Raw genomic sequence first — 72089 nt, 5'->3', positions numbered from 1 at the left:
CTGTTGGGTTGGCACGAATCGAGACTGGGATTTGTCACTCCGTGTGACGGAGAGGTATCTCTGGGCCCACTCGGTAGGACATCATCATAATGTGCACAATGTGACCAAGGAGTTGATCACGGGATGATGTGTTACGGAACGAGTAAAGAGACTTGCCAGTAACGAGATTGAACAAGGTATCGGGATACCGACGATCGAATCTCGGGCAAGTATCGTACCGCTAGACAAAGGGAATTGTATACGGGATTGATCGAATCCTCGACATCGTGGTTCATCCGATGAGATCATCGTGGAACATGTGGGAACCAACATGGGTATCTAGATCCCGCTGTTGGTTATTGACCGGAGAACGTCTCGGTCATGTCTGCATGGTTCCCGAACCCGTAGGGTCTACACACTTAAGGTTCGATGACGCTAGGGTTATAAGGAATAGATATACGTGGTTACCGAATGTTGTTCGGAGTCCCGGATGAGATCCCGGACATCACGAGGAGTTCCGGAATGGTCCGGAGGTAAAGATTTATATATGGGAAGTCCTGTTTTGGTCACCGGAAAAGTTTCGGGTTTTACCAGTAGTGTACCGGGACCACCGGAGGGGTCCGGGGGTCCACCAAGTGGGGCCACCAGCCCCGGAGGGCTGCATGGGCCAAGTGTGGGAGGGGACCAGCCCCATGTGGGCTGGTGCGCCCCCCCACCAAGGCCCAAGGCACAAGGGAGAGGGAAGGGGGGCAAACCCTAGGGCAGATGGGCCCTAAGGCCCACCCCAGGTGCGCCTCCCCTCTCTCCCCCTTGGCCGCCCCCCTTAGATGGGATCTAGGCTGGCCGGCACCCCTAGGGGTGGAAACCCTAGGTGGGGCACAGCCCCTCCCCTTCCCCTATATATATACTTGAGGTTTGGGCTGCCCATCATACACGAGTTCCTCTCCTTCTTGGCGCAGCCCTACCCCTCTCCCTCCTCGTCTCTTGCGGTGCTTGGCGAAGCCCTGCTGGAGTACCACGCTCCTCCACCACCACCACGCCGTTGTGCTGCTGCTGGATGGAGTCTTCCTCAACCTCTCCCTCTCTCCTTGCTGGATCAAGGCATGGGAGACGTCACCGGGCTGTACGTGTGTTGAACACGGAGGTGCCGTCCGTTCGGCACTAGGATCATCGATGATTTGGATCACGACGAGTACGAATCCATCAACCCTGTTCTCTTGAACGCTTCCGCGTAGCGATCTACAAGGGTATGTAGATGCACCCTCCTTCCCCTCGTTGCTGGTTTCTCCATAGATAGATCTTGGTGACACGTAGGAAAATTTTGAATTTCTGCTACGTTCCCCAACAGTGGCATCATGAGCTAGGTCTATTGCGTAGTTTCTATGCACGAGTAGAACACAAAGTAGTTGTGGGCATTGATTTTGTTCAATATGCTTACCGTTACTAGTCCAATCTTGATTCGGCGGCATTGTGGGATGAAGCGGCCCGGACCGACCTTACACGTACTCTTGCGTGAGACTGGTTCCACCGACTGACATGCACTAGTTGCATAAGGTGGCTAGCGGGTGTCTGTCTCTCCCACTTTAGTCGGATCGGATTCGATGAAAAGGGTCCTTATGAAGGGTAAATAGCAATTGGCATATCACGTTGTGGTTTTTGCGTAGGTAAGAAACGTTCTTGCTAGAAACCCATAGCAGCCACGTAAAACATGCAAACAACAATTAGAGGACGTCTAACTTGTTTTTGCAGGGTATGCTATGTGATGTGATATGGCCAAAAGGAATGTGATGAATGATATGTGATGTATGAGATTGATCATGTTCTTGTAATAGGAATCACGACTTGCATGTCGATGAGTATGACAACCGGCAGGAGCCATAGGAGTTGTCTTTATTTATTGTATGACCTGCGTGTCATTGAACAACGCCATGTAATTACTTTACTTTATTGCTAACCGGTAGCCATAGTAGTAGAAGTAATAGTTGGCGAGCAACTTCATGGAGACACGATGATGGAGATCATGATGATGGAGATCATGGTGTCATGCCGGTGACAAGATGATCATGGAGCCCCAAGATGGAGATCAAAGGAGCTATATGATATTGGCCATATCATGTCACTATTATTTGATTGCATGTGATGTTTATCATGTTTTTGCATCTTGTTTACTTAGAACGACGGTAGTAAATAAGATGATCCCTCATAATAATTTCAAGAAAGTGTTCCCCCTAACTGTGCACCGTTGCGACAGTTCGTTGTTTCGAAGCACCACGTGATGATCGGGTGTGATAGATTCTAACGTTCACATACAACGGGTGTAAGACAGATTTACACACGCGAAACACTTAGGTTGACTTGACGAGCCTAGCATGTACAGACATGGCCTCGGAACACAAGAGACCGAAAGGTCGAGCATGAGTCGTATGGTAGATACGATCAACATGAAGATGTTCACCGATGATGACTAGTCCGTCTCACGTGATGATCGGACACGGCCTAGTTGACTCGGATCATGTAATCACTTAGATGACTAGAGGGATGTCTATCTGAGTGGGAGTTCATAAGATGAACTTAATTATCCTGAACATAGTCAAAAGGTCTTCGCAAATTATGTCGTAGCTCGCGCTTCAGTTCTACTGTTTAGATATGTTCCTAGAGAAAATTTAGTTGAAAGTTGATAGTAGCAATTATGCGGACTAGGTCCGTAAACTGAGGATTGTCCTCATTGCTTCATAGAAGGCTTATGTCCTTAATGCACCGCTCAGTGTGCTGAACCTCGAACGTCGTCTGTGGATGTTGCGAACATCTGACATACACATTTTGATAACTACGTGATAGTTCAGTTAAACGGTTTAGAGTTGAGGCACCGAAGACGTTTTGAAACGTCGCGAAACATATGAGATGTTTCGAGGGCTGAAATTGGGATTTCAGGCTCGTGCCCACGTCAAGAGGTATAAGACCTCCGACGATTTTCTTAGCCTGCAAACTAAGGGAGAAAAGCTCAATTGTTGAGCTTGTGCTCAGATTGTCTGAGTACAACAATCATTTGAATCGAGTGGGAGTTGATCTTCCAGATGAGATAGTGATGTTTCTCCGAAGTCATTACCACCAAGCTGCTAGAGCTTCGTGATGAACTATAATATATCAGGGACATATATGATGATCCTTGAGATATTCGCGATGTTTGACACCACAAAAGTAGAAATCAAGAAGGAGCATCAATTGTTGATGGTTGGTGAAACCACTAGTTTCAAGAAGGGCAAGGGCAAAAGGGATACTTCATGAAACGGCAAATCAGCTGCTGCTCTAGTGAAGAAACCCAAGGTTGAACCCAAACCCGAGACTAAGTGCTTCTGTAATAAGGGGAACAGCCACTGGAGCAGAATTACCCTAGATACTTGGTAGATGAGAAGGCTGGCAAGGTCGATAGAAGTATATTGGATATACATTGTGTTAATGTGTACTTTACTAGTACTCCTAGTAGCACCAGGGTATTAGATACCGGTTCGGTTGCTAAGTGTTAGTAACTCGAAATAAAAGGCTACGGAATAAACGGAGACTAGCTAAAGGTGAGATGACGATATGTGTTGGAAGTATTTCCAAGGTTGATCAAATATCGTACGCTCCCTCTACCATCGAGATTGGTGTTTGCGTTGAGCATAGACATGATTGGATTATGTCTATCGCAATACGGTTATTCATTTAAGGAGAATAATGGTTACTCTGTTTATTTGAATAATACCTTCAATGGTCTTGCACCTAAAATGAATGGTTTATTGAATCTCGATCGTAGTGATACACATGTTCATGCCAAAAGATATAAGATAGTAATGATAGTACCACCTACTTGTGGCACTGCCACGTAAGTCATATCGGTATAAAACGCATGAAGAAGCTCCATGTTGATGGATCTTTGGGCTCACTCGTTTTTGAAAAGTTTGAGACATGCGAACCATGTCTATTGGTGTATATGCATGAAGAAACTCCATGCAAATGGACCGTTTGGACTCACTTGATTTTGAATCACTTGAGACATGCAAATCATACCACATGGGCAAGATGACTGAAAGCCTCGTTTTCAGTAAAATGGAACTAGAAAGCAACTTGTTGGAAGTAATACATTTTGATGTGTGCAGTCCAATGAGTGCTGAGGCATGTAGTGGATATCGTTATGTTCTTACTTCACAGATGATTTGAGTAGATGTTGAGTATATTTACTTGATGAATCACGAGTCTGAATTATTGAAAGGTTCAAGTAATTTCAGGGTGAAGTTGAAAGATCGTCGTGACAAGAGGATAAAAGATCTATGATATGATCATAGAGATGAATATCTGAATTACGAGTTTGGCACAGAATTAAGACATTGTGGAAATTGTTTCACAACTAATACAGCCTGGAACACCATAGTGTGATGGTGTGTCCGAACATCATAACTGCACCCTATTGGATATGATGCATACCATGATGTCTCTTATCGAATTACCACGATAGTTTATGGGTTAGGCATTAGAGACAACCACATTCACTTTAAATAGGGCACCACGTAATTCCGATGAGATGACACCGTATGAACTATGGTTTAGAGAAACCTAAGCTGTCATTTCTTAAAAGTTTGGGGCTGCGACGCTTATGTGAAAAAGTTTCAGGCTGATAAGCTCGAACCCAAAGCGGATAAATGCATCTTCATAGGACACCCAAAACAGTTGGGTATACCTCCTGTCTCAGATCCGAAAGCAATAAGGGATTGTTTCTAGAATCGGGTCCTTTCTCGAGGAAAAGTTTCTCTCGAAAGAATTGAGTGGGAGGATGGTGGAGACTTGATGAGGTTATTGAACCGTCTCTTCAACTAGTGTGTGGCAGGGCACAGGAAGTTGTTCCTGTGGCACCTACACCAATTGAAGTGGAAGCTTATGATATTGATCATGAGACTTCGGATCAAGTCACTCCCAAACCTCGTAGGATGACAAGGATGCGTACTACTTCAGAGTGGTACGTAATCCTGTCTTGGAAGTCATGTTGCTAGACAACAATGAACCTACGAGCTATGGAGAAGCGATGGTGGGCCCGGATTCCGATAAATGGCTCGAGGCCATAAAATCCGAGAGAGGATCCATGTATGAAAACAAAGTGTAGACTTTGGCAGAACGGCTCGATGGTCGTAAGGCTGTTGAGTACAGATGGATTTTTAAAAGGAAGACGGACAATGATGGTAAGTATCACCATTAAGAAAGCTCGACTTGTCGTTAAGATTTTTTCCGACAAGTTCAAGGAGTTGACTATGATGAGACTTTCTCACTCGTAGCGATGCTAAGAGTCTGTTGGAATTATATTAGCGATTACTGCATTATTTATGAAATCTTGCAGATAGGATGTCAAAACATTGTTTCCTCGACGATTTTCTTGAGGAAAGGTTGTATGTGATACAACCGGAAGGTTTTGTCAATCCTGAAAGATGCTAATAAGTATGCAAAGCTCCAGCAATCCTTCTAAGGACTGGAGTAAGCATCTCGGAGTTGGAATGTATGCTTTGATGAGATGATCAAAGATTTTGGGTGTATACAAAGTTTATGAGAAACTTGTATTTCCAAAGAAGTGAGTGGGAGCACTATAGAATTTCTGATGAGTATATGTTGTTGACATATTGTGGATCAGAAATGATGTAGAATTTCTGGAAAGCATATAGGGTTATTTGAAAAGTGTTTTTCAATAGAAAACCTGGATAAGGCTACTTGAACATTGAGCATCTAGATCTATGAGGATAGATCAAAATGCTAAATGGTACTTTCAAATGAGCACATACCCTGACATGATCTTGAAGGTGTTCAAGATGGATCAGTCAAAGAAGGAGTTCTTGCCTGAGTTGTAAGGTATGAAGTTAAGACTTAAAGCTCGACCACGGCAGAAGAAAGAGAAAGGACGAATGTCGTCCCCTATGCTTTTGTCATAGGCTCTATACGGTATGCCATGCTGAGTACCGCACCTGATGTGTGCCTTGCCACATGTCTGGCAAGAGGGTACAAAGGTGATCCAGGAGTGGATCACTAGATAGCGGTCAAAATTGTCCTTGGAGTAATAAGGACTTGTTTCTCGATTATGGAGGTGATAAAGAGTTCGGCGTAAAGGGTTACATCGATGCAAGCTTTAACACCTATCCGAATGACTCTGAGTAGCAAACCGGATACGTATAGTGGAGCAACCATTTGGAATAGCTCCAAGTGGAGCGTGGAAGCAGCATTTATAATATGACCTAGAGATTTGCGAAGTACATACGGATCTCAATGTTGCAGACCCGTTGACTAAAACCCCTCTCACAAGAAAAACATGATCAAACCCAGAACTCATTGAGTCTTAATCACATGATGATGTGAACTAGTTTAGTGACACTAGTAAACTCTTTGGATGTTGGTCACATGGCGATGTGACCTGTGAGTGTTAATCACATGGCGATGTGAACTAGATTATTGACTCTAGTGCAAGTGGGAGACTGTTGGAAATATGCCCTAGAGGCAATAATAAATTGATTATTATTATATTTCCTTGTTCATGATAATCGTTTATTATCCATGCTAGAATTGTATTGATAGGAAACTCAGATACATGTGTGGATACATAGACAACACCATGTCCCTAGTAAGCCTCTAGTTGACTAGCTCGTTGATCAATAGATGGTTACGGTTTCCTGACCATGGACATTGGATGTCGTTGATAACGGGATCACATCATTAGGAGAATGATGTGATGGACAAGACCCAATCCTAAGCCTAGCACAAAGATCGTGTAGTTCGTATGCTAAAGCTTTTCTAATGTCATGTATCATTTCCTTAGACCATGAGATTGTGCAACTCCCGGATACCGTAGGAATACTTTGGGTGTGCCAAAGTCACAACGTAACTGGGTGGCTATAAAGGTGCACTACGGGTATCTCCGAAAGTGTCTGTTGGGTTGGCACGAATCGAGACTGGGATTTGTCACTCCGTGTGACGGAGAGGTATCTCTGGGCCCACTCGGTAGGACATCATCATAATGTGCACAATGTGATCAAGGAGTTGATCACGGGATGATGTGTTACGGAACGAGTAAAGAGACTTGCCAGTAACGAGATTGAACAAGGTATCGGGATACCGAGGAACGAATCTCGGGCAAGTATCGTACCGCTAGACAAAGGGAATTGTATACGGGATTGATCGAATCCTCGACATCGTGGTTCATCCGATGAGATCATCGTGGAACATGTGGGAACCAACATGGGTATCCAGATCCCGCTGTTGGTTATTGACCGGAGAACGTCTCGGTCATGTCTGCATGGTTCCCGAACCCGTAGGGTCTACACACTTAAGGTTCGATGACGCTAGGGTTATAAGGAATAGATATACGTGGTTACCGAATGTTGTTCGGAGTCCCGGATGAGATCCCGGACGTCACGAGGAGTTCCGAAATGGTCCGGAGGTAAAGATTTATATATGGGAAGTCCTGTTTTGGTCACCGGAAAAGTTTCGGGTTTTACCAGTAGTGTACCGGGACCACCGGAGGGGTCCTGGGGTCCACCAAGTGGGGCCACCAGCCCTGGAGGGCTGCATGGGCCATGTGTGGGAGGGGACCAGCCCCAGGTGGGCTGGTGCGCCCCCCCCCACCAAGGCCCAAGGCGCAAGGGAGAGGGAAGGGGGGCAAACCCTAGGGCAGATGGGCCCTAAGGCCCACCCCAGGTGCGCCTCCCCTCTCTCCCCCCTTGGCCGCTCCCCTTAGATGGGATCTAGGCTGGCCACCACCCCTAGGGGTGGAAACCCTAGGTGGGGCACAGCCCCTCCCCTTCCCCTATATATATACTTGAGGTTTGGGCTGCCCATCATACACGAGTTCCTCTCCTTCTTGGCGCAGCCCTATCCCTCTTCCTCCTCGTCTCTTGCGGTGCTTGGCGAAGCCCTGCTGGAGTACCACGCTCCTCCACCACCACCACGCCGTTGTGCTGCTGCTGGATGGAGTCTTCCTCAACCTCTCCCTCTCTCCTTGCTGGATCAAGGCATGGGAGACGTCACCGGGCTGTACGTGTGTTGAACACGGAGGTGCCGTCCGTTCGGCACTAGGATCATCGGTGATTTGGATCACGACGAGTACGACTCCATCAACCCCGTTCTCTTGAACGCTTCCGCATAGCGATCTACAAGGGTATGTAGATGCACTCTCCTTCCCCTCGTTGCTGGTTTCTCCATAGATAGATCTTGGTGACACATAGGAAAATTTTGAATTTCTGCTACATTCCCCAACAATAACATGACAAGCAGTGTTAATAGCATCAACCCAGAAGGGAATAGGAGTTTTATACTCACTGAGCATTGTTCACGCCATTTCAATGAGAGTTCTATTCTTTCATTCAACAACTGCATTCGGTTGGGGAGTGTATGCGACTGAGAACTCATGAGTAATACCATTTTCATCGAGAAAATCATCGATACGAGTATTTTTGAACTCAGTGCCATTGTCGCTTCTGACATGCTTAATTCGCACATCATATTCATTCTGGGACTTCTTGGCGAATCTTTTGAAGATATCTTGAGTGCAGGTTTTGTTTTCGAGAAAGAATACCCAAGTATAACGAGAGAAATCATCAACAGTAACCATACCATAATGACTGCCACCGAAACTTGCATAGTTTGGAGGACCGAATAAATCCATATGAAGAATTTCATGAGGTCTTGTTGTGGTCATGACAGTCTTTGATGAATGATGCTCCTTGGCCAATTAACCAGCCTCACATGCAGCACAAAGATGATCCTTGTCGAATTTTACATCAGGAATGCCACGAAGATGATTTTTCTTCACTAGAGTCTGCAAATTTCTCATACCTGCATGACCAAGCCTTCGGTGCCATAGCCAGTCTTCGGTTGCTTTTGCAAGCAAACAAGTTTGGACTGAGGGACCCTTAGAGAAATCCACATTATATAATCACCTTTTCTAATTCCCTCGAAGTCGAAGGAATTGTCAAAGGCCATAAAGACAATGCATTTGGATATGGAAAATAGAACTAGCATGCCTAATTCACAAAGCTTGCCAACTAACATGAGATTGAATCCAAGAGACTGAACAAGTAAACCATCATCAATGGACTTGTCTTTGGACATATCAATTTTAGCCAACCCAATTACCTTTCCTTTGTTGTTGTCACCGAAAGTGATATACTTCAGAGATGAAGTAGTTAAATTGGGGTCAACAAACAACGACTTGCCTTCGGGCATATGACTAGTGCATCCACTATCCATTATCCATTCGGTACACCCAGAGACATAGTCCTGCAGAGGAATTAGGCTTTCTTAACAACCCACATATTTGCAGGTGGCTTTGAAACAAATGAGCGATCAAGATATGATTTCCTTCGATAACCATTACTATTACTCGAGGAAGTATGAGCATAATCGAAAGAGTAGGCATTAAAGTTCTTTCCAAACGAATGGTTATAGTGGCTTAATGAGGTATGCATGTACTCATTCTGTCGAACTTCTTTAGGAAAGTAATGAGTTTTTTCTGCATGCATAGTTAGTCGAGTGGTAATAGGCAATGCATCAATAGTTTTCTTAGGCACCCAAATAGCTTTCTTTGGGGGACCATTTTTGCAGTTGGGTCCAACATAGCGAGAAACAACGTCACCATGTTGGTTTTTGAACAGTTTATAGTCATCCAAAGAATCATCATTAGGATATTCAGGGATGGGGGAGTTATATCCTGAAAGCAAAGCTGGATTGAACATTTTGCTCTTGGCAGGCACCCACACAGTACGAGGATATTGCTCAGGTTCCTAGTAGGAGCCATTATCATTCAGTTTCCTTTTGAAACAAATACCTTCCTTCTTGGGATTTTTGTGAAGAATGGATTTCTTCAAAACGTCACAAACGGTTTGATGCCCTTTGAGAGATTTGAACATTACTGTCTGAAGAAGATCCTCCAACCTAGTAGTTTCATCAGTCATAGAAACATTTTGCTCGACAGAGGGGTTAGCATTCAGAAACGATTCAACATTTGATTCAGCATTGGTTCGTTCCAGGCATTTTAAGCAAGGTTGTACAAACACTTCAAGTTTCTCTTTAAGTTGTTGGGTGAGAAAAGAATTTTCTCTCATCAAATCCTCATGAGCCTCTCTCAGCGCCTCGAGTTCCTATTTCTTTTTCAGGTAATCATAGGTCAATTTTTTGTGGTCCACCGAGAGAAAATCATGACGATTTGATAGTTCTTCCATTCATGATTTAAGAGCGGAATACTCTTCGGTCAATGACTGATTTTCCCCCATCTCCTCAACCAACAATCCTTTAGATTTCCTGAGGGGTTTCTCAATTTTCTCAAGAGAATTTTGTTGTATATTAGCAATTTTAATAAATATAGCATGGTCATCCTCATCAGAAGAATATTGATCACTGGAGTGAACCTTGTGATGTTTGGAGGATACCTTTTATTTTGAAGCCTTGGCCATGAAGCAGTAGGCAGGAGATTCATCATCGCTTGAGCGATTCTCGAAGAAGTTTGACGCAGGAGAGGAGGCATAAGCCATGCCAGCCATGATGGAGTCGGAACCCTCATTGGATCATCAGCTTCTACAGAGTCGGATGATTATTCTTCATCGGAGTCCATTTCATTGCCGATGTATGCCTTGGCCTTGCAAGAAATATTCTTTCGGTTGGGGGAGGACTTGGAAGGATTCCTTGAGGATGATCTTGACGAAGAATTGGTGTTGTCCTTCTTCTTAAGGAACTTCTTCCTTTTCTTCTCATCATCGGAGTTGTAGTCCTTGCTCTTACTTTTGCCTCGATAGTTGCTTGAATCATATCTTCCACTAGCACGGATTTCAGCTTCCCAGAGAGGGCAATCCAAAATGAAATGTCCTGGCTTTTTGCACTTGAAATAGGTGTACTCTCTAGTTGGTTTTGATGAAGATTTTGATCTGCCAGAGTTGCTTGAACCTTTCTTCTGGAACTGGCTCTCCCTATGAAGGTGCTAGAATTTTTTCATGATTAATGCGAGATCTTTGGTGATCCTTTCTGGGTCACCTGAATCTTCTTCGATATTTCTTTTGGAGGAAGAATCAGTCACAACCTTGAGAGCATGATTTTTTTGGTGACTTGAGCCATAGAGATCTCTCTTCTCTTCTTCTTGTTCTTCGTGGGTGTTCAGCCTTTCCATGATATCAGCAGAGTCAAGAACTTTGAAATCAGCTCGTTCCCTAATCATTAGAACTAGTGTGTCGAATGAACTCTCAAGTGATCGGAGCAGCTTCTTCACAACTTCGTGATCAGTGATGTCTTTGGCGCCAAGACCTTGAAGCTCATTTTCTATGTCACTCAGACAATCGAAAATTTGCTGATAGCTTTCATTTCCAATGCGCTTGAACCGATTGAATTTCGCTCGAAGAGTATCAACGCGAGCTTATTTTTGAGTTGAAACACCATCATTTATCTTCTCGAGAATGTCCCACAAATCCTTCGCAGTTTCACACTGACGATAACGAAGAAATTGAGCACGAGAGAGATGGCCACCAATTTCATCTTTGGCTTGAGCATCCATCCGAATGAGTTTCTCGTCTTGGTCAGTGGGGGCCTGAGGTATTTCAACCGTGAATCCAAACTGCACCACATTCCACATATCATCATCAATTGCTCGGAGACAGATCTTTATCTTCTCTTTCCAAAAGGGATAGTACGTCCCATCAAAGATGGGAACCTTGAGATGCGACTTGTAGCTCACTGAAGACATACTTAAACTCTAAGGTGGTTATACCAAAATGAGCAGAGCCAAGGAGTACCTTGCTCTGATACCAATTGTAGGAATGAAGTATGTCTACCAGAGGGGGGTGAATGGGAGTTCTAAACTTTCTTCGGAAATCTCAAAACTCTCGAAACCCAGCAGTGGAGCGAATGAAAAACTAAATACAACAAGCTAAAACAAACTACCGAAAGGAAACTAAAACATGCATCAAGAAAAATCACATGATTGAAATAGATCAAAAGTAAATAGGAGTAGCAGGGGTAACCAGTGATACTCGATGTCGACAAGGTATTTGTTCGGCCAGTTCGTCCTTCTGCACAAAGACTACGTCTGGTTGGAGGGGTTGTGACTTAACACGGAAGATAAACTCTCTTCGCCATATTCTCCTCGACAATTGGTTCATCAACCAATGCCGATCACTCATGGTAGATACTTGAGGCAATCTCCGAACCTTTACGGACTTCTTCTTCGAGAACCACAATCACTCTTGGTCTCTGAAGAAATTGGCACCTAACCGTCTAGAGAGTTTGCAACTCTCAAGAGTAATAGGCAGAGCATACTGGACTTAGATTCGAGTGATGCTGAACCACTATCTATTTTTTCGGCTCTAGGAGTTTTCTCTCGGTGGATTTTAAACTCAAATCACTCGGAGAGGTGGTTGCTCAAGAATCTTCTCAGAAATAAACGGAGCAGCCATCGGACAACGCCGGTGCTGGGTGGCTATTTATAGCCATAGCCTTCCCTGGTGGGAAATGACCATTTTGGACACGCGGTCAAACCAATGGCCAACCGACACGTTCAAAATGGTCGGATTTTGGAGCAATGGTAACATTATTTGAGGAACAAGTAATGATAACTCCTCGGTCAGAGACAAATCTCTCACAGCGAAGAAGATCACAGTCTCTCGCTGGTAAGTATTTGCTCGGGACACAAAGAGATTTCTCTTGGAACTTCCATATGATTTGGGTTTAGCATCAGAGAATCAAAGCTACGAACGCTACACCCCTCTTAATAGTACGATGGTCCTATGACTCAATAAAGAGAAGAAGAATAATGAAATAAATGCTACATCTTCACTTCGTCTTAAATATCCTCGGACACAGTCACTTTCTTCGGACAGGCACCAAACCAATTGTTTCATGTCAACAATTTTTGAGGGGTTACTCTTGTTATCATAACCTTTGGTGATAACCTTGACTACAACGTAGGGAGATTACCTTCGTCGTTTAGATCAAATTCCTCATGACTTTAGGGACTTGTTACTCTGTGTGCACTAGCAAACACATAACTCCCATACTGTTTATGTCAACAAACTCCAAAACATAAGGGGCCAATCATTGCACCAACCGTTGTCTTTGTCGTCCAAGCTCGAGGAATCATCCGGCACGACGACTGCCGGGAGGTGCTGAAATGATTAGGTGGAACATTGGGTCAGGAGCAGCCACACCATGAAAAATTCGGGCCCGACTTCGACGCGCTTTGGGAAGAATGAGTGGCGGGAAAGAGCTCGGGTTTGTGGAGGCTGTTGTGGGAATTCATAATAATGTGGAGGTGATTCGGTGTCGTCTAGACCGATGAGCCACTTTTCATGGGAGAGGAACTAAAATGGTGATGAAATGAATTTGGAACGCCTCTAAGTCACAAAGCGGTAGGCAGTAAGTAACATACATCAGACCGGCCACTGAAAGACAACCACTACATAACAACCAGTAAGTGATAAGTTAAGGTCAATATAACCCATCAATTAGTTATCTCTGACCGGCCTGTAATTTGCTGGTTTATGACATGTTGCTAGGTTAGTCCCTCGAAATTCATGATTGACATGTCTACACTGGCCAGGCAGTGATGAAGCTCATCACTGACGTTTGGTCAGTGGTTGGTCAGTGATGAGGGGTTAGTAGTGTTTCGACCTGCATTCGTGACTATCATTTTTCATAAAAAGCTTTGGAACATTCCATTCCAATCCACATCTGTCAGAATTCCAAAAGCATGTAGGTTTTGCACGCTCTATTCCATTCCAATCCACATTGATATCAGACTTTAGATCAAAATCACATAGCAATAAGGTCTTCAACATTCTTCCAATGAATAAGTCTATCTAGGAAGGTTTTTCCACTCATCTCTTTAATCTGCCATGACCACAGTTTCTGTTTGCAGAAGACAAAATTCAGTAAATCCCAAACCTTGACTTTGTTCATATCACCTTCGAGAATATTGCATGCCATAGTTCTTGAAATTGTCAATTACACTCATTTGCCGTAGAAACACGAGGGTGGTAAAACTGAGACCAACATCAACACTACAAAAGTATGTCGCAATGGGATGAAGATGAACCCGGCAACACAATTGTTAACATTATACCCTTGAAGGAAATATGCCCTAGAGGCAATAATAAAGTTGTTATTTTATATTTCCTTATTCATGATAAAGGTTTATTATTCATGCTAGAATTGTATTGATCAGAAACCTTAATACATGTGTGAATACATAAACAAGCACCATGTCCCTAGTGAGCCTCTACTAGACTAGCTCGTTGATCAAAGATAGTTAAGGTTTCCTAACCATGGACATGAGTTGTCATTTGATAACGGGATCACATCATTAGGATAATGGTGTGATGGACAAGACCCATCTGTTAGCTTAGCATAATGATTGTTCAGTTTTATTGCTATTGCTTTCTTCATGTCAAATACATATTCCTTCGACTATGAGATTATGCAACTCCCGGATACCGAAGGAATGCCTTGTGTGCTATCAAATGTCACAACGTAACTGGGTGATCATACACTACTGCAGGATGCTGCTAACGCGCCACTACGATCAGAGACCCTTCGACGAAACTGTGTGCGATGCAATAATCGCAAACGGTGGTGTAAAAAAACCGTCAAAAAAGGTGCAAATCGTTTGTGACGGAGGATGCATAAAAAATGATTCATATTTTAGTTGCGTGTGCAATGCAAGGCATACGGTTCAGTTCAATTAACTATTTGCGATGAGGAGGAGCAAAAGAAACGGGCAGCCAGATGAAGGTGTGTGCAATGTACAACATACGACTCACTTGGATGAACTGTTTGTGATTAGGAAACACAAAAGAAACGGTCAGCCAGATCAAGGTGTGTGCGATATACGGCATGCGATTCACTCGGATGAACTGTTTGCGTTGAGACAAGAGAACGGAAACGCTCCAACTTAACAAGATGTGTGTGATACGCTGCAAACATGTCTGTAATCGAAAATGTGTGCGAAGACCGATAACAACAAAGACGATTGCTGCTAACAAGCTGTGTGTGTTGTGAGCAAATGATTGCTAGTATACAATTGTGAGTGATTGATGAAAACATCACCGACGGGTTCCATTATTTAGTCCGTGTGCGATGTGATTTTCTTTGTCCGCACAACATCTACGCTGTGTCTACAGAGCATCAACATATATACTTAAAAAGACAGCATTGCATAACCAAATTAAGCATACAATTACACAAGTGACTACACACATAACATTTCCACACACCAAAGTAAGCAATTACATGCATACTAAACTAGGAGAAACAAGGATCTAATCATCTACTTATTGTGCCATTGCTCTGCTTCCGGCTGGATCCCTGGCCGTTTTGGGGAAGGAGGCACTTCCTCATGTCAACGATCCACCTGTACATGTCATAGCTCATGTACGCCTCATTGGCCGCGTACACGACGTGAGCTTTGTCGAGTTTCTCCATCCAGGCCGAGTGCCAGGCACGCTTGTCCTTGTTGCACAAATCCTTGATGTCTCTGTAGTAGGGGTCTATGATGGCCTCGGCGAGGTGAATCAGTGAGTCCTTCTCATGCTCCTTGCTTCCCCAGATCTTGTATTGGCCCCAGATGTCGACAAGATTCTGGCAGGCGATGCCTGAATTCTTGAGCGCCTTTACATCGTTGGTGATGTACACCGTAGCGAACATGTAGTGGGGGGTGTTGACAAACCTGGCAAAACGCTCGCAAGGCCTTGTGCCCAGGCAGTAGTGGTAGATGTGGACGTGGTGGCACACACACAATTGGGTGACGGCAACCTTGGGACGAGACCCGGCACGAGCGCGGGTGTACTCAAGGTCGAACCAGACCACCTTTTACTTCTCCTCGGCAAGCAACAACTCCATGATGTGGATGGAGTGCTCCACCCAGACCGGGTCGTTGGTGTACACCACCGAGAGGTCCATGAACCTTCCGTGGGTGTCCACCACGGCACGCATGGTGAACTGCTGCTCGTTGTCGGAAACCGCTCGGAGCGCCATTGGAGCCGCGCAAGATACCCTCTAAGAATTTCTCATAGTGGGTGTGCTTCTTGCAATGGTGGGGCGCGATCGAAAGGTTGAAGAGACACAAGGGTTAAATGGCCGCTGTAATAAATGGGGGCCGACCGACCAGTAATCGTCACGTCTTGTCACGACGTTCATAGCGGAGGATTCTAGTGCACGCTTGACAACACCGCACCGCACGCTTGGGCTAAAAAAGGTGCCAAATTTATCGCCGATGATCTTGTTCCCGCGCTACCGCGCAAGCTTCCCACCCGGCTAGTTTGGCCACGCATCGACTAGAAGAGGGACAAATCGTGGGCGTTTATTGGCAAAAAGCTTTGTAAAAACAAAGTTTGTGGAATGACTTCGGTCATAAGTTTACCCGTGGGTGATGAGGTCAAAGATACATAGAAGGGTGATGATGGACACTCGAGCGCGATACTTAATTCTGCGCTCTACATGGCACATGGTGGAAGAAACCAACTGTGTGCAATAATGTCAAAGATCGCAGTCGAGTTAGCTATACAGATTGTGTGCCGTGAGATCGATAAGGTAAACAAATTCGAGAATGGTTAATAAAATCTAAGACCATTGCATATTAAGGTCAAAATAGTGCTACCAATATATGAGTCTCATACGATGCCATTTCAACAATTGTACCACAAAAGCTCGAAATATTACAAGGTTCAAATTCTAGAGTTATATGGCTCAAATTCGAAGATTACAAGGTTCAAACTGATAGTAGAAATGAAATTCAGCTCATCAGCTGCAAACGCTCGCGCCAATCCGCCGAAGATGGATATTAGAGAGGTTCAAACTAATGTTACCACTTCTAAGTCTGGTTTCAAAACCTCACAATTTTGGCAAAGGGGTCAGCCACTGAGAAGTGATGTATGGGGTTGACACGATGACTTCCGATTACTCTGTCATCTGAAGTTCCAAAATGAAATTCAGCATTTTTGGAGCCTATTCCATTCTGCCGTAGGAGCCGGCGCTGATCAACAAACCATTCATCTTTGCGAAATAAATGTAGGGCAAACCTCATTTCCTTCAGCACCCTTGCTCTGAGAACAAGGAACCTGGCGAATATAATTGAAAGGATCGAGATGAGGTGTCTAGAGGGGGGGGGGTGATTAGACACTAGGTGCTAAAAGTTGCAGTTTTTAAATTCTTTAGGTTGAAGTGGATTTTTGGCACAAGTTTAACAAACACAATACATATCAAGCAAGCATGCAAAGAGTATATGAGCAGCGGAAAGTAAAGCATGCAACTTGCAAGAATGTAAAGAGAAGGGTTTGGAAGATTCAAACGCAATTGGAGACAAGGATGTTTTTGTCGTGGTTCCGATAGGTGGTGCTATCGTACATCCACGTTGATGGAGACTTCAACCCACGAAGGGTAACGGTTGCGCGAGTCCACGGAGGGCTCCACCCACGAAGGGTCCACCAAGAAGCAACCTTGTCTATCCCACCATGGGGATTGCCCACGAAGGACTTGCCTCACTAGCGGTAGATCTTCAGGAAGTAGGCGATCCCCTTGCCCTTACAAACTCCTTGGTTCAACTCCACAATCTTGTCGGAGGCTCCCAAGTGACACCTAGCCAATCTAGGAGACACCACTCTCCAAGAAGTAACAAATGGTGTGTTGATGATGAACTCCTTTCTCTTGTGCTTCAAATGATAGTCTCCCCAACACTCAACTCTCTCTCACAGGATATGGATTTGGTGGAAAGAAGATTGAGTGGAAAGCAACTTGGGAAGGCTAGAGATCAAGATTCATATGGTAGGAATGGAATATCTTGGTCTCAACACAAGTGTAGGTGGTTCTCTCTCAGAAAATATATGTTGGAAGTGTAGGTTTGTTCTGATGGCTCTCTCCATGAATGAAGAGGAGGTGGAGGGGTATATATAGCCTCCACACAAAATCTAACCATTACACATAACTTTCCAAACTCGGTGGGACCAAATGATTAAACTCGGTCGGACCGATTCAGCAAAGCTAGTGACCGTTAGGGTTTTCGGTGGGACCGACATGCAACTCGGTAGGACCGATATGATTAGGGTTAGGGCATAACATAATCTCGGTGAGATCGATTACACAAACCCGGTGAGACTGTAAGTGCATCTAGTGCCACCCCTAGTTGGTTTTGGAGTATTGACGACAAACCTAGTTGAGGGACTAATGTGTTTGTGAGAATTGCAGGATAACACAGGTAGAAGTCCCTCATTGATTCGGTTTTACTACCAGAGATGACCCCTAAAACTGTATGAAGACATTGAAGTCAAAGGTGGTATATGAAGATATTCACATTGAAGACTATGACAAGAGAAGACACTATATGAAGCCTATGGAGCTCGAAGACTTAGATCTTTCGTAGTTCCTTTTCTTTTGTGTTGAGTCATAGGAACCACCGTACTGTTAAGTGGGGTCCAAGAGAACCAGTCAGAATGACTGAAGTGACGCCTAAACCAAAAACCTATGTCTTCGAGTGAAGACTATGAGAGCGAATCTTGTCCAGAGTCGGACAAGTCAGCTTTGCTTGTAGCCCAAGTAAAGTTGCCGTGTGAGTTTGAAATCTGACCATTGGAACACGTGTCAGTGCCTTAGTGACCCAGGGTCATTTCAGACAAATCAGGTCGGGTTGCCAAGTGGCTATAAATAGCCCACCCCCTACAACCATAAATGGTTGGCTGCTCAGATTGAAAGCACGACTTTTGCCGTTTGAGAGAAACCCACCTCGAAGCCTTTGAGAGAGAATTCCTTGCGAGGATAAAGCCCTAACCACCAGAGCCAGAGAGAATTGGGCATCACTTAAGTCTTCTTGTCTGTGTGATCTGAAGACTTATTACACTTGAGGACTGTGCATCCTCCAGCCGGTTAGGCGTCGCGTTCTAAGCTTCCAAGAGACATTGTGGATTGCCAGTGAACGAAGTCTGTGAAGGTTTGGGAGTCTACCTTGAAGACTTACCAGAGTGATTGGGCGAGGTCTATGTGACCTTAGCTCAAGGAGAATATAGTGAGGACTGGGTGTCCTGAGCTGCGTGTTCAGGACTGGGTGTCCGGGACTCTGTGTCCTAAGGTTTAAATACCTAGCCGCTCCAACCAGACGTACAATTGTCACAACAACTGGAACTAGTTCAACAAATCATTGTCTTCAACGAGTCACTGGTTTCATCTTCACTTCACTTTACTTACTGTTACTCCTTGTGAAGTCATTGTATGTTTGCTCTATCATTTGTCTTCACTGAGTGACTGTGTGTTCTGTTTGGCTTCACAATATCTTCCTACCTGATCCTTACTACCTAGCTGCTATTAGTCTTTGTGCTTTCACTTCATTGAATACTTGACTATGGTTTGCCTAGTGTAGTCTACCTTCCGCTGCATGGTAATAGGTTTAATTTTATCGTTTGTCTTCAAAACTTCTATGTTCTGAAGACTTTCATAAAAATCGCCTATTCACCCCCCTCTAGTCGATATAACGCACTTTCAATTGGTATCAGAGCAAGGTGCTCCCTTGTTCTGTGTGATTCGGTTTAACCACCTGGAGTTTTAGCTATGTCGACTGCAGGGATAATTAAAGTCTCCGCTGCGTGCCCCGTCTTCGATGGAACTGAATATCCCTACTGGAAGAATAAGATGCGCATGCATCTTGAAGCCATTGACGTCGACCTATGGTATGTCGTCGAGAACGGCGTTCCCAAGGCTGGAGAAGGTGTCACTGCTGCTGATGTCAAGAAATTCGTTCAACTGGACTCTACTGCCAAGAATATCATCTGTGGTCATCTGACCAAAGGACAGTATGGCCGTGTGAGTGCTTTGAAGACATCCAAGCTGGTCTGGGACTGGCTCTCCAAGGTCAATGAAGGCATCTCAACCCAGAGAGATCAGAGAATCAGTGTCCTTCGCAACCTCTTCAACCGCTTCAAGCGAAATGACAATGAGAATGTCCAGCACACATTTGACCGACTCACTGACATCACAAATGAGCTTCAAGCCCTCGGCGCCACTGAGATTACCAAACACGAAGTCGTCAAGACGCTGCTGAGATCACTTGATAGTTCGTTTGACATCCTGGCCCTGATGATTCAAGAACGTCCTGATTTCAAGACACTCGATCCGTCTGACATACTTGAGAGGCTCAACACACATGAGTTTCAGCTTTCGGAGAAAAGAGATATCTACGGTCCAAACTATGGGCGAACTCGTGCCTTGAAGGCAAAAGCTGTCTCCTCATCTGAAGAAGAATCTGACAGCAGTTCTGATGATCCTGAAGACATTGGAAGGGAACTTGCTATGCTTGTCAAGAAGTTCCAAAAATTCACCAAGAAGAAAGGCTTCAGAAAGTCTTCCCGATCAAGTTCAAGGAATGATGAAGCTCCTGCTCATGACTACAAGAAGAAAACATGTCACAAGTGCAAGAAACTTGGCCACTTCATCTCTGAGTGTCCACAGTGGGACAATGAGAACAAAAAGAAGAAGAAGAGCAAGGAATATGACTCTGACGACAAGAAGAAGAAGAAATACTCAAAGTCTTCTTCCAAGTCTTCCTCAAAGTCTTCATCACACAAGAAGAGCTCATCTGGCAAGGCACGTGCGTTTGTTGGCAAGGAAATGGATTCAGAGGAGGAGTCTGCTTCTGAGGAGGCGGAGGTGGAGTCTGAGGAGGAATCCGACTCAGGCGTCGCAAGTCTGGCTACAGCATACGTTGCCAAGTCCATCTTCAACACTGAAGACAATGACTTCATCACCGACACCGATGCAAATGACAAGGACTACTCCGCTTCTACCTACTGCTTCATGGCACGCGGTGCCAAGGTAAACACACGCACTACTCACTATCAAACATCTAGTGACGATGACTCTGATTGTGGTTCAAAACCTAGCTACAAAACACTTGCTAAAATTGCAACTGAACAACAGAAAGCTATGGAACATATTCAAAAACTGTTAGACAGAAGCGATGATCTGTTAGGTGCTGAAATGACTCGATCTGAATCCTTAATTGAAGACATAAAAAATCTTCACGTTAAGTATCAGGAACTTGAAAGTCGTCATGAAACTCTCTCAACAACTCATGAAAAGCTTTCCTATGATTATCTTCAAAGGAAGCAAGATCTTGAGAAATTGAGAGCGGTTCATGAAGATCTTCAAACGGAAAACGAGTCACTTCGCGCCAAACAGATCAGTCCCGCTCAGGAAGGATTTGAACCACCATGTCTTAAATGCATTGAGCGTGATAATGCTACTTCTGTTGCTGAATGTTCTACTGCTACTGCTGTTGCAATATCTTCAACTGTTGATGTGGTAACTAACCCCTCTGCTGAGGATACCACCGCTATTGCTGATGAGAATGCTAGGTTGAAGACATTGCTTGAAACAGGGATGTACAAAAGTCTTCAAGGGCATCAGACACTATGTGATGTCCTCAAAAAGCAGATTCTGAACCGAAACCCTAGGAAAGAGGGTGTTGGGTTCGTAAGGAAAATGAATGCAGATGGCTCTTACTGGAAACCTGAGCAGTACCCCAAAACCATGTGGGTTGCTGCAAAGGAACCTTCAGCAGATCCATCCAATCTAACTGGCTTCACTTGTGCTAACCCCATTATCATTGATGAATCCTTTGATGCAAACTATATACTGTTTAAGAATCAGAATGGTGAAGTGTTTGCCAGGTACATTGGTACTAACTGCAGGAATGGACCGCCTATGAAGAAGATCTGGGTTCCGAAAAGGTGTCTGGAAAATCTTCCTGTGAATGTCTTCATGACACCTCACGTGAAGAAGACAAACCTCAGACCAAAGGCTTCATACGGTCCAAAGGCTTCATACAAACAGAGGACTCACCTGAGTCGCACTAACGCAAATGTTTTGCAGGGAAACCATACTCAGGCATATGAATATGAGAGCGGTTCATCAAACCGCCATGTTCATAAGACCAAGAACTATTCTGCTTATTCTTATGAGTACTATTGTCCGCCTGCAAGACTGTTTGCTAGGGCTTCAAAGCCAAAATTCTCAGATGCTGCACTTAGACTTATTGCTTCTAAGCCACCCGTGAAGATGTGGGTGGCTAAGAAAGCTTAACTCTCTTTTGCAGGGAAAGGTCTCCAGCAGAAAACCAAAATCGTCTGACGCTATTGCTGGGGACCTTAAACATCTTGTAGGGCGCAAGATCAAATGCCCAAATGGTCTTACTATGTACTTCGTACCTGAATCGCTTGCTACTCTCCCTATTAGTCCTAACCTGGATCTAAGCTTTCATAACCCACTGGTTCGTCAAATGTTTTTGCTTCACAATGCTCTTGGTGAAGCCTATCCCCCTAACTGCACTGTAGGGTACGACACCAGCGTCTTCAGAATGGATTATTGACAGTGGGTGTACAAATCACATGACTGGCAAAAGAAGTCTTCTTATGGACTCAACCTTACGTCCATCCGACAAGAGCCACATCACATTTGCTGACACTGGTAAAAGTAAGGTATTGGGTCTAGGTAGAGTTGCAATCTCAAGGGATCAACACATGGATAAAGTCATGCTTGTTGAATCCCTTGGCTTCAACTTAATGTCTGTCTCAATGCTTTGCGATTTGAACATGATCGTAATGTTTGGAAAATATCGTTGCCTTGTACTAATGGAAAATATCGTGGTAGATTTCTCAGTAGGGCCACAGCTTGCAGTATGTCTTCTAGCAAAGGCTTCAGAATGCTGGCTCTGGCATCGGAGGCTTGGACATGCTGGCATGAGGAACCTCCACACCCTTGCGAAGAAGAAGCATGTCATAGGCATCGAGGGCGTCAAGTTCAAGAAAGACCACTTATGCGGTGCCTGTGAAGCAGGGAAGATGACGAGGGCCAAACATCCCTCGAAGACAATCGTGACCACTACTCGACCCTTCGAACTGCTTCACATGGATCTTTTCGGTCCCACTCATTACTCAACTCTAACTACTACTGCTTGCCTCTATGGCTTCGTTATTGTTGATGATTATTCTAGATATACTTGGGTGCACATAATCCTTTACAAGACTGAAGTGCAGGATGTCTTCAGACGCTTTGCCAATCGAGCTATGAACAACTTTGGCACCAAGATAACGCACATCAGAAGTGACAATGGCACTAAATTCAAGAACATTGGCCTTGATACATATCTTGATACCTTGGGCATCACACATGAATTCTCAGCCCCGTACACGCCACAGCAGAATGGCGTCGTCGAACGCAAGAACATAACACTAATTGAGATGGCCAAAACGATGCTAGATGAATACAAGACCCCAAGAAAATTCTGGCCTGAAGCCATTGATACTGCATGCCATACAATCAATCGTGTTTATCTTCACAAGCTACTGAACAAGACATCTTATGAGCTCCTTACTGGGAAGAGGCCAAATGTCAGTTACTTCAGAGTATTTGGCGCAAGGTGCTGGATCAAGGACCCACATCACACCTCAAAATTTGCACCAAAAGCACATGAGGGTTTTATGCTTGGATATGGAAAGGATTCGCACTCCTACAGAGTCTTCAATCTCTTTCATTACAAAGTGGTTGAAACAGTGGATGTGCGGTTCGATGAGACCAACGGTTCACAAAGAGAGCAGCTGCCAAATGTGTTAGATGAAGTTCCATCCAGTGAATCAATCAAGCTAATGGGAACTGGAGAAATTATACCTTCTGAAGCTCATCCTGAAGAAGAACTTATCATTTCAGCACCTGATCAACATGAAGACAATGCTCAGCCTGAAGACATTCCTTCCAACAACGACAATGAACAGCAAGAGCAAAGTCTTCGCCCAGTACATCCTCGCGTTGCCAATGAAGTGCAGATTGAAAGAATAATTGATAGCATCAATGCACCTGGTCCACTCACTCGTTCAAGGGCAACTCAGCTAGCAAATTTCTGTGGGCACTTCGCATTCGTCTCAATAGCAGAACCCAAGAAAGTTGAAGAAGCCTTCATGGAACCTGAATGGATTCAAGCTATGCAAGAAGAGCTTCAACAGTTTGAGCTGAATAATGTATGGGAACTGGTTAAGCGTCCTGATCCACGGAAGCACAATATAATAGGCACCAAATGGATATACCGCAACAAGCAAGATGAGCATGGTCAAGTTGTCAGAAACAAAGCTCGTCTCGTTGCTCAAGGATATACTCAAGTGGAAGGCATTGACTTCGATGAAACATTTGCTCCTGTGGCTAGACTTGAAGCCATACGCATACTGCTGGCCTATGCAAATCATCATAACATACTTCTATATCAAATGGATGTGAAGAGTGCCTTTCTCAATGGCAAGATTGAAGAAGAAGTGTATGTTGCACAACCGCCTGGCTTTGAAGATCCAAAACATCCTGACATGGTATACAAGCTCAACAAGGCACTGTATGGCCTCAAACAAGCCCCTCGGGCCTGGTATGACACACTCAAATACTTCCTGAAGAGCAAAGGCTTCATACCTGGTTCCCTAGATCCCACTCTTTTCACGAAGACATATGATGGTGAACTGTTTGTGTGCCAAATATATGTGGATGACATTATCTTCGGCTGCACCAATCAGAAGTACAGTGAAGAGTTTGGATATATGATGCAAGAGCAATATCAGATGTCCATGATGGGGGAGCTGAAGTTCTTCCTCGGTCTTCAAATACGACAACAACGCAATGGCATCTTCATATCTCAAGAGAAGTATCTCAAAGATTGCCTGAAGAAGTTCGGTATGCAAGACTGCAAAGGCTTCACAACACCAATGCCAGCCAAACATCATCTGGGTCCTGACGACAATGGTAAAGAGTTCGATCAAAAGGTATACCGCTCCATGATTGGTTCTTTACTTTATCTATGTGCATCTAGGCCAGATATTATGCTTAGTGTTTGCATGTGTGCTCGATTTCAAGCGGCACCAAAGGAGTCGCATCACTTAGCTGTGAAGCGAATTCTTCGATATTTGGCTCACACCCCAACTCTAGGATTATGGTATCCAAAGGGCTCAGAGTTTGATCTGGTTGGATTCTCGGATGCTGATTATGCTGGTGACAAAGTTGATCGCAAGTCTACATCAGGCACATGTCACTTTCTGGGACGATCACTTGTATGTTGGTCTTCAAAGAAGCAGAACTGTGTATCTCTCTCCACTGCTGAATCTGAATACATTGCTGCTGGATCTTGCTGCGCTCAGCTTCTGTGGATGAAGCAAACACTCAAGGACTATGGCATTCATCTGAAGCAAGTGCCACTTTACTGCGACAACGAAAGCGCCATCAAGATTGCCAACAACCCAGTTCAGCACTCGAAGACAAAGCACATTGAAATTCGTCATCACTTTCTCAGAGATCATGTTGTGAAGGAAGACATTGATATCATACACGTCAACACTGAAGAGCAATTGGCAGATATCTTCACCAAGCCCTTGGATGAGAAGAGGTTTTGCAAGTTACGGTGTGAGCTAAATATCCTGGAATCCTCAAATGTCCTGTGATCAGGCACACATCCTAACCCTTATGCATATTGATGACTTAGATGTGCAACACACAAGTAAAGTATATCTTCAATCAATGAAGACATACATTCTAAGTGTGAATACATTAATGTGGAATTTGACTTCGGAGCGCCACGATAATTGTGCGCCGTGTCTGGGTCTAATACTTCCTATACGGTGGGTAACGCCACCACCAAACGTTCTATTTTGAAGTATTTCACTCATGGCGTTACCTTGCAATGTCTTCCCATTTGGTTTGGCTTCGATCTCAACATATTTTCATGATTATCTTCACTATGTTGATTATAGATATATAAATATATATACTAGTGTTCTGTCCTCTACAACATTCACTTATAGCTATGTCTTCGTGTTGAATCTTTTGAACTAAGTGAATGTGATCGGACCCTAACCTCTTTATGCTTTCTATCTCAAACTCTATCTCTCCAAGTCATATGCATTCTATTGAAACTGTCGAATGTCTTCTCTGCGTCCTTGTCAGCAGAAGATACAGAGACAACCATTAAGTCCGTTTTCAATGCTCATTCCTCCACATGAAATCCGGAGAAGTAGGAACGACCACCCGACAATCCAGGCGTGCGTGGGACGTGGAACAAACCCCAAAATTCCGCATAATGGCCACGTGTTCCTCAGATGCGAATCGCCAGGGGCACCTGTGTAATAGCACAGTGCTGCCCCTGTGCCTATAAATACACACTCACAACGGTCATTATCTCTTCTTCCACCCTCACACGAACCCTAGTGCCACCACTAGCTCTCGACGACGCCGGCGACGAAGCGCTTCGCTGCCGCAACCTCTCCGACGCCGTCTTCACGCCGACCGCGGACATCGTCCTCTCCGCCGTCGCCGTAGGTGTCCTCCGTCGCCAAGTTAGGGCACGGAAGAGTGAACTGCTCGGCCTCATCTCCCACTCCGTCTAGCAGTTCTCAGTGTGGTAAATAAAACTCCCTTTTTACAGCACCGCTAATCCTATTGATCTGTCACTTTCTACCACAAGCAGTTTCTGTTCACACAAGCTAGATCTCTCTCATACTGCATCTCATAACATGCCTAGTATATTCACTTGTGCTTCACAAAGTAGTTAGATTCCTCACTTGTACTGATCTGTGGATTCATACAAATCTGGAACCAACTTCTTATCTATGAGTGAATGTCTTCGCACGATGAGGTCAATGTCTTCTAAACAGATTTATCTTCAAATCTTCTGAGAATGCATATGACCTCTTCCCCTTCCCTCGCACCTTAATGCTGTCACAGGTACATGTCCGTGGGAGAATCCTTTGGTTCTCATAGTCTGCATTCATTTGCAGAATTCTTACAGCATCACATAAATTCTCCCGAAGCCAGTTCCTGTTGGTCCAGCAAACGAAAACCTTTGAAGCCTTTGAACGTCTTGAAGCCTTTCAAGTTAAAGTTTATGGCTTCAGAGAAAGCAGCAAGGAAGGGTGGCAGAAAGCGTCGTGGTGAGACCTCCAGAGATCTGCCAGATGAACTCTCAGAAATGTACAAGACAGATCCTGAAGAGGATTACAGTCAGCGCAAGACCCGAATCCAATGGATTCGAAGATATTGGGCAGAACAATGGTTCAAATACAGATTTGTGACCCAGGAGTATGCTGAGAAAAACGCCATCAAGAGACCGTGGGGAGACATCCTATTCAAGAATCTTCTACCCAGGTCCAGAGATGAAGCCATTGCTCAAGGCTTCTATCCATGCATGGTCCGTGGACCACAGCCTGCTGATGCACACTCGTCGTCACTGCTATGGTGTCGTGACGACAATCTGTTCAAGCGCAACTTCCAGTTTGCTCAGAACTCAGCGAAGCAGAACAAGAAGACTTTTGGGTTAGACTTCAACCCTGGTCCCTCATCTCCAAGGGCAGATGGCACACGACATGCAGAACCCAATGTCATCGGTCCTTTCGCCAACCTTGAAGGCCTCATCACCTACATCTTGGTTCAAGGGACTGCAGTGAATGAGCCTGCAGCTGACACTGAGTCTGATGACGCGCCTGCAGTGCCGAAGCCAAAGCAGTTGAAGAAGCCAAAAGCTTCAAAGCCGGCCCCTTCACCAAAAATCTCAAGGGCGAAGCCATTGGCAACTGCACCTCCTGAAGACAGTGTGCAGTCTGAAGACTTATCACGCGTCTCCAAGCCCCAGAAGGCCAAGATGCCTCTGTCTCACACTGGCAAAGAGCTAACAGCTGCTGCCATTCTGCGCAATGACGACATTGATCTGTCAAGTGATGAAGATCTTGCAGATGACGCTCTTGAGCAACTCATCAAGAGCAAAGAAGAAGCAGAAATCTTCAATGATCTGCCTCTCTTTGATGTCACCATCATCCACAACTTCATTGACGAGTGGTTTGACACGCCAAACATCAGCTTTGAAGATCTGCAGCTACCCATTGGCCTCAGTGTCGCCTTCCAAGGCGCCATTGCTTCAGAACTTGCTATTGCCCAGCGCATTGTTGAACTGAAGCAGAAGATTGACTATGAAAAGGCTCAGTTCAAGAAGCATATGGCCAAGCTCAGCGTGCAAGAAGTGAAGAACTTCAAGACAATGATGCACGAGCTCAAGGAAGCCTTTGTGAAGAAGCGTGCAGAAGCTCAGGGTTCGCGTGAGCGCATGAAGACTCTGGCTGACAGATGTGTGCAAGCCTATAATGAGGCTGAGAAGCGCAAGGCACTTGGGCGTCCTGGCATCGACCCCAGGATGGCCGCAAAGAAGAAGAAGAAGCCTGCTACGGCTGAACCTGATGCACCAAGGCAAGAAGCAGTTCCGATTGTCTTCCCAACTAGACTGACTGGCTCGAAGCCAAAAAGCCGGTCAACAGCTTCAGAGCTCAAGAAGACAAGGACTGCTGAGGCTGAAGCCAGGAAGAGGAAACACTCTGAAGCCTCTCCTACTGCCCCTCCAAGAAAAGAGGAAAGACCAAGAAAGCTCGGGCTGCTCCACAGAGCCCTTGATAGTTGAACCCATTTCTATGGTTCATCCTGAAGCAGAACGTCAACTGACAGTTCATGAGCCTGCTTCCACAGAGGCTCCTGAAGCTGAAGACATTCCAGCAGCTGATCCCATCGCTGCTGAAGACATTGGTCATCATGACAATGTAGAAGATGATGCAGTCCTTCCTCAGTTTGAAAACAGCGAACTCATCAGCATTGGTCGTCCACTGACGCCAATTGCACAGGATGCTTCATGGGGGGATCGCCCACAAGAGGAAGAAGACTATGAGGCCCAGCCCACTCCAACTCCACAGGCGTCGTCTGCGTTACGCAGGCTTCGCAAAGGTCCAAGGCCTCAAGTCTCTGCTGAAGACATTCCGGCTGCATCAGCCGCAGAAGAGAGTACCACAAGATCCCACTCCCCTGTTCCACCAAGAAGCAGTTCTCCAGGAGAACGTGCCTGTGACCGACCCTCCAGCTAGTCAAGTGGAGGACGAAAATCTTGAGGCTTCCACAACCAACAATGAAGCTAATGTGGAGCCCTCCCTAGCAAAAGCTTCAGAAGACAGCGAAGCCACTGATCCCGCCACTTCTGTTCCTGAGTCTGCTGCCGGTCCCCAATTCAACTATCATGTTGAGCACAGGCCTCAGGTCCAGAAGCCAATCCCAAGACTGCCAAGGTTTCCAGGTCCTGCATCAGCACCTGGCTCCTTCAACATCAATGGCTTCAGGGCAGACAACACGTTCTTCAATAGCTCCAGGAACCCCTACTCAAGGGAAAGGATATCATCTGATCGGTTCTGGAGCTATCCTCAGCGAAGCTATTACTCTTGCATTCTTTACAACCAAGGTCGCATCTTCCCACACAAGCGCCTTGACGTTGAAGCTATAGCTGGTCTGCCCTATCTAGAAGAAGCGTTGGATTGCTTCAAGCAAGTGGGTCTGCTGCAGTTCGTTACTGATGAAGAGCATTGGAATGAAGAGCTGCTGCTTCAATTCTATGCCACACTTCACATCAAAGGGTACAACAGAGATCCGAAGACTTGGGTCCTGGAGTGGATGACTGGCAACGTTCATCACGAAGCCAATGCATTTGACATCATTGAGCTCACTGGCTTGCCCACTCCTGGCGATCTCTTCGAGCAAGGCTGTCAGCTGCATGCTGAAGCTATTGAGAGCATCTTTCAGCGGCCAGAACCTGATATGAGTCAAATGCTCAGCATGATGAAGCCATTGCCCCAAGATGCTGCTTATCCCACAGAGTTCTTCGTTGAAGACCTTGAGTACCTGCCCAGAACCATCTATCACATCATCAGGCGAACTCTCTGGCCTATCAAAGGGCACTCTCCAAATGCCAAGCTTCAGGGTGCAATGAAGACTTTGGTCTTCTATATACTTCATGGCAAATGCTTCAATGCACAGGACTTCTTCATACGCCAACTTGCTGCATCAGGCATTGATCTGTTTGGTTTGAAGTTCTACGCCCCTTGGGTCATGCGGCTGATCAAGCTACACTCCGCCATCTCGTATCAGCCCTCAGCCCGCAACCATCGGATCTTCTTGCCTGACGTGGACATGTCTACTGAAGCCATATATTCTGAGCCTGCCAAGCAACCTCTAAGTCTTCAGAATGCAGACCATCAGAGTTTTACTCAGAACGTTGAAGGCGTTGAAGCAGTTTCTCGGGTGTATCCTTTGGCTGGCACTACACGTGCACCACACCCTGCTTCCACTGAAGCCACTGACAGTGCCACTGCTCCAAGACCCAAGAAGCGCACTCGTGTTCTCAACGACCGAGAGCTTCTTGTGGCTCTACATCAGAAACAGGATAGGCATCATGACTGGCTGAAGCGTCAGATGAAAAGCCTCTTGGTGGATGTTAATCGCACTCGAAATCTTGCCACCAAGAATGCTTTCGTTGCCCATGAAACCTGTCGCCGCACATGGAAAGGGCTCACGATGATGTGTTCTGAAGCTGATCTTCAAGAGGATGGCTTCTCTGAGAGATTCAAGTTTGACTCCACACCTCCTCGAAGGGCTGTGCTGCTAGGAACTCCATCCCTTGAAGACTCTGAGTTCTCTTCCTCTGCTGCCACAGTGACTGCCAGAATTATTGAGGAAGAAGACGATGCTACTTCACCGCCACCTCCTTCAGCACCTCCAAGCTCTTCTGCACCGCCAAACAACACCAACAACCCTGCTACTTCACCTACTCCTCATGGGAACGAGTAGAGGCTCTATGTCTTCAAACCTTTTTGGTCATTACTGACAAAAGGGGGAGAAGCATATGAGATTGATAGTCTTCAAGCGGGTCCATATGGGCGGGTGCTTTATATTTTGCTTCGTGCTTACAACTCTCGTTTTTGCTACATTTGGTTCTTATGAGTTGTAACACTTAAACTAGATGGTCGTCTGCTACTTATTTGCCACCTTGTTTTGCGAAGATAAATTCCGCATGTGCGACGATAAATTCCGCACTTAGCTCATTCTGCAGACGTCCATTTTCCATTATGCATGTCATTATCTTCATATACTTTCACATGCATAGTGGATTGTCATCATAAGTTGAAGTGGATCTCCACAAGTACAACCTGCCATGTGCATTTGCATTCCAAAAGCAAATTAACTTATATGCACATCTTCAGGGGGAGCCCTTGCAACTTATGAAGACAATTCCTTATCCTTTACAATTTCACAGATTATATTCCCCGTTGAAAACTTCAACTAGTTTGTCATCAATCACCAAAAAGGGGGAGATTGTAAGTGCATCTAGTGCCACCCCTAGTTGGTTTTGGAGTATTGACGACAAACCTAGTTGAGGGACTAATGTGTTTGTGAGAATTGCAGGATAACACAGGTAGAAGTCCCTCATTGATTCGGTTTTACTACCAGAGATGACCCCTAAAAATGTATGAAGACATTGAAGTCAAAGGTGGTATATGAAGATATTCACATTGAAGACTATGACAAGAGAAGACACTATATGAAGCCTATGGAGCTCGAAGACTTAGATCTTTCGTAGTTCTTTTTCTTTTGTGTTGAGTCATAGGAACCACCGTACTGTTAAGTGGGGTCCAAGAGAACCAGTCAGAATGACTGAAGTGATGCCTAAACCAAAAACCTATGTCTTCGAGTGAAGACTATGAGAGCGAATCTTGTCCAGAGTCGGACAAGTCAGCTTTGCTTGTAGCCCAAGTAAAGTTGCCGTGTGAGTTTGAAATCTGACCGTTGGAACACGTGTCAGTTCCTTAGTGACCCAGGGTCATTTCGGACAAATCAGGTCGGGTTGCCAAGTGGCTATAAATAGCCCACCCCCTACAACCATAAACGGTTGGCTGCTCAGATTGAAAGTACGGCTTTTGTCGTTTGAGAGCAACCCACCTCGAAGCCTTTGAGAGAGAATTCCTTGCGAGGATAAAGCCCTAACCACCAGAGCCAGAGAGAATTGGGCATCACTTAAGTCTTCTTGTCTGTGTGATCTGAAGACTTATTACACTTGAGGACTGTGCATCCTCCAGCCGGTTAGGCGTCGCGTTCTGAGCATCCAAGAGACATTGTGGATTGCCAGTGAACGAAGTCTGTGAAGGTTTGGGAGTCTACCTTGAAGACTTACCAGAGTGATTGGGCGAGGTCTATGTGACCTTAGCTCAAGGAGAATACGGTGAGGACTGGGTGTCCTGAGCTGCGTGTTCAGGACTGGGTGTCCGGGACTGTGTGTCCTAAGGTTTAAATACCTAGCCGCTCCAACCAGACGTACAGTTGTCACAACAACTGGAACTGGTCCAACAAATCATTGTCTTCAACGAGTCACTGGTTTCATCTTCACTTCACTTTACTTACTGTTACTCCTTGTGAAGTCATTGTATGTTTGCTCTATCATTTGTCTTCACTGAGTGACTGCGTGTTCTGTTTGGCTTCACAATATCTTCCTACCTGATCCTTACTACCTAGCTGCTATTAGTCTTTGTGCTTTCACTTCATTGAATACTTGACTATGGTTTGCCTAGTGTAGTCTACCTTCCGCTGCATGGTAATAGGTTTAATTTTATCGTTTGTCTTCAAAACTTCTATGTTCTGAAGACTTTCATAAAAATCGCCTATTCACCCCCCTCTAGTCGATATAATGCACTTTCATAGACCGATTTTGGTAATAAGCTAACCAGAGAGTTGGTCAGGTAAACTCGGTGGGACCGATCGCTCATTTCGGTGAGACCAAAATGTTGCAAAAGGGAACCAGAGAGTTTACATTGCAGTTTCACTGGGACCGATCGCAAGTTTCAGTGAGACCGAAAGTATTGCGATAGGCAACAGAGAGTTTGCAATCCCATCTTGGTGAGACCAAGATCCCTATCGGTGAGACCGATTTGCCTAGGGTTTGTGGCAGTGGCTTTGACATTTGAATCTCAGTGGCGCCAGATAGGAAGAATTGGTGGGGCCGAGTTTGACTTTTGGTTTAGGTCATACGTGGATGTGAGAAAGTAGTTGAGGGTTTTGGAGCATATCTCTAAGCATTTTGAGCAAGAACCACATTAAGCAACACCTCATCCCTCCTTGATAGTATTGACTTTTCCTATAGACTCAATGTGATCTTGGATCACTAAAATGGAAAATGTAGAGTCTTGAGCTTTGAGCTTGAGCCAATCCTTCGTCCTTAGCATCTTGAAGGGGTTTCACATCCTCTAGTCCATGCCACATCACTGTTGAACTTATCTGAAACATACTAGTTAAAAATGTTAGTCCAATAAGAGATATGTTGACATTAATTACCAAAACCACCTAGGGAGCACTTGTGCTTTCAATCTCCCCCTTTTTGGTAATTGATGAAAACATACATCAAAGCTTTAGATCAAGATATTAAGAGTAGTAAGTAAAGCTTTGGAAAGACATGTAACTTGCATGGGCTCCCCCTACATGTATGCAATCATGTGATTATGGAATATAGGAGCATGTGAATGCATAAACATGACAGAGTAAGCAATGTGTTACATGTATCTTGGCTATATGCATCAGAGAAAATGATGAAAATATGAGAAATGTACCTTCATGCTCATGAGTCCTTCTTGCAAACAGTATGTACATCAGCAAGAAATTCTCATTCACATGACTGTGATGCATATACTTACCTTGTGGTCTTGAGTTGGCTTAGGATGGGATGAACCTGCGTAAACAAGGTTAGATAACACAGATACACCTACTGGCCAGAGCAACCAAGAGAAACCACAAGAGTACCAAGACTGGGATGACATGTAAAGTGAGTACTAAGTACCACATTGGATAAAGACATGTCCCCAAAGGTAAAGATGTGCAATAAATTCAAGGATTTCCTTCCCTTAGATGTCTTGCTCCCCCTGAATCTAACATGGGATATTGGGAGAAGATAGGGAACAGAAAATCAGAGCAAAAACATAGCTCAAAGGACATCAACAGAGGTAATGCAATTGAGAAAATATGAACATGTATTTCCCCTCTTGAAGACATGTGACTTCTCTCCTCTTGAACACCAAGCATCTGGGGTCTCTTTCTTCCCTAGAGTATTCTCTCCCCCTATAGATATGATTAAGCTTTGATGTGATGATCTCTCTCTGCCCCTCTGACATCAATTTCCAAGAAGGATTCTTCTGGATTTTTTGTCATGATGGGTTTGGTCCTTGAGTCACAGAACAAAGCAACAATTTGAGTAGGATGCTGGTCGGGGACAAGATTCATTGAGTGAAGCTAGATAAAAAGGAATTCAGAAACAAGTGGCAGGATGTTTTTCCTGCAGTGAAATCGGTAGCACCGAGTTTGATGTTTCGGTGGCACCGAAAGGGTTCGGTTGGACCGAAGTAAACAACCCGGTGTGACCGAGTTGATCGCAGAGAAAACACTTGTCACCTCAGCTCACTAGACAAGTAAGATCTCACAAGGATTTGCAAGGAATTTAATGCTGAAGATGCAGAACAGAAAATAAAAGAGAAGAAACTAAAAAGAATCTAGATGAAGTTGAAGAGGGAAACAAATATGCATGCGACAAATGCAGGAGCACAGAAAATAACACAAGAGAACTTCATCTAGAATTGGGCGGTGACAAAGTCACCTATGTTAGAGTATATTGACTCAGGAGTCAAGTGAGATCACTTGATCTTTGGTCATACTCATCGTTTAAGCTCAAAATGGGGTTACCATTTTTCGTCAAAGCATCTTGATGTATTCACATCTTGTTGAGTTGCTTTATCCCATGATTTGGAGTAAAGCTTCTCTAAGATGGAATAACATACCTTGGGTGGTGGTGTTGATCATGATCATGTAGTTGAACTTGTATGGGTTGCTCAAGGTTGATGTAGTTCATCAAGAGTTAGGAGCACCACTTGGAGTTTGAGTTCATCTACCTACATGGGTTAGTTTTTGCAAGGAAGAGCACTTGTGTATCCAAAATGACAATCATGATAGAATTTGTCAAAGGATATGTTTGAATGGTTGCGTGCTTCCTTGTCTTCATCCACCATTGTGTAGCGACTTGGTGATATAGAAATTGCTCAAGATGTGAGTGAGTTGCAATCTCATAGATTTCAATTCATCCAAGTACCTACACGGGTTAGATAGCATGCAAGGTGCAAATATATCCAAGACATAAGATAGTCAACATAAGAGAAATATCAAGGATTAGTCATAAGCTCATGCCTTGCATGTATTAAATGGAGTGCCTACTCCAAGTTTGAAGCATCAATGATGTTCAATTCACCTCTTAACCTGCAAAACACTTTCTCATCAAGTGGTTTGGTAAATATATCCGCCAATTGCTTATCGGTGCGAACATGCTTAAGATTAATGTCCCCTTTGGCAACATGATCTTGAATGAAATGATGACGAACTTCAATATGCTTAGTTCGAGAATGTTGCACGGGATTGTGAGCAATCTTAATAGCACTTTCATTGTCGCAAAGCAATGGAACATGTTTCACATTGATCCCATAATCTTTAAGAGTTTGGGTCATCCAAAGTAATTGAGTACAACATGATCCAGCGGCAATGTATTCCGCTTCGGTGGTGGATAAGGATACCGAGTTTTGTTTCTTGGAGGACCAAGAGACAATAGATCTACCAAGAAATTGACAAGTACCCGAAGTTGACTTTCTATCAACCTTGTCACCGGCATAGTCCGAATCGGAGTAGCCAACAAGATCAAAGGAAGCCCTCTTTGGATACCAAATGCCAAAATTTGGTGTATGGATTAAGTATCTCACTATCCTTTTCACGGCCTTAAGATGACATTCTTTAGGAGCAGCTTGATATCGTGCACACATGCACACACTTAGCATAATATTGGGACGTGAAGCGCATAGATATAACAATGAACCAATCATAGAGCGATAAACCTTTTGATCAACCGGTTCACCATCTTTGGTTAAATCAAGATGTCCACTAGTAGGCATGGGTGTAGTCATACCTTTGCATTCTTGCATATTGAACTTCTTGAATAAGTCCTTGGTGTACTTTGTTTGAGATACAAAGGTGCCTTCCTTAGTTTGCTTGATTTGCAAACCGAGAAAGAATTTGAGTTCACTCATCATCGACATCTCAAACTTCTCCGACATTAGCTTTCCAAACTTTTCACTAAAATGAGGGTTAGTTGATCCAAATATAATATCATCGACATAAATTTGGCATACAAATAGTTCTCCATTATCCCTTTTAGTCAAAAGAGTAGAATCTATTTTTCCAATTTCAAAGCCTTTTTCAATAAGAAACTTGGTCAAGCATTTATACCATGCTCTAGGAGCTTGTTTAAGACCATAAAGAGCTTTGTGAAGTTTGTAAACATGATTAGGTTTCTTAGGATTGACAAATCCGGGAGGTTGCTTAACATAAACTTCCTCCTCTATTTCACCATTCAGAAAAGCACTTTTAATGTCCATTTGGTATAAGGTGATATGATGATGATTAGCATAGGCAAGTAAGATGCAAATGGACTCAAGTCTAGCAACGGGGGCATATGTCTCACCATAGTCCATACCTTCGACTTGAGTGTAGCCTTGGGCGACTAGGCGTGCTTTGTTGCGGACAACTTGACCATCTTCATCTTGCTTTTTGCGAAACACCCATTTGGTACCAATGATGCCGTGGTTGTTGTCGGGCTTTTCAACCAATGTCCACACTTGATTTCTCTCAAAGTTGTGTAGCTCTTCATGCATAGCGTTTTATCCAATCAGGGTCTTCCAATGCTTCTTCAACCTTCATAGGTTCAATGCGAGAGATGAATGAGTAATGTTCACAAAAGTTAGCTAAACGAGTTTTGGAGCGAGTGATTCTCCCAGTTTGGATATCACTGTAGATTTGTTCGAAGGGATGATCTTTAGGAATTCTTGCTCGAACTCATGAAAGCTTTTGCTTGGATCTTGGTTGAACATCTTCTTCATCTTGTTCTTCTTCTTGGCCTTCTTCATTGTTGACATTGTCATTCTCTTGTCATGGTGGAGAAGGAGGTTGTTGGCGTTCCTCTTGATGCACTTCCTTGTTTTCTTCATCTTGATGTGTCCCACTTGTGGATGCTTCTGTATCAACTCTTGGTTCACCTTGTTGTGATGTAGAAGCTTCCACTTGGACAGACGAGGTAGTCTCCTTCACGTCCGTTGGACAAATCTTGCCAATAGACAAGTCTTGGATTGCTTCCGAAGGGTCTTTGTCTCCTACATCAATTGGCAATTGCTCTACTTGCAAGCCGTTAGATTCATCAAACTTCACATCTACAGTCTCTTCAACCTTTCGGGTGAAATTATTGTAGACACGGTATGTGTGAGAGTTTGAGCCATAACCAAGTAGAAAACCTTCATGAGACTTAGGAGCAAATTTAGAACGATGATGCTTATCAAGAATGTAGCACTTTGAGCCGAATACTCGAAAGTATCCTACCTGTGGTTTGTTACCGGTGAGGAGCTCGTATGCCGTCTTGCCGAATAGCTTGTGAAGATACAAGCAATTTGTTGCATGACAAGCTGTCTCAACCGCTTCCGCCCAAAAGTGTTTTGGCGTCTTGTACTCATCAAGCATCGTTCTTGCCATCTCAATAAGAGTCCGGTTCTTCCTCTCAACGACTCCATTTTGTTGAGGTGTGTACGTAGCCGAGAACTCATGTGAAATCCCTTCTTCGTCAAGAAAGGTATCCACATTTGCATTATTGAACTCCGTTCCGTTGTCGCTTCGAACCTTCTTGATCTTCACGTCAAATTGATTTTGGGCCTTCCTAGCGAAGTTTTTGAAGATCTTTTGGACCCGCGATTTGTCATCAAGAAAGAACACCCATGTAAATCTTGAAAAATCATCAACTATGACTAGTCCAAATGAGTTACCACCGAGACTCTTGTAGGCATTTGGACCAAAGAGATCCATGTGAAGTAGCTCGAGTGGTCTTCTCGTGGTCATGATGTTCTTTGCGCGATGACTTCCTCCGACTTGTTTCCCTGCCTGACAAGCACTACAAAGTCTATCCTTGTCAAATATAACATCTTTTACTCCAAGGATATGATCACCTTTAATAAGCTTGTCAAGGTTTCACATACCAACATGACCTAATCGTCTATGCCATAACCAACCTTTAGAAGATTTAGCAATTAAGCAAGTTCTAGGTTGATCCTTTTTAGTGAAATCAACAATGTAAAGATCACCTCTACGTATTCCGATAAAGATCATTTTACGATTGTCTCTACGAAACACTTGGCAATCTACTTCAGTGAATAAAACATTGAAACCGAAATCAGCAAGTCTAGATACTGAAAGTAAGTTGTACCCAAGAGATTCAACGAGCATGACATTTTGTATGGAGCTATCATGTGAGATGACCACCTTACCGAGGCCAACCACCTTACCCTTTGAGTTATCACCAAAGGTGACATATTTTTGAGGGCTGTCGTTTTCAGCAAGCTCACGGAACATATCTTTATCTCCGGTCATATGATCAGTACATCCACTATCGAGAACCCATTCCTTTCCTCCGGCCATGTAGCCGCAAAGATTTGCCATAAGACCAAAGAGTCTCATCGCATCATCAAGGTCATAGTCACTATCATCCTCATCCTCATCAGAGTATCCATGTTCAACATCATCTTGTGATTGATCAATTCCTAGAGAGGGTAATTCATTAGATAAATGATCATTTCTATATTTATCTTTATGAATTCTAATAGCTCTGGAAATGATATTGCTAATGATTCCAACATCTCCTTTGGCACTCGTAAGATTAGTGAGCTCAAATAAGCAGTCACCAAAATTGGGATCATTCGAATTCATCTTAATAAAGGCAATGGATTTATGGAGAATTTCATCTAGATCTTTCAAGGAATAATTTGGAAAGAGTTCCTCAAGAAATTCACATATGGTGTAGGCACACTTAAGAGTAGGCAAACATCCAATCAAGTTTCTAGGCAAGCCTCTAGAAATAAGATTAACAGTTCTAAGGTTGCGGATCATGTCAATAGATTCATCAAGGGTAGGATGCAAAGGATCAACATGAGGTGCACAAGGGCTAGCAATGTACTTGTTCAAATGATATTCATTGAAAATCTCAAGCATTTCATTTTTCCACTCATGAAAATATTCTCCATCAAGAATAGGCACTCTACGTCTAAGACTCCCCAAAGTAGACTCATCCATCTTCCTCCAATGGTGTTTAAACCAAGGCAATGGAGACCAAGGCTCTGATACCAATTGAAAGGATCGAGAAGAGGTGTCTAGAGGGGGGGGGGTGATTAGACACTAGGTGCTAAAAGTTGCAGTTTTTAAATTCTTTAGGTTGAAGTGGATTTTTGGCACAAGTTTAACAAACACAATACATATCAAGCAAGCATGCAAAGAGTATATGAGAAGCGGAAAGTAAAGCATGCAACTTGCAAGAATGTAAAGAGAAGGGTTTGGAAGATTCAAACGCAATTGGAGACAAGGATGTTCTTGTCGTGGTTCCGATAGGTGGTGCTATCGTACATCCACGTTGATGGAGACTTCAACCCACGAAGGGTAACGGTTGCGCGAGTCCACGGAGGGCTCCACCCACGAAGGGTCCACGAAGAAGCAACCTTGTCTATCCCACCATGGCGATCGCCCACGAAGGACTTGCCTCACTAGCGGTAGATCTTCACGAAGTAGTGATACGTCCATTTTGCATCATGCTTTTATATCAATATTTATTGCATTATGGGCTGTTATTACACATTATGTCACAATACTTATGCCTATTCTCTCTTATTTTACAAGGTTTACATAAAGAGGGAGAATGCCGGCAGCTGGGATTCTGGCTGGAAAAGGATCAAATATTAGAGACCTATTCTGCACAGCTCCAAAGTCCTGAAACTTCACGGATGATGTTTTCCAAATATATAAAAAAACATTGAGCGCAAGGACTTCACCAGGGGGGCCACACCCTGCCCACGAGGGTGGGGGCGCGCCCTACCCCCCTGGGCGCCCCCTACCTCGTGGGCCCCCTGGTGGCCCTCCGGTGACCATCTTCTGCTATATGGACTCTTTCGATGGGAAAATAATCATAAGCCATATTTTTGGACGAAACTCCGCCGCCACGAGGCGGAACCTTGGCGGAGCCAATCTAGGGTTCTGGCGGGGCTGTTCTGTCGGGGAAACTTCCCTCCCGAAGGAGGAAATCATCGCCATCGTCATCACCAACGCTCCTCTCATCGGGAGAGGGCAATCTCCATCAACATCTTCATCAGCACCATCTCATCTCAAAACCCTAGTTCATCTCTTGTGTCCAATTCTTGTCTCCAAGTCCGGGATTGGTGCTAGTAGGTTGCTAGTAGTGTTAATTACTCCTTGTAGTTGATGCTAGTTGGTTTAATTGGTGGAAGATCATATGTTCAGATCCTATATGCACATTAATACCCCTCTGATTATGAACATGTTTATGCTTTGTGAGTAGTTACTTTTGTTCCCGAGGACATGGGAGAAGTCTTGCTATTAGTAGTCATGTGAATTTGGTATTCGTTCGATATTTTGATGAGATGTATGTTGTCTCTCCTCTAGTGGTGTCATGTGAACGTCGACTACATGACACTTCACCATTGTTTGGGCCTAGAGGAAGGCATTGGGAAGTAATAAGTAGATGATGGGTTGCTAGAGTGACAGAAGCTTAAACCCTAGTTTATGCGTTGCTTCGTAAGGGGCTGATTTGGATCCATATGTTTCATGCTATGGTTAGGTTTACCTGAATACTTGTGTTGTATTTGCGGATGCTTGCAATAGAGGTTAATCATAAGTGGGATGTTTGTCCAAGTAAGGGTAGCACCCAAGCACCGGTCCACCCACATACCGAATTATCAAAGTACCGAACGCGAATCATATGAGCGTGATGAAAACTAGCTTGACGATATTCCCATGTGTCCTCGGGAGCGCTTTACATCATATTAGAGTTTGTGCAGGCTTGTCATTTGCTACAAAAGGATTGGGCCACCTTGCTGCACTTTATTTACTTTTGTTACTTGTTGCTCGTTACAAATTATCCTATCACAAAACTTTCTGTTACCACTTATTTCAGTACTTGCAGAGAATACCTTGCTGGAAACCGCTTATCATTTCCTTCTGCTCCTCATTGGGTTCGACACTCTTACTTATCGAAAGGACTACGATAGATCCCCTATACTTGTGGGTCATCAAGACTCTTTTCTGGCGCCATTGCCTCGGAGTGAAGCGCCTTTGGTAGGTGGAATTTGGTAAGGAAACAAATTTATATAGTGTGCTGAAATTTACTGTCACTTGTTACTATGGAAAGTAAGCCTCTGAGGGGCTTGTTCGGGGTATCTTCACCCCGACTAGTAGAGAAAAGAGTTGCTCCTCAACCTACTGAACCTACTGAAAATGAAAATGCTTGCTTTCAAATTCCTTTGGGTATGGTAGAAAAACTGCTAGCTAATCCTTTTTTAGGAGATGGAACAAAACATCCCAATGAGCATCTAATATATGTGGATGAAGTTTGTGGATTATTTAAGCTTGCAGGTGTACCTGGAGATGTTTTTAGGAATAAGGTCTTCCCTTTATCTTTGAGGGGATATGCATCAACATGGTATAGGCTATGTGATGATATGGAGTCTTGGAATTACAAACGATTGAAATTGGAATTTCATCAAAAGTTTTATCCTATGCATCTTGTTCATCGTGATAGCAATTATATATATAATTTTTGGCCTCGCGAAGGAGAAAGCATCGCTCAAGCTTGGGGGAGGCTTAAATCAATGTTATATTCATGCCCCTATCATGAGCTCTCAAGAGAAATGATTATTCAAAAATTTTATGCTCGGTTTTCTGATAACAATCGCACCATGCTTGATACTTCTTGTGCTGGCTCTTTTATGATGAAGACTATTGAATTCAAATGGGATTTATTGGAAAGAATTAAACGCAACTCCAAAGATTGGGACCTGGACAATGGTAAGGAGTCAGGTATGACACCTAGTTTTGATTGTGTTAAATCTTTTATGGATACCGATATTTTCCGTAAATTTAGCACTAAATATGGACTCGACTCTGAGATAGTAGCTTATTTCTGTGAATCTTTTGCTGCTTATGTTGATATCCCCAAGGAGAAGTGGTTTAAATATCATCCTCCCATAGAAGTAAAAGTAGCTGCACCTATTAAAGTTGAAGAAAAGACTATTACTTATAATGATCCTATTGTTCTTACTTCTTATGTTGAGAAACCACCTTTCCCTGTTAGGATCAAGGATCATGCTAAAGCTTCAACTATGGTTCGTAAAAGCAATATTAAAACATATACATCTCCTGAGCAAGTTAAAGTTGAACCTAATATTGCTATTGTTAGAGATCTCTTGTCTGATAATATAGATGGGCATGTTATTTATTTCTGTGATGAAACTGCTAGAATTGCTAAACCCTGTGATACAGATAAACCTAGACCTGTGGTAGGTATGCCTGTTATTTCTGTTAAAATAGGAGATCATTGTTATCATGGCTTATGTGATATGGGTGCTAGTGCTAGTGCAATACCTATTGACTTATACAACGAAATTATGCATGACATTGCACCTGTTGAGTTAGAAGATATTGATGTCACAATTAAACTTGCTAATAGAGATACTATTTCACCTATGGGAATTACTAGAGATGTTGAAGTATTATGTGGGAAAACTAAATATCCTGCTGATTTTCTTGTTCTTGGTTCCCCACAAGATAACTTCTGTCCCATTATATTTGGTAGACCCTTCTTAAATACTGTTAATGCTACCATAGATTGCAAAAGAGATGTCGTTATTGTCGGTTTAGATGATATGACTCATGAATTTAATTTTTCTAAATTTAGTAGACAACACCGTGAAGAAGAATTACCTAGTAAAGATGAAATTATTGGTCTTGCTTCTATTGCCGTACCTCCTAGTGACCCTTCAGAACAATATTTGCTAGACCATGAAAATGATATGTTTATGAATGAAAGAAGGGAATTAGATGAAGTATTCTTTAAACAGGAACCTATTCTGAAACACAATTTACCTATTGAAATCCTAGGAGATCCTCCTCCACCCAAGGGTGATCCCGTGTTTGAGCTTAAACCGTTACCTGATACTCTTAAATATGCTTATCTTGATGAGAAAAAGATATATCCTGTTATTATTAGTGCTAACCTTTCAGAACATGAAGAAGAGAGATTATTGAAAACTCTGAAGAAGCACCGTGCTGCTATTGGGTATACTCTTGATGATCTTAAGGGCATTAGTCCCACTCTATGTCAGCATAAAATTAATTTGGAAGAAGATGCTAAACCAGTTCATGATCATCAACGCCGACTGAATCCTAAAGTGAAAGAAGTGGTAAGAAAGGAGATACTAAAGCTCCTTGAGGCAGGTATAACTTACCCCGTTGCTGATAGTTAGTTGGTATGCCCTGTCCATTGTGTTCCTAAGAAGGGAGGTATTACTGTTGTTCCTAATGACAAAGATGAATTGATTCGTCAAAGAATTATTACTGGTCATAGGATGGTAATTGATTTCCGCAAATTAAATAAGGCTACTAAAAAGGATCATTACCCCTTACCTTTTATCGATCAAATGCTAGAAAGATTATCCAAACATACACAATTTTGCTTTCTAGATGGTTTTTCTGGTTTCTCTCAAATACCTGTGTCTGCCAAAGATCAATCAAAGACTACTTTTACATGCCCTTTTGGTACTTTTGCTTATAGACGTATGCTTTTGGTTTATGTAATGCACCTGCTACCTTTCAAAGATGCATGATGGCTATATTCTTTGAGTTTTGTGAAAAGATTTGTGAGGTTTTCATGGATGACTTTTCCGTCTATGGATCTTCTTTTGATGATTGCTTAAGAAACCTTGATCGAGTTTTGCAGAGATGTGAAGAAACTAATCTTGTCTTGAATTGGGAAAAGTGCCACTTTATGGTTAATGAAGGTATTGTCTTGGGGCATAAAGTTTCTGAAAGAGGTATTAAAGTTGATAAAGCCAAGGTTGATGCTTTTGAAAAGATGCCATGTCCCAAGGACATCAAAGGTATAAGAAGTTTCCTTGGTCATGCCGGTTTTTATAGGAGGTTCATTAAGGACTTCTCAAAAATATCGGCCTCTGACTAATTTATTACAAAAAGATATACCATTTGTCTTTGATGATGATTGTGTAGAAGCATTTGAAATACTTAAGAAAGCATTGATCTCTGCACCTATTGTTCAGCCACCTAATTGGAATTTACCCTTTGAAATTATGTGCGATGCTAGTGATTATGATGTAGGTGCTGTTCTAGGAAAAAGAGTTGATAAGAAACTAAATGTTATTCAATATGCTAGTAAAACTCTAGACAATGCTCAAAGAAATTATGCTACTACTAAAAAAGAATTCTTAGCAGTTGTATTTGCTTGTGATAAGTTTAGACCTTATACTGTTGATTCTAAAGCAACTATTCACACTGATCATGCTGCTATTAAATATCTTATGGAAAAGAAAGATGCTAAACCTAGACTTATTAGATGGGTTCTCTTGCTACAAGAATTTGATTTACATATTGTTGATAGAAAAGGAGTTGAGAACCCTATTGCAGACAACTTGTCTAGGCTAGAAAATGTGCTTGATGACCCACTACCTATTGATGATAGCTTTCCTGATGAGCAATTAAATGTCATAAATACTTCTCATACTGCTCCATGGTATGCTAACTATGCTAATTATATTGTTGCTAAGTTTATACCACCTAGTTTCACATACCAGCAAAAGAAAAAGTTCTTTTATGATTTGAGGCATTAGTTTTGGGATGACCCACATCTTTATAAAGAAGGAGTAGATGGTGTTATTAGACGTTGTGTACCTGAGCATGAACAAGAATAGATCCTACGCAAGTGTCACTCCGAAGCTTATAGAGGACACCATGCTGGAGATAGGACTGCACATAAGGTACTGCAATCTAGTTTTTATTGGCCTACTCTCTTCAAGGATGCCCATAAGTTTGTCTTATCTTGTGATGAATATCAAAGAATTGATAATATTAGTAGACGTCAAGAAATGCCTGTGAATTATTCACTTGTTATTGAACCATTTGATGTTTGGGGCTTTGACTATATGGGACCTTTTCCTTCCTCTAATGGTTATACACATATTTTAGTTGCTGTTGATTATGTTACTAAGTGGGTAGAAGCTATTCCAACTAGTAGTGCTGATCATAACACTTCTATTAAAATGCTTAAAGAAGTTATTTTTCCAAGGCTTGGAGTCCCTAGATATTTAATGACTGATGGTGGCTCACATTTTATTCATCGCGCTTTCCTTAAAATGCTTGCTAAATATGATGTTAATCATAGAATTGCATCTCCTTATCACCCTCAGTCTAGTGGTCAAGTAGAATTGAGTAATAGAGAACTCAAATTAATTTTGCAAAAGACTGTTAATAGGTCCAGAAAGAATTGGTCCAAGAAACTTGATGATGCATTATGGGCCTATAGAACTGCATATAAAAATCCTATGGGTATGTCTCCGTATAAAATGGTCTATGGAAAAGCATGTCACTTACCTCTCGAACTAGAACACAAGGCTTATTGGGCTATTAAAGAGCTCAACTATAATTTTAAACTTGCCGGTGAAAAGAGATTATTTGATATTAGCTCACTTGATGAATGGAGAACCCAAGCCTACGAAAATGCCAAGTTGTTTAAAGAAAAAGTTAAAAGATGGCTTGACAAAAGGATACAAAAGCGTGAGTTTAACGTAGGTGATTATGTACTGCTATACAACTCTCATTTAAGATTTTTTGCAGGAAAACTTCTCTCTAAATGGGAGGGTCCTTACGTTAACGAGGAGGTCTACCGTTCCGGTGCCATAAAAATCAACAAATTTGAAGGCACAAATCCGAAGGTGGTGAACGGTCAAAGAATCAAACACTATATCTCGGGTAATCCTATAAATGTTGAAACCAATGTTATTGAAACCGTAACCCCGGAGGAGTACATAAAGGACACTTTCCGGAACGTTTCAGACTCCGAGAAGGAATAGGTATGTGGTACGGTAAGTAAACCGACTCCAAAACAGTTTTTAAGGCAATATGTCTCTGCACTGGAATATTTAGAAAAATAGAAAAATAAGCAGTAGTCCGGAAAGGACACGAGGGCTCCACGAGGGTGGAGGGTGCGCCCTACCCTACTAGGCGCCCCCTACCTCGTGGGCATCTCGTGTGCTCTTCGGACTCCGTTTTCTTATAGGACACGTATTTTGGTCGGTAAAAATTCATTATATAATCTCCCAGGGGTTTTTACTCCCGTATCACGCAAAAATCTCCTGTCTTTGTTTCGAGCTGTTTTCTGTCAGGGTTCTCAAGGCCAGACACTATGTCGTCTCCCTCCTCCTCCAACCATGAGGGCAATGATGCCTGGCTAATGAAGATAGAGCTGAAGAGAGAAGAACCTACGGAGATCAACAAGGATGAAGGGATCAAGAAGGCCATGGAGGACCAAGTTCCAGCATCAGAGAACACCCTTCAACTGGATCACAATCCTCTTACTCCAACAGAAATCGAAGCTTTCAAGATGATTGAGTTAGCTCGTATACAAAATAAGTATCTCACACGTGAAAATATTTTGTTGAAGGAGCATATCATCGCACTCAAGGGCATTATCCGCAAGCTAGAAGACCTCCTACGCTCGATGTGCGACTATCCATCATCAACAACACCACCGTCTCCTCCAACAAAGAAGAATTGAGTATCTGGTATGGGCACTCCACTTGGCAACTGCCAAGCTTGGGGGAGTGCCCCGGTATCGTATCACCATCACTTTTATCTTTACCGTTTTTCTTAGTTCGGTCCTTTTGGTAATATCTTGATCTAGTAGAATAAAAATTCTTAGTATGATCTAGTCGTGAGTTTTGCTTTATTATCCTTCTATGTAATCGAGTTCGTGAGCTATATGATAAAGATTAGTGTTGAGTCAAGGGCTTGATTATTTTGCCATGATCCTAAGTAAATAAAAGAAAAGAGGAAGAAATAAAAAGAAACAAAGAGATCATATGAGTCTTATGGAGAGTGATGAGCTCACATAGAAAGAGTATGATGAATAAAAGTTGTTGAGAGTTGACAAACACAATTTTGGTCATCGTTGCAATTAATAGGAAGTAATAAAGAAAGAGAGGTCTTCACATATAAATATACTATCTTGGACATCTTTTATGATTGTGAGCACTCATTAAAATATAACATGCTAAAGAGTTGACATTGGACAAGGAAGACAACGTAATGGGTTATGTTTTCTTACATCTGAGATAAAATATATTGTCTTGGATCCTCCAACATGTTGAGCTTGCCTTTCTCCCTCATGCTAGCCAAATTCATTGCACCAAGTAGAGATACTACTTGTGCTTCCAAATACCCTTAAACCATTTTTGCCATGAGAGTCCACCATACCTACCTATGGATTGAGTAAGATCCATCAAGTAAGTTGTCATCGGTGCAAGCAATAAAAATTGCTCTCTAAATATGTATGATTGATTGGTGTGATTGAAATAAGCTTTATACAATCATGTGATATGGAAGTAATAAAAGCGACGGACTGCATAATAAAGGTCCATATCACAAGTGGCAATATAAAGTGATCTTCTTTCACATTAGGATTTTTTGCATCCAACCATAAAAGCGCATGACAACCTTTGCTTCCCTCTGCGAAGGGCCTATCTTTTACTTTTATCTCCTACACTGCAAAAGAGTCATGGTGATCCTCACCCTTCCTTTTTACATTTTATCCTTTGGCAAGCACAATATGTTGGAAAGATCCCGGTATATATGGCTAATTGGATGTGAGTTTTCATGAACTATTACTGTTGACATTACCCTTGAGGTAAAACGTTGGGAGGCAAAACTATAAGCCCCTATGATTCTCTGTGTCTGATTAAAACCCCATACCCATAAGTATTGCATGAGTGTCAGCAATTGTGAATGATTATATGATAGTTGAGTATGTGGACTTGCTGAAAAGCTCTTATACATTGACTCTTTCCTATGTTATGATAAATTGCAATTGCTTCAATGACTGAGATTATAGTTTGTTAGTTTTCAATGAAGTTTATGATTCGTACTTGATATTGTGATTGAATTATTAGTCTAGCATAAGATATCATATGACAAGAATTATATAAGTTGCTGCTCTAAGAATGATCATGATGCCCTCATGTCCGTATTTTATTTTTATCGACACCTTCATCTCTAAACATGTGGACATATTTTGCATCATGATTTTATATCAATATTTATTGCATTATGGGTTGTTATTACACATTATGTCACAATACTTATGCCTATTCTATCTTATTTTACAAGGTTTACATAAAGAGGGAGAAAGCCGGCAGCTGGGATTCTAGCTGGAAAAGGAGGAAATATTAGAGACCTATTCTGCACAGCTCCAAAAGTCCTGAAACTTCACGGATGATGTTTTCCAAATATATAAAAACATTGAGCACAAGAACTTCACCAGGGGGGCCACACCCTGCCCACGAGGGTGGGGGGCGTGCCCTACCCCCTGGGCGCGCCCCCTACCTCGTGGCCCCCTTGGTGGCCCTCCGGTGACCATCTTCTGCTATATGGACTCTTTCGACGGGAAAATAATCATAAGCCATCTTCTCAGACGAAACTCCGCCGGCACGAGGCGGAACCTTGGCGGAGCCAATCTAGGGTTCTGGCGGGGCTGTTCTGCCGGGGAAACTTCCCTCCCGGAGGGGGAAATCATCTCCATCGTCATCACCAATGCTCGTCTCATCGGGAGAGGGCAATCTCCATCAACATCTTCATCAACACCATCTCATCTCAAAACCCTAGTTCATCTTTTGTATCCAATTCTTGTCTCTAAGTCCGGGATTGGTGCTAGTAGGTTGCTAGTAGATTTAATTACTCCTTGTAGTTGATGCTAGTTGGTTTAATTGGTGGAAGATCATATGTTCAGATCCTATATGCACATTAATACCCCTCTGATTATGAACATGTTTATGCTTTGTGAGTAGTTACTTTTGTTCTTGAGGACATGGGAGAAGTCTTGCTATTAGTAGTCATGTGAATTTGGTATTCGTTCAATATTTTGATGAGATGTATGTTGTCTCTCCTCTAGTGGTGTTATGTGAACGTCGACTACATGACACTTCACCATTGTTTGGGCCTAGAGGAAGGCATTGGGAAGTAATAAGTAGATGATGGGTTGCTAGAGTGACAGAAGCTTAAACCCTAGTTTATGTGTTGCTTCGTAAGGGGCTGATTTGGATCCATATGTTTCATGCTATGGTTAGGTTTACCTTAATAATTTTGTTGTATTTGCGGATGCTTGCAATTGAGGTTAATCATAAGTGGGATGTTTGTCCAAGTAAGGGTAGCACCCAAGCACCGGTCCACCCACATACCAAATTATCAAAGTACCGAACGCGAATCATATGAGCGTGATGAAAACTAGCTTGACGATATTCCCATGTGTCCTCGGGAGCGCTTTACATCATATTAGAGTTTGTCTAGGCTTGTCCTTTGCTACAAAAGGATTGGGCCACCTTGCTGCACTTTATTTACTTTTGTTACTTGTTGCTCGTTACAAATTATCCTATCACAAAACTATCTGTTACCACTTATTTCAGTACTTGCAGAGAATACCTTGCTGGAAACCGCTTATCATTTCCTTCTGCTCCTCATTGGGTTCGACACACTTACTTATCGAAAGGACTATGATAGATCCCCTATACTTGTGGGTCATCAAGTAGGCAATCCCCTTGCCCTTACAAACTCCTTGGTTCAACTCCACAATCTTGTCGGAGGCTCCCAAGTGACACCTAGCCAATCTAGGACACGCCACTCTCCAAGAAGTAACAAATGGTGTGTTGATGATGAACTCCTTGCTCTTGTGCTTCAAATGATAGTCTCCCCAACACTCAACTCTCTCTCACAGGATATGGATTTGGTGTAAAGAAGATTTGAGTCAAAAGCAACTTGGGAAGGCTAGAGATCAAGATTCATATGGTAGGAATGGAATATCTTGGTCTCAACACAAGTTTAGGTGGTTCTCTCTTAGAAAATATAGGTTGGAAGTGTAGGTTTGTTCTGATGGCTCTCTCCACGAATGAAGAGGAGGTGGAGGGGTATATATAGCCTCCACACAAAATCTAACCGTTACACATAACTTTCGAAACTCGGTGGGACTGAATGATTAAACTCGGTCAGACTGGTTCAGCAAAGCTAGTGACCGTCAGGGTTTTCGGTGGGACCTACATGCAACTCGGTAGGACCGATATGATTAGGGGTTAGGGCATAACATAATCTCGGTGAGACCGATTACACAAACCCAGTGAGACCGATTTTGGTAATAAGCTAACCAGAGAGTTGGTCAGCTAAACTCGGTGGGACCGATCGCTCATTTCGGTGAGACCGAAATGTTACAAAAGGGAACCATAGAGTTTACATTGCAGTTTCGGTGGGACCAATCGTAAGTTTCGGTGAGACTGAAAGTATTGCAATAGGCAACAGAGAGTTTGCAATCCCATCTCGGTGAGACCGAGATCCCTATCGGTGAGACCGATTTTCCTAGGGTTTGTGGCAGTGGCTATGAAATTTGAAACTCGGTGGCGCTGGATAGGAAGAATTGGTGGGGCCGAGTTTGACTTTTGGTTTAGGTCATATGTGTATGTGAGAAAGTAGTTGAGTGTTTTGGAGCATATCACTAAGCATTTTGAGCAAGAACCTCATTAAGCTACACCTCATCCCTCCTTGATAGTGTTGGCTTTTACTATAGACTCAATGCGATCTTGGATCACTAAAATGGAAAATGTAGAGTCTTGAGCTTTGAGCTTGAGCCAATCCTTTGTCCTTAGCATCTTGAAGGGGTTTCACATCCTCTAGTCCATGCCACTTCACTGTTGAACTTATCTGAAACATACTAGATAAAAATGTTAGTCCAACAAGAGATATGTTGACATTAATTACCAAAACCACCTAGGGAGCACTTGTGCTTTCAATAATCTCCGGTAAGTGATGACCCACAAGTATAGGAGGTCAATTGTAGCTTTTTCGATAAGTAAGAGTGTTGTACCCAACGAGGAGCAGAAGGAAATGACAAGTAGTTTTCAGTAAGGTAATGTCTGCAATTGCTGAAATTATAAGTTGCGAGTAGTTTGATAGCAAGATAATTTGTAACGAGAAAGTAATAATATTAGTAACAAGTATACAGCAAGGTAGCCCAATGCTTTTGAGGCAAAGGACAGACCAAAACAGTCTCTTATAATAAGCAAAACATTCTTGAGGGTACACGGGAATTTCATCTAGTTACTTTCATCATGTTGGTTTGATTTATGTTCGCTACTTTGATAATTTGATATGTGGGTGGACCGGTGCTTAGGTGTTGTTCTTACTTGAACAAACCTCCTACTTATGATTAATCCTCCCACAAGCATCCGCTACTACAAGAAAAGTATTAAGAATAAATTCTAACCATAGCATTAAACTATAGGATCCAATCGGTGCCTTACGGAATAGTGCATAAACTGGGGTTTAAGTTTCTGTCACTCTCACAATCCACCATCTATTTACTACTCCACAATGCATTCCCTTAGGCCCAAGTATGGTGAAGTGTCATGTAGTCGACGTTCACATGACACCACTAAGGGAATCACAACATACATACTATCAAAATAGCAAACACATATCAAATTCACATGATTACTTACAACATGATTTGTCCCGTGACCTCAAGAACAAAAGTAACTACTCACAAATAATAATCATGCTCAAGATCAAAGGGGTATTAAATAGCATATTGGATCTAAACATATAATCTTCCACCAAATAAACCATATAGTAATCAACTACAAGATGTAATCAACACTACTAGTCACCCCCTAGCAACAATCTATAGTTCCGGTAACAAGATTGCATACAAGAGATGAACTAGGGTTTGAGATGAGATGGTCCAGAAAGTCCTCCCCTTATTTTTTATAGGTCAAAATGAATTATATACCAGAAGATGGGCACCGGGGGTGGGCGGAGGAGGCCACCACCCACCAGGGCGCGCCCGGGGGGCCTGGCGCGCCCAGGTGGGTTGTGCCCACCTGGTGGCCCCCTCTGGTGTTTATTGGCTCCAGTATTTCTTAAATAATCCATAAAAATATCCATAAAGTTTCAGCTCATTTGGAGTTGTGCAGAATAGGTGGCCTGACATAGCTTTTCCAGGTCCAGATTTCCAGTTGCCGGAATACTCCCTCTTGGTGTGTTCCTTGCAAATTATGAGAGAAAAGGCATTAGAATTACTCCAAAAAACATTATTATGGATAAAACATTATAAATAACAGTAAGAAAACATGATGCAAAAATGCACGTATCAACTCCCCCAAGCTTAGACCTTTGTTGTCCTCAAGCAAAAACCAAAATCGAAAAACATGTCCACATGCTTTGAGAGAGAGGTGTCGATAAAAACAAAATACGGACATAGAAGCATCATGTTGACTATTATAACAGCAACAAAATTTAACAGAGGTCTTTTATCATGGAACTTGCATCATATACTTCCTATGAATAAGTAACAGTTCATCACATAATCGAAGTACAAAGCAAACACTCTATTAGAAACCAACAAACTATGTTCTCAGTAAACTTTGCAACTACAATTCATCATCTTTTCAGGAAGGGTCACATGTCGGAGCCTTTAGGCAAGTCCACATACTCAACCATCATATAGTCTTCTATGATTGCTAACACTCACCTTGTACCTACGAGCAAAACATTTCAATCGGGCACATAGAAAGATAGGGGCTTATCGTTTCGCCTCCCAACATACTCACCTCAAGGGTGATGTCAACAATAATAACTCATGCTATCTATATTCAACTTGACATATGTGCCTAGATCTTTCCTCACCACATGATGCTTTCTGTTAGTGAGAACGACACACATGGGATCACAGGGAATCCCTTCTATGGTTGGCAGGCGCGGGGCTGTGGAAAGAGCGGGTTTAGAAGATCAACACGGGAGATTTATCCAGGTTCGGGCCACAAGTGATGCATAATACCCTACTCCTGCTAGTTTGTATTTATCTGGTGTTCTTGGACTAGCTATAGAGCGTGCAGGGTCCAAAAAGTCCGAATCCTCCTCTAGTATGCCTCGGGCCTCCTTTTATAGCCAAAGGGGTCGCCACAGTGGCACACAGGAGGTGGAAAGTTGTACTGTATACAAGTCTATCGCCTGGCACCATACGACAAACACATTTAATGCACCGCCGACGTGCCCTCTCACTTTATCGGGGACGACAAGGGAGCTCTTCTCATCCGACGCCGCCTCACCTCGCACTGACGCGCGTCCAAACTGACTAGGCGTGCAGCGCCACGCTGAGTAGTTGGCTGCTGAGTTGGTGCGGTGGCAGAGTCTTCACGAAGATCTGCATGCCACCATGCAGGTGCTTGCTAAGTTGGCCTGGAAGCTGCACATCGCCACACAGGTGCCTGCCTTGTTGGCGGGTTGACTGCTGTGTTGGAATAGCGGTGGAGCCTTGGCAGGTAGGGGCTTGGCTGCGGCACCGCAGATGTCCCCGACAAGGGTCTTGCCGGGGGTCTCGTGAGCGTCCCCGGCAAGGATCTTGCTGGGGGGGTTTCGTCTTCTAGTCGTCATCTAGTCTTGTAAGTTCTTGGTCTCCACAAAGATCTGCATGCCACCATGCAGGTGCCTCCCGAGCCTTGGTTCCAATGTTGTCGACGGTGTTGGAACTCTTAGGCTCAAGGTTGGCGTCTCTGCTGGTGTTGGGAAAGTTGCCCCGACAAGACTCTTGCCGGGGCTATGTAAGCTCCCCCGGCAAGGCTCTTGCCGGGGAAAGCCCACCTTGTCTCTCTGCTTCTCGCACCTTCGGCTTGGCGCTGCTCTGGTAGTCTTGTGTCTTTGCTTCCTCTGCTCCGCCAAGCATGGCCGTAGGCGTGTGGCTGCGACTGCACGCGCACAAGTAAAGGGGTACAAAAAGGACCCCTACTTTTGTACACCGACAGGAGCCCCCGGGCCTGGTCCACATATAAGCATGGAGCGTTATTGGGCCAGGCCCAGAACGGTGCGCGGGTACGCGTGGCAGAGTTTTACCGCAGTAACTCCCTCGCCAGTTGCGCTCCCCCATGACCCGCGTTGAATGCGTGACGTGGGGGTCGTGCGTGGGGCGGTTGCAGCACGCTTGCGTCACATCGTGGTAAATGGTAAAGAGTCAGCCCGCGCCTTCCCCATAAAAAGAGGTGAACGCAGGGGCATAGATCATTTACTAAGTGGACTCGGGTCATGGCCTTCAAGGCGCCCGCGCCCTATGATCACGGGGTGGAACACAGTCACTTCACTTGTCTTCTTGATTCTGGCCTGCTCGCCACATGTCCCCATGCCCCAAGGAGGGTAGGCGGCGGACACGGAGGGCACGGGCCTTAATGGCGAGGCAGGAAACTGGGTCGCCGCTGATTGGAGTAGCGGGTCGGTCCCGATTCCCTGCGCCCCTGGCGGCCGGATTGGTTAAGTGGGGCGGCCGAGCCCTAGCCCCGCCCCTTTATAAGAAGGGGAGGGGGATGGCACCCTTCAATCCTCCAACATCCACCTCCTTCCATCTTGACTCCTTCCTTCCCTTCGCTATGGAAAGAGGGCGAGCCGGCGCTTCGATGGCAGCGACGAGAGTCTCTGCTCGACAGCGTGCCCCCCTCCCCAAGAGCTCGTGGCGGTGGAGCCGATCGCGAGAGGAAGAGGGAGGGGGCGAGGCTAAGGCCGCCGTGGCGCTCGGGGGAGAGGAGGACAGGGCGGCGCACCGGCCGCACCTCCGCCAGCGGCTCTTCCCCCAATGGAGGGCCATGTCGGAGATCAGCCCCGTGAATTCTTCATCGGGCTGCACAAGCCAGTGCGCGGTCACCTTCGTCTCCCCACTCCTTTCGCTCGGGAGATGGAGCTTGACCCACCACAAGCCTTGAGGATGCATATGAGGGGCTACGGGAATGGCGGCATGCGGGTCGATGTCGACTTCCCCGACCCTCATGTCATGTATCTTCGCTACGGGTGGAAAGCCTTCGCCCGTGCCCATAGCCTGTCGGAGGGGCTCGTCCTCCACTTCAAATTGATGGAGAACATCCTGCTCTCCGTCAAGGTTTTTGGGCACTTGGGAACTCGCCTAAGGTGCTGCATGGAGAGATCCACTAATGACGAAACCTCCTCCTCGAGCGAGAGTGACGAGGAGGACAACGACAACGATGACAAGGGTGTCAGGCGGGAGGACGCTGACTCCGACTGACCACGCCACCCTCCTCCCTCGGCCACGCGCCCTGGCGAGGGTATTCCTCATCAAGCTCTCCATCGGCGCGTTCCCCGCCGCTTCCTTTTTGGCCTTCACCTGCCGCACCTGGGAGGAAAGGGGCAAGAACAGGGATTATAGGGCACTTATCTTCCTTTTAAATTGTAGGCACTTGCCAAATCTTAATTTCTAGATAATGTAATCTATCGAGCCCATTATTGTGTCCTGTAACCTCTGTACTCGTATCATCATGCTAATGAAAAAGTCTAGCCTTGCCGAGAACTCGTGCACGCTTACATTCGTGAAGAGGTGAAATGCCTCCTTAATGTAAATAAACGAGTCCTCCCAGCAAGTTGTCCTGCCGGTGCCCTCTGCGCCTGCCGGAGAATCACATCTGCTGGGTCACAGACAAAGGGCCCAGCCCCCCGTCCACCCCCTTCTAACAAGGGCTACTATGACCACTCCGACCGAAGCAGCATTCGGGCTGGGAATGGGAGCACCTGAGTTTTTTAAAGAAGGGTGGCGAGGTTTTCTAATGCACAAGTCATAGGTTACGAACACGAATGGGCAAGAGGTAAACTTTATCTGCTTGGTTTGCCAGGGATCGCCATGCCGGGCGGTCTTCTCAACTTCTTGCCGGAGCCGGGTCCTTAGCGGGATCACGCGTCCTTGCCGTGGCTGGAAAGGAGAGAGGGAAAGAGCATGGAACCTTGGCAGTCCACTAATATTTGCTGGAATCAAAAAGCAGTACAATATCCTGGACAAGCATGCATATACGTATACACATAAACATGGAAATCGACAGGAAACTATACATACTAAGGGATTTCTTTCCCTGACTGCGCACAGGGTCTGCACCTGGCTCTGTACATAGGGTTACATGCCTTGCCGGCAACGCTAGTACAAAATGGGGGTTGCCGCGCCTTAGGGGTAAAACTTGCGAAGATGTTCGATATTCCAGGAATTGCTCACCGGAATTCCATCTTCAGTCTCCAGGCGGACTGTGGCGGGCCTGGTGACTCGTCTTACTCGATAAGGGCCTTCCCACTTCGGTGTCAACTTGTTTGAATTATTGGCGGATTGGATCCGCCGAAGAACAAGGTCGCCTTCCTCAAGGCTTCGGGCGTGAACCTTGCGGATATGGTAGTGGCGAAAGGCTTGCTGGTAGCGAGCGGCTCGCACAGCAGCCCGAAGACGATCTTCCTCAAGGAGCGTCGCATCATCTTGGTGCAACTCCTCTTGCTCAAGCTCATCATAAGCAAGCACTCGAGGTGACCCGTATATGAGTTCCGTGGGGAGAACTGCTTCTGCCCCGTATACCAGAGCAAAGGGTGTCTGGCCAGTGGCTCGATTTGGTGTCGTCCTGATTAACCAAAGAACCGTTGGCAATTCATCAATCCAGCGCCTTTCACACTTGTGCAGCTTGTCAAAAGTTCTGGTCTTGAGGCCTCGCAGCACTTCTGCATTCGCCCTCTCAGCCTGTTGATGTCTACTACACAACCTTCTTCTTGTAGACGTTGTTGGGCCTCCAAGTGCAGAGGTTTGTAGGACAGTTGCAAATTTCCCTCAAGTGGATGACCTAAGGTTTATCGATCCATGGGAGGCGTAGGATGAAGATGGTCTCTCTCAAACAACCCTGCAACCAAATAACAAAGAGTCTCTTGTGTCCCCAACACACCCAATACAATGGTAAATTGTATAGGTGCACTAGTTCGGCAAAGAGATGTGATACAAGTGCAATATGGATGGTAGATATAGGTTTTTGTAATCTGAAAATATAAAAACAGCAAGGTAACTAATGATAAAAGTGAGCGAAAACAGTATTGCAATGCGTTGGAACAAGGCCTAGGGTTCATACTTTCACTAGTGCAAGTTCTCTCAACAATGATAACATAATTGGATCATATAACTATCCCTCAACATGCAACAAAGAGTCACTCCAAAGTCACTAATAGCGGAGAACAAACGAAGATATTATTGTAGGGTATGAAATCACCTCAAAGTTATTATTTCTGATCGATTCATTGGGCTATTCCTGTAAGTGTCACAAACAACCCTAGAGCTCATAGTAAAATAACACCTTAAGACACAAATCAACCAAAACCCTAATGTCACCTAGATACTCCAATGTCACCTCAAGTATCCGTGGGTATGATTATACGATATGCATCACAAAATCTCAAATTCATCTATTCAACCAACACAAAGAACTTCAAAGAGTGCACCAAAGTTTCTAACAGAGAGTCAAGACGAAGACGTGTGCCAACCCCTATGCATAAGTTCGCAAGGTCACGAAACTCGCAAGTTGATCACCAAAACATACATCAAGTGGATCACGTGAATATCCCATTGTCACCACAGATAAGCACATGCAAGACATACATCAAGTGTTCTCAAATCCTTAAAGACTCAATCCGATAAGATAACTTCAAAGGGAAAACTCAATCCATTACAAGAGAGTAGAGGGGGAGAAACATCATAAGATCCAACTATAGTAGCAAAGCTCGCGATACATCAAGATCGTGCCAAATCAAGAACACGAGAAAGAGAGAGATCAAACACATAGCTACTGGTACATACCCTCAGTCCCGAGGGTGAACTACTCCCTCCTCGTCATGGAGAGCGTCGGGATGATGAAGATGGCCACCGGTGAGGGATCCCCCTCTGGCAGGGTGCCAGAATAGGGCCCCGATTGGTTTTTGGTGGCTACAAAGGCTTGTGGCGGCGGAACTCCCGATCTAGGTTATTTTCTGGAGGTTTTTGTATTTATAGGAATTTTTTGGCATCAGGAACAAGTCAGGGGGGGTCTACGACTCGTCCACGAGATTGGGGGCGCGCCCCCACCCTCGTGGATGGCCCGGGACTCTTCTGGCCCAACTCTTTTACTCCAGGGGCTTCTTTTGGTCCATAGAAAGTCATCAAAAATTGGCACGTCAATTGGACTCCGTTTGGTATTCCTTTTTTGTAAAACTCAAAAACAAGGAAAAAACAGAAACTGGCACTGGGCTCTAGGTTAATAGGTTAGTCCCAAAAATCATATAAAATAGCATATAAATGCATATAAAACATTCTAGATGGATAATATAATAGCATGGAAAATAAAAAATTATAGATACGTTGGAGACGTATCAAGCATCCCCAAGCTTAATTCCCGCTCGTCCTCTAGTAGGTAAATGATAGAAACCGATTTTTTCATGTGGAATGCTACCTAACATAATTTCAAAGTATTTTTCTTTATTGTGGCATGAATGTTTAGATCCGAAAGATTCAAGACAAAAGTTTAATATTGACATTAAAATAATAATACTTCAAGCATACTAACAAAGTAATCATGTCTTCTCAAAATAACATGGACAAAGAAAGCTTATCCCTACAAAATCATATAGTCTGGCTATGCTCCATCTTCATCACACAAAATACTCAAATCATGCACAACCCCGATGACAAGCCAAGCAATTGTTTCATACTTTTGATGTTCTCAATTTTTTTCAATCTTCGAGCAATACATGAGCGTGAGCCATGGACATAGCACTATAGGTGGAATAAAATGGTGGATGTGGAGAAGATAAAAAGGAGAAGATAGTCTCATATCAACTAGGCGTATCAACGGGCTATGGAGATGCCCATCAATAGATATCAATGTGAGTGAGTAGGGATTGCCATGCAACGGATGCACTAGAGCTATAAGTGTATGAAAGCTCAAAAGGAAACTAAGTGGGTGTGCATCCAACTTGCTTGCTCACGAAGACCTAGGGAACTTTGAGGAAGCCCATCATTGGAATATACAAGCCAAGTTCTATAATGAAAGATTCCCACTAGTATATGAAAGTGACAACATAGGAGACCCTCTATCATGAAGATCATGGTGCTACTTTGAAGCACAAGTGTGGTAAAAGGATAGTAGCATTGCCCCTTCTCTCTTTTTCTCATTTTTTGGTGGGCTTCTTTGGCCTCTTTTATTTTTTTTCCGTCCGGAGTCTCATCCCGACTTATGGGGGAATCATAGTCTCCATCATCCTTTCCTCACATGCGACAATGCTCTAATAATGAAGATCATCACACTTTTATTTACTTACAACTCAAGAATTACAACTCGATACTTAGAACAAATATGACTCTATGTGAATGCCTCCGGCGGTGTACTAGGATATGCAATGAATCAAGAGTGACATGTATGTAAGAATTATGAATGGTGGCTTTGCCACAAATATGATGTCAACTACATGATCATGCAAAGCAATATGACAATGATGGAGCGTGTCATAATAAACGGAACGGTGGAAAATTGCATGGCAATATATCTCGGAATGGCTATGGAAATGCCATAAGAGGTAGGTATGGTGGCTGTTTTGAGGAAGGTAATGGTGGGTGTTATGGTACCGGCGAAAGTTGCGCGGCACAAGAGAGGCTAGCAATGGTGGAAGGGTGAGAGTGCGTATAATCCATGGACTCAACATTAGTCATAAAGAACTCACATACTTATTGCAAAAATCTATTAGTGACCGAAATGAAGTACTACGCGCATGCTCCTAGGGGGATAGATTGGTAGGAAAAGACCATCGCTCGTTCCCGACCGCCACTCATAAGGAAGACAATCAAAAAATAAGTCATGCTCCGACTTCATCACATAGCGGTTCACCATACGTGCATGCTACGGGAATCACAAACTTTAACACAAGTATATCTCAAATTCACAACTACTCGACTAGCATGACTCTAATATCACCATCTTCATATCTCAAAACAATCATAAAGAATCAAACTTCTCATAGTATTCAATGCACTTTATATGGAAGTTTTTATTATACCCATCTTAGATTCCCATCATATTAGGACTAGTTTTATAGCCAAAGCAAATTACCATGCTGTTCTAAAAGACTCTCAAAATAATATAAGTGAAGCATGAGAGATCAATAATTTCTATAAAATAAGACCACCACCGTGCTCTAAAAGATATAAGTGAAGCACTAGAGCAAACGACAAACTACTCCGAAAGATATAAGTGAAGATTAATGAGTAGTTGAATAATTATGCAACTACGTGAAGACTCTCTAACATTTAAGAATTTCAGATCTTGGTATATTACTCAAACAGCAAGCAAAACAAAATAAAATAAAATGACGCTCCAAGCAAAACACATATCATGTGGTGAATAAAAATATAGCTCCAAGTAAAGTTACTGATGAACGAAGATGAAAGAGGGGATGCCATCCGGGGCATCCCCAAGCTTAGGCTCTTGGTTGTCCTTCAATATTACCTTGGGGTGCCTTGGGCATCCCCAAGCTTAGGCTCTTGCCGCTCCTTATTCCATAGTCCATCGAATCTTTACCCAAAACTTGAAAACTTCACAACACAATGAAAACATAATCTACTGTATTCCAACTTCTCTATGGTTCATACCCTCCGATACTACTCATATATTCATCAAAATAAGCAAACAACACAATGAAAACAAAATCTGTCAAAAACAGAACAGTCTGTAGCAATCTGGAGGTTTCAGATACTTTTGTAACTCCAAAAATTCTGAAAAATTAGGACGACCTAAATAATTTGAATATTGATATACTGGAGTTTGAATAGGTATTTTATCGCTCTCTGGTAAACAATGAAAATTATTTTCGTGAGCACATACTTTCTGTTTTTATCAGGAAGATCAAACAACAATCACCCAAGAAGATCCTAAAGGCTTTACTTGGCAAAAACACTAATTAAAACATAAAAACACATCTAACCAGATGCTAGATAGATTATTTATTACTAAACAGGAGCAAAAGGCAAAGAACAAAAATAAAATTGTGTTGCCTCCCAACAAGCGCTATCATTTAACGCCCCTAGCTAGGCATGATGATTTCAATGATGCTCACATAAAAGAATTGAAACATAAAGAGAGCATCATGAAGAATATGACTAGCACATTTAAGTCTAACCCACTTCCTACGCATAGGGATTTTGTGAGCAAACAACTTGTTGGAACAAGAATCATCTTGCATAAGAAGGTAAAACAAGGATAACTTCCAACACATAGAGAGGAAACTTGATATTCTTACAATTCCTACAAGCACATATGCCTCCCTCATAAAAATTTTCAGTAGCATCATGAATTAATTGAACAATACAACTATCACATAAAGCATTCTTTTCATGATCTACAAGCATAAATTTTTTACTACTCTCCACATAAGTAAACTTCTTCTCATTCATAATAGTGGGAGCAAACTCAACAAACTAACTATCATGTGAGGCATAATCCAATTGAAAGTTAAAATCATGATGACAAGTTTCATGGATATCATTATTCTTTATAGCATGGATGTCATCACAATAATCATCATAGATAGCAACTTTGTTCTCATAATCAATTGGAACCTCTTCCGAAATAGTGGATTCATCAATAAATAAAGTCATGACCTCTCCAAATCCACTTTCACAATTATCACAATAAGATTCAACACCATCCAAAATAGTGGGATCATTACTTACTAAAGTTGACACTCTTTCAAACCCACTTTCATCAATATAATCATCATAAATAGGAGGCATGCTATCATCATAGTAAATATTCTCATCAAAACTTGGGGGACAAAAAATATCATCTTCATCAAACTTAGCATCCCCAAGATTCTGGCTTTGCATATCATTAGCATCATGGGTATTCAAAGAATTCATACTAACAACATTACAATCATGCTCATCATCCAAAGATTTAGTGCCAAACATTTTAATACATTCTTCTTCTAACACTTTGGCACAATTATCAGAATCCTTATTTTCATGAAAGACATTAAAAAGATGAAGCATATGAGGCAACCTTAATTCCAATTTTTTGTAGTTTTCTTTTATAGACTAAACTAGTGATAAAAAAAGAAACTCAAAGATTCGATTGCAAGATCTAAAGATATACCTTCAAGCGCCAACCTCCCCGGCAACGGTGCCAGAAAAGAGCTTGATGTCTACTACACAACCTTCTTCTTGTAGACATTGTTGGTCCTCCAAGTGCAGAGGTTTGTAGGACAGTAGAAAATTTCCCTCAAGTGGATGACCTAAGGTTTATCAATCCGTGGGAGGCGTAGGATGAAGATGGTCTCTCTCAAACAACCCTGCAACCAAATAACAAAGAGTCTCTTGTGTCCCCAACACACCCAATACAATGGTAAATTGTATAGGTGCACTAGTTCGGCAAAGAGATGGTGATACAAGTGCAATATGGATGGAAGATATAGGTTTTTGTAATCTGAAAATATAAAAACAGCAAGGTAACTAATGATAAAAGTGAGCGAAAACGGTATTGAAATGCGTTGAAATAAGGCCTAGGGTTCATACTTTCACTAGTGCAAGTTCTCTCAACAATAATAACACAATTGGATCATATAACTATCCCTCAACATGCAACAAAGAGTCACTCCAAAGTCACTAATAGCAGAGAACAAACGAAGAGATTATTGTAGGGTATGAAACCACCTCAAAGTTATTCTTCCGATCGATCCATTGGGCTATTCCTATAAGTGTCACAAACAGCCCTAGAGCTTGTAGTAAAATAACACCTTAAGACACAAATCAACCAAAACCCTAAGGTCACCTAGATACTCCAATGTCACCCCAAGTATCCGTGGGATATGATTATACGATATGCATCACACAATCTCAGATTCATCTATTCAACCAACACAAAGAACTCCAAAGAGTGCCCCAAAGTTTCTACCGGAGAGTCAAGACGAAAACGTGTGCCAACCCCTATGCATAAGTTCGCAAGGTCATGGAACTCGCAATTTGATCACCAAATCATACGTCAAGTGGATCACGTGAATATCCCATTGTCACCATAGATAAGCACATGCAAGACATACATCAAGTGTTCACAAATCCTTAAAGACTCAATCCAATAAGATAACTTCAAAGGGAAAACTCAATCCATTACAAGAGAGTAGAGGGGGAGAAACATCATAAGATCCAACTATAGTAGCAAAGCTCACGATGCATCAAGATCGTGGCGAATCAAGAACACGAGAGAGAGAGAGATCAAACACATAGCTACTGGTACATACCCTCAGCCCCGAGGGTGAACTACTCCCTCCTCGTCATGGAGAGCACCGAGATGATGAAGGTGGCCACCAGTGAGGGATCCCCCCTCCGGCAGGGTGTCGGAACAGGGTCCCGATTGGTTTTTGGTGGTTATAGAGGCTTGCAGCGGCGGAACTGCCGATCTAGGTTATTTTCTGGAGGTTTATGTATTTATAGGAATTTTTGGCATCGGGAACAAGTCGGGGGGGGGGGGGGTCTCCGAGTCATCCACGAGATAGGGGGCGCGCCCGGGGGGGGGGGGGGGTAGGGCATGCCCCCACCCTCATGGACGACCCGAGAATCTTCTGGCCCAACTCTTTTACTCCCGGGGCTTCTTTTGGTCCATAAAAAATCATCAAAAATTGGCACGTCAATTGGACTCTGTTTGGTATTCCTTTTCTGTTAAACTCAAAAATAAGGAAAAAACAGAAACTGGCACTGGGCTCTAGGTTAATAGGTTAGTCCCAAAAATCATATAAAATAGCATATAAATGCATATAAAACATCCTAGATGGATAATATAATAGCATGGAATAATAAAAAATTATAGATACGTTGGAGACGTATCACTTGGCCATTACTTCTGGGATGAGCGACATAAGCAAAACAGACCTTGCTACCGAGGTCCTGAATGTACTGCATGAAGGTGCAGCTTGTGAACTGCGTGCCGTTGTCGGTGATGACTCTGTTGGGCAGACCAAAATGACAGACTAGCCCCTTGAAGAACTTGACGGCTGACTGTGCTGTCACCTTTCTCACTGGTTCCACTTCTGGCCACTTTGTGAACTTGTCGATCGCGACGTATAAGTACTCAAAGCCTCCGACAGCGCGGGGAAAGGGGCCTAGTATGTTGAGCCCCTAGGCCGAAAATGGCCAGGAAAGAGGGATTGTCTGAAGATCTCGGGCTGGTTGATGAAGCTTCTTTGAATGGAACTGGCATGCTTCACACTTGGTTACTAGGGCAGTTGCATCCTGGAGGGCAGTGGGCCAGAAGAAGCCTTGCCGGAATGCTTTGCCGGCAAGGGCTCTCGACCCTATGTGGGAGTCACACAGGCCTCCATGTATCTCCACCAACAGCCTCAGTCCATCTTCCCGAGGAATGCACTTCAACTTCACGCCGTTCAGTCTCCTTCTGTATAGGGCATCATCCACAAACTGGTACATGCTGGACCGACGGGCTACTTTCTCTGCTTCTGCTTGTTCCTCAAGAAGCTCCCCTATTTGGAGGAAATGGACGGTGTGTTGTGCCCATGCCGGAGCCTGAGGCTCGACAACAAGGACAAAAGGTACATATTTGGCCGCAAGGGCAGCTGCCTCTACGATCAGAGCTTGAGGCTCCGCCGGTGGTTGCTGCTCTCCGGCAAGCTTGGGGCACCCGGCAACGTCCTTGTCGGCGGCTCTTGGGAGCTCAGTAGGAAAGTACTTGCTAGGGCCTGCCTTCCTTCGCTTGTTCTATCCTGGTGATGGCTCGAAGGACGGTTGAGTTAATTGAAGCATAAAGGTACCTGGTTCCACAGGCAACTTCAGGGCAGCGTGCTTCGACAGGTTATCTGCAATGTCGTTCTCCGCTCGGGGAACATGTTCCACTTGTAATCCGTCAAAACACTCTTCCAACTTCCTCACTTCATCCACGTAGGCCTCCATCAACAGGCTTTGGTAATCCTTGTTGACTTGCTTAATGACGAGCTGTGAGTCACCTCTGATGATGAGCTTCTTGATTCCGAGGTCTGCCACGATCCTGAGACCGGTAAGCAATCCCTCGTACTCCGCCATGTTGTTTGTTGATTTTTCCCGGGGAAAGTGCATCTGGACTACATACTTGAGGTGCTCTCCGGTGGGCGCGACGAGTAGCACGCCGGCACCAGCACCTTGCAGTGAGAAAGCACCATCAAAGTACATAACCCAATCGCGGCAGGTCTCCTTGCCGGGAAGGGTGGTTTCTTGAACCTCTTCATCGGGCGTTGCAGTCCATTCCGCTATGAATTCTTCCAAGGCTCGGCTCTTGATCGTTGAAGTACTTTCAAACTTGAGGCCAAAGCTCGACAGCTCCAATGCCCACTCCACAATCCTCCCTATCGCATCTGGGTTGTGCAAAATAAGTTGCAAAGGGAGGCGGGTGACGACGGTGATCTCATGCGCTTGGAAATAGTGACACAGCTTTCTCGAGGCAATGAGGAGGCCGAAAAGTAGCTTCTGCATACCAGAATGTCTTGATCTAGCCCCCTGCAAGAGGGTACTGACAAAATAAATGGGGTGCTGCACCACCTTCTTCTTCTGTCCCACTTCACCCATCTGCTTAGACTCTGCCTTGCCGGGATCGGGCCTTGCCGGCATCAGGCTCTGCCGGGAAGGGCCCCTGCCCGCCATCCGATGGATCTGCTGCTACCGCTGCTTCTTCCTCAAGTTCCCTCTATGCCACCAGTGCAACACTGACCACTTGATTCGTTGCTGCGAAGTACAGCAACAACGGCTCTTGTGGTTTAGGCGCGACTAGTATTGGCGTGGAGGAGAGGTACCTCTTCAAATCTTGCAGCGCTGCCTCTACCACCAGAGTCCACTTTACTAGACCCGCCTTTTTAAAAAATTTTGAAAAAGGGGAGGGCGCACTCAACAGTTTTGGAGATGAACCTACTTAGGGCAGCAACGCAGCCGGCGAGCCTACGGACGTCTCTGGCTCGTTTCGGCACCTCAATCTGCTCGATTGCCTTGATATTCTCGGGATTTGCTTCGATTCTGCGTTGAGACACAAAGAACCCAAGAAGTTTGCTAGAGGGGACACCGAGCATGCACTTCTCTGGGTTGAGCTTGAGGTTGATCTTGAGCAGATTTGCAAATGTTTCTTCTAAATCTTGCACGAGCGTGGCCCTGTCCTTGGTTTTGACCACTATGTCATCCATATAAGCTTCCATACTTCTATGTAGCTGGGGCTCAAAACCAATCTGGACTGCTCGGGCAAACGTTGAACCAGCGCTCTTCAACCCGAAAGGCATTCGTACAAAATAGTACGTACCACATGGGGTGATGAATGTGGTTTTTTCTTCATCTTCCTTCATCATGAAGATCTGGTGGTATCCAGAATAAGCACCGAGGAATGACAGCAGGTCACACCCGGCAGTGGAGTCCACAATCTGGTCAATGCGCGGCAGAGGGAAAGGGTCCTTTGGATAGGCTTTATTGACATCTGTGTAGTCAATACACAACCTCCATTTTCCATTTTCCTTACGCACCACCACCGGATTGGCCAACCACATAAGGTGGAGCACTCCTCTAACCAGGCCTGCCGCCTCCAACTTCCTGATCTCCTCGATGATGAACTCTTGGCGCTCCAAAGCTTGCTTCCTGACCTTCTGCTTGACGGGCCGCGCATGAGGACAGACAGCAAGATGGTGCTCAATCACCTCCCTGGGAATGCCGGGGATGTCAGATGCTTGCCATGCAAACACATCGACATTCGCCAGCAGGAAGGCGATGAGCGTGCTTTCCTATTTGCTGTCGAGGGTGGAGCTTATAGTGAAAGCCCTGCCCATGCCGTCCTCCTTGACGACCACCTTCTTGGTTTCTGGTGGTGCAACCTTGGACTTCTTGCTATTGCCGGTGGAGCTCTCTGGCACGTCCTCAACGGGAGTGCAGCACTCTAAAGAGGCGCGCTTGTCAGAGTGGGTGCAAGAGGTCTTGCCGGAAGAGGTCTCTACGGAAGGGGTCTTGTCGGCAGAGGTCTTACCGGCCTTCTTCCTTCCCAGGGCTTGAGCGGCAGGAGCAAGTGCCTTGGCGGCAGTTGCTGCAACTACCTCTCGGTAGAGTTGGTCGGCGCAGATGAGCGCATCTTTCTTCTCACAGGGGACAGTGATGATGGTCAGTGGCCCCGGCATCTTCAATGTGTTGTAGGCGTAGTGTGACGCCGCCATGAATTTGGCCAGCGATGGGCAGCCAAGGATCCTATTGTATGGCAAGGGGATCTCGGCGACATCGAAAACGATCTTCTCCGTCCTATAGTTTAGCTCGCCCCCAAACGTTATGGGCATCGTGATTTTGCCTTTTGGCTGGCTCCTTCCCAGGTTGACCCCTTGAAACATGCCCGTCTCCTCGAGATCTCCATCAAGAATCTGCAGCCTCTTGATCATAGTGGGCGATATCAAGTTCAAAGCGGCCCCACCGTCGACCTACACTTTTGTCACCTTCAGGTTGCGTATTGTTTGTGAAACCAACAACGACAAACACCTGACCACAGTTGTGCGATCAGGGTGATCTTCGGTGTCAAAAATGATGGGCATGCGGGACCACTTCAGTGGCTTCTAGGCATCGAACGATGGCTCCGCCACAGTGACCTCTCGTGCCCACTATTTTAGTTGGTGGTGAGAGGTGTGCAACGAGGCGCCACCGTCGACACACATGCCCTCTATAGCTTTCTGGAACTCGTGCTCGCTGGACACATCATCCTCATTGTGATCATCAGCTTCGTACTTCTTATCGCGGCCCCGAGCGGGCCTCTCTTGTTGATTATCTTTTCCACGGCGACCTCCTTGGCCGCCACGCTTCTTGCCGGACCCCTCAGCACCATCCTGACCCTTCTCCTTGTCCAGCCTTTCATATTTAGCCTTCTGCTTTTCTGCAAGTAGCTCAACCTGTCGGCAGTTCCGGAGGTCATGGCCCTTGGTGCGGTGGATCTTGAAGTACTGCTTGTCGGAGCCTCCTGGCTTGTCGGCGGCTGCCAAGGCCCGGCAGGCGGCTCACCCGGAAACCTCCTTGCTAGGTCGTCAGCCTTTCCCTTCTTGGTGGCAAAGGGGTCGCCGCATCCCTCAACGGCAAGCATAGACTTGCCCTTACGCTTCTTGTTGCGGCGCCGGCCTTCTTCGCCGGGGCGGCGACTTCTTCGTCCGTGGAGTCGGTTTCTGCACCGGCGTGCTTGCCAGGGTACTTCCTTCCTTCCTCAGCCCGAGCACATCTATCTGCCAGAACATAAAGTTCGGCTACATCCTTGACCATGCTCATTGCCAGCTCTTCACGCATCTTACGGTTGCGTACATTCTGATGGAACACACTGATGACAGCGGCGGGATGAACATCTGGGTTGGTGTACTGCACACGACTGAATCTTTGTATATACTTATGCAGGGACTCACCATCCTTCTTGGGAATGACATGCAAATCACTCGCCTGGCCACGAGCTTGGCGGCCTCCGGTTAAGGCACCAACAAACTCGTGGCATAGATCCGACCAGGAAGAGATGGAATCCATTGACAGGTGCATCAACCACGATATGACATTGGGCTTAAGCACCAACGGAAAGTAGTTGGCGAGCACCTTGTTGTCGCGAGCCCCGGCGGCTTGCATCGCGATGGTGTAGATGCTAAGGAACTCCAACGGGTGGGTCTTGCCGTTGTACTTTTCCCCAACATCAGGTTTGAACGTGCGGTGGGAGGGCCACTGGAACTGCCACAACTCTCGGTTAAAGGCCGGACAACCCACCTCGTAAGGCAGGTCGCCAGAGCCCCCATGCACTGGGTGGTTCATACCAGGCCCTACACGTCGATCCGACTGATGGCTCGCCTCCTGCCGTCACTCGCTAGTAGTCCGAGCGTCTTCCTAAGCTCTCTCTCGAAGAACTCGGCGTTGGTCGCAGCGGGTTCCCGGGTCGGACGACACTGTGGAAACATTGTCACAAGCGTCGGCCCGACGAGCCGGTGGCTGCTGCCGCAGCCATGAGGGACTAGAGTGCACCGTGGTCGCAGCGTCTCCAGTCCTCCCACCGTCGGCATGCACCGGCTCGACAGAATGCCGGCGTGAGGGTCCCGCTGGGAGTGGCTCATCTTTGTTGGCGAAGCTGGCAAGGCTTCGGATGGTGGCCCTCCACTTGTCGAGCTTCTCCGTAGCAGGGGGGAAGTCGAGGAGCAGTTGCATGCACGCCAGCGCTTCTGCTGGCATGGGCGGCGGCAAGAGCTACGTGGACTGTGATGCGCTCTGACTTATAACCAAATTAGAAGGAGCTCTGTCATGGTCCCGCGGTAGCATGCCGCTTTCGCCGGCGTCCGGGTGCACGCGCCGGCCTCGCACGTCCTGAGGGTGGCGCATAGGGCTCTTCCCGCGGCGGTGCCCAGGAGCTCCAGCGCCGCGGTGTTGCTCATCGCGTGCAGCCTGGGAAGGCACCGGCGCGGGTGCCAGCTGGTGATCCATAGAGGGTGCCGCGCCGCCCGTGGGCAGCACGGCCCCAGCCCCGGACCCAGCGGCGCGCGGCTCGTCGTCTCGGACCCGAACGATGCCGCTTGCCTGGCTCTGATTCCCAGAATGTCGTGGATGCTCATGGGCCACGTCTCCGACACCATCCCTGGCCACCCGGTCACCTACTCGCACTGGCACGGACGGGCCGGACCCGGACGGCCCGATCGCTGTGATATCCTTTTTCTTGGGGGCAATGGTGATGATGAAGTTGATGCACTAACTTCCAAATCGGATTTTCACAGCTTGCAGCCCCTACCTGGCGCGCCAAAGATGTCGGTGAGAACGACAACTATGGGATCACAAGGAATCCCTTCTATGGTTGGCGGGCGCGGGGCTGTGGAAAGAGCGGGTTTAGAAGATCAACATGGGAGATTTATCCAGGTTCGGGCCGCAAGTGATGCGTAATACCCTACTCCTGCTGGTTTGTGTTTAGGTGGTGTTCTTGGACTAGCTACAAAGCGTGCAAGGTCCAAAAAGTCCAAATCCTCCAGTGTGCCTCGGGCCTCTTTTTATAGCCAAAGGGGTCCCCACAGTGGCACACAGGAGGTGGAAAGTTGTACTGTATACAAGTCTATCGCCTGGCACCGTAGGACAAACACATTTAATGCGCCGCTGATGTGCCCTCTCACTTTAGCGGGGACGACAAGGAAGCTCGTCTCGTCCGTCGCCACCTCACCTTATACTGACGTGTGTCTAAGCTGACTAGGCGTGCAGCGCCATGCTGGCTAGCTGGCTACTGAGTTGGTGCGGTGGCAGAGTCTTCACGAAGATCTGCATGCCACCACGCAGGTGCTTGCTGAGTTGGACTGGAAGGTGCACGTCGCCACGTAGGTTCCTGCCTTGTTGGCGGGTTGACTGCTATGTTGGAACGACGGTGGAGCCTTGGCAGGTGGGGGCCTGGCTGCGGCCCTACAGATGCAGGTGTCCCCGGCAATGGTCTTGTCGGTGGTCTCGTGAGCGTCCCCGACAAGGATCTTGCCGGGGGGTTTCCGTCTTCTGGTCCTCATCTAGTCTTGTATGTTCTTGGTCTCCACAAAGATCTGCATGCCACCATGCAGGCGCCTCCCGAGCCTTGGTTCCAATGTTGTCGACGGTGTCAGGACTCTTAGGCTCAAGGGTGGCGGCTCTGCTGGTGTTGGGCAAGTTGCCCCGGCAAGACTCTTGTCGGGGCTACGTAAGCTCCCCCGGCAAGGCTCTTGCCGGGGAAAGCCCACCTTGTCCATCTGCTTCTCGTGCCTTCGGCTTGGCGTTGCTCTGGTAGTCTTGTGTCTTTGCTTCCTCTGCTCCGCCAAGTGTGGCCGCAGGCGTGTGACTGCGACTGCCCGCACACAAGTAAAGGGGTACAAAAAGGACCCCTACTTTTGTACACCGACACTTGCCAAAAGAGAAAAATAAAAGGAATAGAGGGAAAAACTTTGACTCTTTGCATAAAAGTAAATGATAGGCCATTCGCAGAGGGAAGCAGAGGTTGCCATGCACTTATTTGTTTATATGCTCAATCCCTTAGTGCAAGAGAACGTCATGTTGTATTGCCCCTTAAGATGAAAACCTTTATTATGCAGTTTGTCACTTTTATTCTTTGTCATCCAAGTTCATACAACGCTCAATTTTCTCTTACACTAAATGATCTCACACTTTTAGAAGCAATTTTTATTGCCTTTTTGCACCGATGACAACTTACTTAAGGGATCTTGCTCAATCCCTAGGTAGGTATGGTGGACTCTTGAAAAAAATTTGGGTTCAAGGGTTTTTGAATGCACAAGTAGTATCTCTACTTAGTACAAAAATTTTTGGCTAGCAAAGATAGGGGGCAAGCATCACATGTTAAAGGATCTATGGCAATATGACTTCTATGTGAATATAAACAAACATAAACCATTAAGTTTTCTTCCTTGTCCAACGTCAACAATTTTGGCATATAATATTTTGATGAGGGCTCACAATCACAAAAGATTTCTAGGATAGTATATCTATATGTGAATCTTCTCTTCCCTTATTAATTCTTTCATGAGTTGCATCATTGACTAATGCTATGTTTGTCAATCTCTAATAAAATATTCTACCCATACCTTTCCTTATGTGGTGCCATCACCTACCATTGGATTAGTATATAATCTTTTCATTATTTATTTCCTTTCTTCATTTATTTCCTTTCTCTTTCTCTTTTTCTTTCTTCCTTATTTCTTTTCTTCAGTTGCAACATGAAAGTAAATAAAGAAAAAACTAAAACTAACTTCATTTTATAACTTGCACACGATTACCAGGATATATCACTAAGCAAACTCTCAAAAGAAGAAAGGATCGAACTAAACTTTATTTCATCTGGAAGCAAAAGATTGAACCAAGATAAATAAAAGCAAAAAGGTAGTGGAATGATACGATACCGGGGCACCTCCCCCAAGCTTGGCGGAAGCCAAGGGGAGTGCCCATACCCGATACTCAATTCTCCTTTTGGTGGTGAAGGAAATGATGCTGGTGATGAAGGAGAGATCTTGTCCTTGGAGGAGTTTGAAGAGGCCATGGTAGATGGAATCTGACAGAAAACAACAAGGAAAAAGAGAACAGGGGATTTCTCCGCGATACGGTGATCAACAGGTTCGGGAAGTATATATAGATTTTTTATCTTGCAGGACACGTATGGTAGAAAAACGGA

This window comes from Triticum aestivum, chromosome 2A, assembly GCF_018294505.1.
Source record: "Triticum aestivum cultivar Chinese Spring chromosome 2A, IWGSC CS RefSeq v2.1, whole genome shotgun sequence".
NCBI lineage: Eukaryota > Viridiplantae > Streptophyta > Magnoliopsida > Poales > Poaceae > Triticum > Triticum aestivum.
Note: the sequence above shows the minus strand (reverse complement) of the source record.